This window comes from Bufo bufo, chromosome 4 (assembly GCF_905171765.1).
Source record: "Bufo bufo chromosome 4, aBufBuf1.1, whole genome shotgun sequence".
In the NCBI taxonomy this organism is placed as follows: Eukaryota; Metazoa; Chordata; class Amphibia; order Anura; family Bufonidae; genus Bufo; species Bufo bufo.
The window spans coordinates 143,601,124-143,673,212 of NC_053392.1; the positions used below are offsets into that span (position 1 = coordinate 143,601,124).

Consider the following 72,089-nt stretch of genomic DNA (forward strand, 5'->3'; position numbering starts at 1 on the left):
CCATTCTGCATCTGGATATGGCCAACTGGTAAAGTGTTGGCTTGGTCAAGAAACCCCTGCTCTTTCAATTCCTGCGGGTCTCAGAGGTAGAAACCGCTATTCACCTATCCAATATTTTATAGCATGGGAATACACATTTAAGTGTTACTAATATAAACCTTTTCATTATACACAATATGTCCTCAGACTCAGTCGGGGTCAGACTTTTTAACTTGGATGCTGCAAATATATGTGCCCTTGACTTCCTGCTAATTCACAATTCTGCTACTTTTCCGAAGTGATGTGCTTTTCTCTGTAAAGTGTATTAAAATGTTAAATACTACTTTACCTTTCCAAACTCTGAACCTTTACATGCAGCATAATTTCCATAATTGCTGCCTAATAGAAAATTAAAACAGTAGTATGACCAATTTAACAATTCTATGACATGAAACCATGGTAAAGAAAGGCTCTTCACAAATGGTCGACCTTGATCTATTCATTCATTTTTTTAAGCCAATTACTTAAGTAACACATCAAGCCTGAAAATATGGATGCTTGGCATTCTATTATGGATGCTTTTAAGGCAAATAATGCTTTTATCTTCTCAGAAATTATGAAGGTTTCAGAGTTTTCTAGAATGCACAACAATAAAAGATTCCAAATGCAAGGTTCTCTGAAGGTTGCAGAATGTAAGTATGCATTGCACAAATATAAAGAATGGCTGTGTAAGATGTAGAAAAAGTCTCTTAGAAAATGTTGGTGTACATATGATTCCTGTGTGGGTTATATGATACTGTTATTTATAACTAGAGATGAGCGAATTGAAGCTGACGAAGTGGAGTTCGATCCGAATTTCAGGAAAAATTTGATTTGCAACAAATGCAAATTTCCTTGCGCTTCGTGGTAACTAATTGCATTTTTCCTAAAATGGCTGCTGCACGTGTGAGGACAAGGAGAAAGGAAGTCTGGGAGGGGGGGGATCACCCAGACTGACATGCATGCAGCCAATCAGCAGCCAGCCCTGTGATGTCAAAGACCTATAAATACGGCGGCCATCTTAGATTAAGACATTTTCCAGCGTTCTGAGTGCAGGGACAGACGTAAGAAGGTACGAGGGACCGCAATTGGAAAAACATCATTGTGAAAATAAAAAATGAAAAAGTGCAGGGAAATGATAGGGAGGAATCATTTTACAGCATCTTAGTGGAGGGAGAGACGTTAGAAGGCGCTAGGGACAGTGCTAGAAAAGTGATTAGTGCAGGGAAAGATTATTTGGGGATCCAAATAGCCATTATACAGTGCTGTCATTCCAGCAATTTGTTCTTGTTATTGGGGTGCAAGTGCTATGTTAAAAATATTTTAGTGGCCTATTTTACAACGCACTTCACTATTGCAGTTATATGTGGTGAAAGCGTTTAGTGGCCTATTTCAGTACAAAAATAAAAAAATATATTCTCAGTTCACTTCTGCAGTTACATGTGTTAAAAGCGTTTAGTGGCCTATTTCAGTACAGAAAGAAAAATATATTCTCAGTTCACTTCTGCAGTTATATGTTTTGAAAGCGTTTAGTGGCCTATTTCAGTATATTTACGCACGTCACTGTTGCAGTTATTTGTGGTGAAAGCATTTAGTGGCCTATTTCAGTACAAAAAGAAAAATATATTCGTCGCTTTTAGGGGTGTTTTAATTTGCTTTTAATTTATTTAGTACAGCTAAAAGTATGTCAGACAAAGAAGTGCGAGGCCATGCACAGAGGAGTGGCAGAGGCCTAAATGTTTCTGGTGCAGGCACAGGTCGCAGCAGAGTAAGAGGGCGTGGCAGCAGGAGATGCAGCGAGAGGCCTAAGCTCCCGGTGCATCTAGCGGTCGAGTCTTGACCAGCAACCCAGCGGTTCTTGATTGGTTAATTCGGTCATTCACTTCATCCCAAGTGACATCAGACACCCCCAGCCAACAGTCATTTGGTTTGTCAGACACAACCCTTAGTTGGCATGGCCTGGGAGCAGGCCCTGTGCCCTCACCTCTCCTCAACCTGCCTCTGTCCTTTGATTTTCCCTCAGGCACAGAAGTATTGTATGCTGTGGGCTCAGCTCCACTATACAGCGAGGACTAGCTACTAGCTACTAGACAGTCAGCAGCTACTGCCCAGCTAAGATCTGGAGGAGACATCTGCCACTTCTTCCACTAGGCGGGCAAGTAGTGATGAGGAGAGTGGCGTGGGAGGTGGTGTTGTGAGCGGTCAGGCTCCTGACCCAGAGACCGTTGAGGAGGACATCAGTGACATGCAGACACTACTCAATGATGATGAAGCCGATCGCACTTGGGAGCTGGGTACAGAAGGGGCTTCATCATCATCAGGAGACAAGGGTGTCAGCTTTCCCGTGAGGAAGCGGCAGAGCCAGCAAGGTGGTAGCAAGGCTGGGAGACAGCAGGATGGCAGCGGTGGGAGGTTAGGAGCTAAATGTGCCCGGGGTAAACCACCTGCTTCATAGCAGCCTACCTGCCCGGGAAGTAGTGGTGCAGGGGTGCAGAGGAAAATCACCTACTCGGTGGTGTGTCAGTTTTTTGCTAAGCTGCCAGAGGAGATCAACGTGGCCATATGTAGAATCTGTGGGCAGAAGGTGAAGCGTGGCCAGGGTGTCAATGTTGGCAACTCTGCCCTGCGTCAACATATGCAGCATCGCCATACAGTGGTCTGGGAGAACTGTGGCTCCGATGTGGTGGTCCAGCCTGCTGCAGCAACTGCGACATCACCCAGTGGCTTTCAGGCAGTCAATGCTCCACCACCTCAACTGAAGGGAGCTGTCTGTCATTCCCATCTTCTGCTGGTCCCGATGCTCCTGCTCCTCCTACTCCTTGTCAGTCATTCCGTCAGCAATCGTTCACCGAAGCGATTGCCAAGAGACAGCAGTATGAGTGCACTCATCCAACGGTGCAGAAGCTGAATGTGCTTCTGGCCAAGTTGCTGGTGCTGCAGTCCCTCCCTTTCCAAGTGGTGGACTCTGGTCCTTTCAGAGAACTGATGGCTTGTTTCAAGCCGAGGTGGAGAGTCCCAAGCCGCCATTTCTGTGCCAAAAAATGCAGTAACAGCCCTGCACACACACGTATAACAGCAGGTGGGCCAGTCCTTAAGCCTGTCGGTGTTTGGAATCCGGGCTATTGAAGACCTATGAGCGGGGCTATAGAGAGATTATAAAGCTGCTCCTGAAAGTGTGGGTTACTACTAAGACATGGTTGAAGGTAAAAGGTTCACTTACATTCACGCCTCTTTGGCATAATGTCTACCTACAAAGGTTAGATGATATTGCAGCTGACACATTTTGGCAAAGGAACAACATTTTGTATATCTCACAGGTAGTTAGGGATGGAGACACTAAGCCATTTATAGAGATGACACATAATATAGAAAACTTCTCATGGTTTAGGTATTTTCAATTGCGTTCAGTACTATCTAGTCTGGACGATAAATTGGTGTTGGAAATAGATAGTTCATCTTTTTTGAATGATTGGGTAGGGGATACACTGTCTAGAATAAAGATTTCAAATATATATAAGCGATTACTTAAGGCACGTTTTAGTGATACACAGTCACCAGGACAAAGAGCATGGGAGGTGGATTGTCCGAATATACAACGAGAAGGGTGGGAGAATATTTTTGGGAATTTAGGTTCACTATCCCTGAACTTCAACCATGTTGTAGTACATTTTTATATTTGCCACAGATTATATATTACTCCTTTATGGATGAATAAATGTGGACTAAGGGATACGTCTAATTGCCCAAAATGTGACACTTTAGGAGCGGATTATCTTCATATGATCTGGACCTGCCCAGAACTCATAAACTATTGGAACAGCATCAATAATTTTATCAGGTACAAACTAAAAATACGAATCCCTTTTGAACCTCATCTATTCTTGCTTAATGATCTTTCCAAAATAGATAATCCTAAGTATCAAAAGATCTTTCTGGGTAGGATACTGATGCTGGCCCGAGTTCTGGTTAGTCGGACCTGGTTTGCTCGTTATACTCCAGATATAAATATATGGGTAAACCTTATTGACAATGTAAAAAACTATGAGAAAATCATCTTTAAACAGAGGGGAGCTGATGATAAGTGGACTAAGATATGGGGTGGTTGGAGGATTTGATTAGTTGTGAAAATTGTGGTTGCTGTGTTTTTTTTATTTTTTTTTGTTTTTTTTTTGTCGCACCACAGGTAGGGGGAGGGGGGTGGGAAAAAGGGAAGGGAAAAAATTTATTTTTTGTATTTTCTCCTGTATTGTAACTTGTTTGATATATTATATAATAAAGATAATTAAATGAAAAAAAAAAAAAGCCTGTCGGTGTCTGCCAAAGTGCACGGCAGTGCCGACGTGTGGAGCTGTAACTACGGTCAGGGACAATACATGTCCTTTATGGCCCACTGGGTGAATGTGGTTCCTGCACAGCCACACCAGCAACTTGGCTAGGTCACACCGCTTCCGCCTCTACATTGTCACGCCTATGCCTCCACATCCTCCACCATGTTCTCAGCCTCCACTGCAGGGACAGGTCACAGTGCCCATCCAGCATACCACCTGTGCATGGCATGACTGTGTCACGCTCTTCTGCTCCTCGTTTCCCTGGGCGAACTGAGTCACACAGGGGAGTAACTGCTCCATGTCCTTCGTCAGGAAATCGAATTCTGGCTTTCTCCCCAGCAACTCAAAATCAGAACCATGGTGACCGACAACGAGAAGAACATTGTGTCGGCGCTGAGTCAAGAAGGGCTGAGCCATGTGACCTGCATGGCACACGTGTTCAATCTGGTTGTTAAGCAGTACCTGAATCTTCCACCCATCTGCAAGACATCCTAAAAATATCAGGAAACTTTGCATGCACTTCAGCCACTTGTACACAACAAAGCACACCCTCCTTGAGCTGCAGCGGCAGAACGGCATTTCCCAACATAGGCTGATATGCGATGTTTCCACCCATTGGAATTCCACCCTCCATATGTTGGACTGACTATACGAACAGAGAAAGGCGATCAACGATTTCTTGATGATGCAAGCGGACAGGAGTACTCCACTGTGTAACTTCGATGTCAGCCAGTGGCAGCTCATGCGTTACACCTGCTGTTTGCTCAGGCCCTTTGAGGACGCCACGTTATTTGTCAGTTGCCAGAACTACAGGATGAACAACGTCATTCCACTGCTTCATGTCCTGGAACAGATGCTGATAACAATGGCTTGTCAGGGCACAGGAGACGGAGCGCCTCAATCTCACTGACACATGAGACCTGTGGGGGCTGAACTGGAAGAGGAGGAGGATGTGGAGGAGGACATTGGCAATGTGTAGCCAAACGGGTAATTTTTCTACTCAGCTGACAGGACAGGGGGAGCAGGAGCAGCTAGAGGAGCTACAGGGCGATGAGGAAGATGAGACAGAGGACCCGGACACACCATGGCAGTATGCAGTGGAGATGGAGGCAGGGAATCCCTCTGAGTCACTTGCACAAATGGCACGATGCATGCTCACTTGCTTGCGTAGTGACAGCCGAATTGTCACCATTCGACAGAGGAATGACTTCTGGCTCTCCACCTTGTTGAACCCTCGCTACCGATCCAGAATAGGGGCATATTTTACACCCACTGAGAGGGAGAACAAACTGAACTACTACAGAGACATCCTATGTAGTCAGTGGGCCACTGCCTATCTGCGCCATCCTCTTGCAGGTCTGATCGGGAGGCCCTCTGCACTCACATTCCACTGCCATGGCTGCTGGGGAGGGGAAGGGGTGGCAGGAGAAGTACCAGCTCCATCAGCAGCAGCCTGAGTCTACAGTCACTGATGAGTAGCTTTCTTAACCCGCATAGTGAAGAAACTACTCAGCAGCAGCAGGTAGACCTGGAGCTGGACCTGAACCAGCAGGTCGTGGCATACTTGGACAGCACCCTGCCAACCCACATTAAAGATCCGCTGGACTACTGGGCAGTTTGTGACCTCAACTAGCAGAATTTGCCCTCGAAAAGCTGTGCCAGTAGTGTGGCATCACAGTGGGTGTTTAGTGTGGCGGGGGCCATACTTACCCCAAGAAGAACTCGCCTGTCCACCCAAAATGTGACTGACCTTTGTCAAGATGAATCAGGCGTGAATCTGCCAGGATTTCCACCCACCAATGCCTGATGCATCTGATTACATCATCCATGCCGCCTCACCTAAACCTTGAAAAAAGAGACCGGTTTCTTCTGGCTACCTGCCTCAGCTACTACTCTGATGCTGCCACCCGCCTGATGCCACACATCTGATGCCAAGTGCTTCTTCTTTCACTCACCTTGAAGCTGGTACTGGTATTGCCACTTACCGCCCCACTCTGTCACCTGGTCACTTTGTGGTCTCCTTATGCAGCTGCTGCTGCCACCTCCACACTATGTCACCTTGCAACTCTGTGATGCTGCCGCTGCTGCAATATCCACGCTATGTCACCTTGCCATATGACTGGGCCCCATAGCAAAAAAATATTATGGGCCCCCCTCCCGGATCTCCCACCCTCACATACCTCTCGGACATCGCCACCACATACGCAGTTCCTCATGTACTTGCGACGGTTACGCGTAGGACTGAGCACAGACAGTTAGTCACTGGCAAAGCATTTGTGCCAATGTAGAAAATGTATGAATCTAATTGTCTGTGTATTAAAGAAGATTGTCAAATTGTACAGGGGTCTGTAACACAAGAAGGTGAAAGTACATATCGTGGGGTGTGTATGTGTATTAGACAGAAGGTAGGGATATATATCTTGTGTAGTTTGGGTATTAGGGAGAGTAAGGGGTATATATCTAGGGCTGTTACACGTGTAGGTGAAGAGCGGCTCTGTATCAGCACAAGATATATACCCCTTACTCTCCCTAATACCCAAACTACACAAGATACATATCCCTACATTCTGTCTAATACACATACACACCCCACGATATGTACTTTCTGTATTACAGACCCCTCAGATATGATTAGGTGGCTGCGTCTTCGCCAAAATGCCATTAACCATTACCACACCACACTATTAAATAATGCAGCTGTGCCTGCCAGGCTTTATCAGGTATATGTGTGAATAGGGATTAGATGCTGAGATTCGGCTGTACCTCACACACACAGATGAAATAACTTTTACTCCAGTCTCCAATTGTCCACTACACTAGTCTCCAGTACTCCACTGACTGGCGCTGCCGCTTCTGTTGGACACACACCACTACAGACTACAGTGACAGGCTCAGTCCCACTCCCCAGCCAGACCAGAGCCAGCCCTGAGCCCTCACCTCAGCCACTTGAACCGACCGACTCCAGCAGCTCGCCTCGCAGCTTTGCCTTTGTTGTACGTCCCGCTCTGAGTCCGCGACTCCGCCTCCTCCACTTTCGCCCAGGACTAATTATATGAACCGCCGCCCAGACTGCCTCTCTGCCTCCGGCTCCGACTGCCCCCTATCACAGTGCCACGCCCGGCCCACTCCACAAAATAATTTTTTATTATTTTTTTTAAACCTCAGTCGGTGGCGGGCCCCCAGTGGCATAGGGTGCCATAGCCATTGCTATGGCTGCTATGGCAATCCCTACGCCACTGCTCCTGATGCTGCTGCTGCCGCCACCTCCAGACTCTGTCATTGTGCCACTCGGTGGCCTCCTCATACTGCTGACACCTCCAGACTCTGTCATTGTGCCACTCGTGGCCTTCTGCTGCTGCCACAACCTCCAGACTCTGCCATTGTGCCACTCAGTGGCCTCCTCATACTGCTGCCACCTCCAAAATCTGTAATTGTGCCAATCGGTGGCCTCCTTATACTGCTGCTAACTCCAGACTCTGTCATTGTGCCACTTGGTGGCCTCCTCATACTGTTGCCAACTCCAGACTCTGGCATTGTGCCACTCGGTGGCATTCTCCTGATGTTGCCAACTACAGACTCTGGCATTGTGCCACTCGGTGGCCTTCTCCTGATGCTGCTGCTGCCGCCACATCCAGACTCCATCATTGTGACACTCGGTGGCCTCCTCATACTTCTGCCGCCTCCAGACTCTGTCATTGTGATACTCGGTGGCCTCCGCATATTGCTACCACCTCTAGAATCTGTGATTGTGCCACTCGGTGGCCTCTTTATACTGCTTCCACCTCCAGACCTTGTCATTGGGCTACTCTGTGGTCTCCTCATGCTGCTTTCACCTCACCACTATGTCATAGGGCCACTCTGTGGACTTCTCATTCTGTTCCCACCCTCCCCACTTTAGAGAACATTTGGCGCATCATAAAGAGGAAGGTGCAACAAAGAAGGCCCAAGACGATTGAACAGTTAGAGGCCTGTATTAGACAAGAATGGGAGAGCATTCCTATTTCTAAACTTGAGAAACTGGTCTCCTCGGTCCCCAGACGTCTGTTGAGTGTTGTAAGAAGAAGGGGAGAAGCCACACAGTGGTGAAAATGGCCTTGTCCCAACTTTTTGGGGATTTGTTGACACCATGAAATTCTGATTCAACATAATTTTCCCTTAAAATGGTACATTTTCTCAGTTTAAACTTTTGTTCCGTGATTTATGTTCTATTCTGAATAAAATATTAGAAGTTGGCACCTCCACATCATTGCATTCAGTTTTTATTCACGATTTGTATAGTGTCCCAACTTTTTTGGAATCCGGTTTGTGTATATATATACACTGCGTGCAGAATTATTAGGCAAATTAGTATTTTGACCACATCATCCTCTTTATGCATGTTGTCTTACTCCAAGCTGTATAGGCTCGAAAGCCTACTACCAATTAAGCATATTAGGTGATGTGCATCTCTGTAATGAGAAGGGGTGTGGTCTAATGACATCAACACCCTATATTAGGTGTGCATAATTATTAGGCAACTTCCTTTCCTTTGGCAAAATGGGTCAAAAGAAGGACTTGACAGGCTCAGAAAAGTCAAAAATAGTGAGATATCTTGCAGAGGGATGCAGCACTCTTAAAATTGCAAAGCTTCTGAAGCGTGATCATCGAACAATCAAGCGTTTCATTCAAAATAGTCAAAAGGGTCGCAAGAAGCGTGTGGAAAAACCAAGGCGCAAAATAACTGCCCATGAACTGAGAAAAGTCAAGCGTGCAGCTGCCAAGATGCCACTTGCCACCAGTTTGGCCATATTTCAGAGCTGCAACCTCACTGGAGTGCCCAAAAGCACAAGGTGTGCAATACTCAGAGACATGGCCAAGGTAAGAAAGGCTGAAAGACGACCACCACTGAACAAGACACACAAGCTGAAACGTCAAGACTGGGCCAAGAAATATCTCAAGACTGATTTTTCTAAGGTTTTATGGACTGATGAAATGAGAGTGAGTCTTGATGGGCCAGATGGATGGGCCCGTGGCTGGATTGGTAAAGGGCAGAGAGCTCCAGTCCGACTCAGACGCGAGGAAGGTGGAGGTGGAGTACTGGTTTGGGCCGGTATCATCAAAGATGAGCTTGTGGGGCCTTTTCGGGTTGAGGATGGAGTCAAGCTCAACTCCCAGTCCTACTGCCAGTTTCTGGAAGACACCTTCTTCAAGCAGTGGTACAGGAAGAAGTCTGCATCCTTCAAGAAAAACATGATTTTCATGCAGGACAATGCTCCATCACACGCGTCCAAGTACTCCACAGCGTGGCTGGCAAGAAAGGGTATAAAAGAAGAAAATCTAATGACATGGCCTCCTTGTTCACCTAATCTGAACCCCATTGAGAACCTGTGGTCCATCATCAAATGTGAGATTTACAAGGAGGGAAAACAGTACACCTCTCTGAACAGTGTCTGGGAGGCTGTGGTTGCTGCTGCACGCAATGTTGATGGTGAACAGATCAAAACACTGACAGAATCCATGGATGGCAGGCTTTTGAGTGTCCTTGCAAAGAAAGGTGGCTATATTGGTCACTGATTTGTTTTTGTTTTGTTTTTAAATGTCAGAAATGTATATTTGTGAATGTTGAGATGTTATATTGGTTTCACTGGTAAAAATAAATAATTGAAATGGGTATATATTAGTTTTTTGTTAAGTTGCCTAATAATTATGCACAGTAATAGTCACCTGCACACACAGATATCCCCCTAAAATAGCTAAAACTAAAAACAAACTAAAAACTACTTCCAAAAATATTCAGCTTTGATATTAATGAGTTTTTTGGGTTCATTGAGAACATGGTTGTTGTTCAATATTAAAATTAATCCTCAAAAATACAACTTGCCTAATAATTCTGCACTCCCTGTATATATATATATATATATATATATATATATATATAAATATGCCGTTCAGCGGTGCAGTTATGTGTTCCAAAGCCTTTTGTGGCGTGTATTAATGGAAAAAGAAAAATATATATTTGCCGTTGAGCGGTGCAGTTATATGTTCAAAAGCCCTTTTTGTTGTGTATTAGTGGCAAAAAAATATATATTATTTGCCGTTCAGCGGTGCAGTTATATGTTCTAAATCCCGTTTTGGTGTTTATTAGTGGCAAAAAAATATATACAGTACAGACCAAAAGTTTGGACACACCTTCTCATTCAAAGCGTTTTCTTTATTTTCATGACTATGAAGGCATCAAAACTATGAATTAACACATGTGGAATTATATACATAACTAACAAGTGTGAAACAACTGAAAATATGTCATATTCTAGGTTCTTCAAAGTAGCCACCTTATGCTTTGATTACTGCTTTGCACACTCTTGGCATTCTCTTGATGAGCTTCAAGAGGTAGTCCCCTTAAATGGTCTTCCAACAGTCTTGAAGGAGTTCCCAGAGATGCTTAGCACTTGTTGGCCCTTTTGCCTTCACTCTGCGGTCCAGCTCACCCCAAACCATCTCGATTGGGTTCAGGTCCGGTGACTGTGGAGGCCAGGTCATCTGGCGCAGCACCCCATCACTCTCCTTCATGGTCAAATAGCCCTTACTTTCAATTTTTCGGCTGACTTACTGACCTTCATTTCTTAAAGTAATGATGGCCACTCGTTTTTCTTTACTTAGCTGCTTTTTTCTTGCCATAATACAAATTCTAACAGTCTATTCAGTAGGACTATCAGCTCTGTATCCACCTGACTTCTCCTCAACGCCACTGATGGTCCCAACCCCATTTATAAGGCAAGAAATCCCACTTATTAAACCTGACAGGGCACACCTGTGAAGTGAAAACCATTTCAGGGGACTACCTCTTGAAGCTCATCAAGAGAATGCCAAGAGTGTGGAAAGCAGTAATCAAAGCAAAAGGTGGCTACTTTGAAGAACCTAGAATATGACATATTTTCAGTTGTTTCACACTTGTTTGTTATGTATATAATTCCACATGTGTTAATTCATAGTTTTGATGCCTTCAGTGTGAATCTACAATTTTCATAGTCATGAAAATAAAGAAAACTCTTTGAATGAGAAGGTGTGTCCAAACTTTTGGTCTGTACTGTATATTATTTGCCTTTCAGAGGTGCAGTTATATGTTCTAAAGCACTTTTTTGCGTGTATTAGTGGCACAAAAAAAAGTATTTGCCGTTGTGTGGTGAAGTGAGAAAATTACAGACATTTTTGGGGTGTTTTAATTTCCATTTATTTATTTGATCTAACAGTATGTCAGTCAGGGAAGTGCCAGGCCAGACACAACCCTTAGTTGGCATGGCCCGGGAGCAGGCCCTGTGCCCTCACCTGTCCTCATGCTGCCTCTGTCCTTTTCTGTTCCCTCAGCCAGAGAAATATTGTATGCTCTATATACAATGAGGCCGAGCTACTAGAAGACAGTCAGCAGCTACTGACAAGCCAAGATGTGGAGCAGACATCTGCCGCCTCCTCTACTAGGCGGGCAAGTAGTGATGAGGAGAGTGGCGTGGGAGCTGGTGTTGCGAGCGGTCAGGCTCTTGACCCAGAGTTGGTTGAGAAGGACATCAGTGACGTGCAGACAGTACTAGATGATGATGATGTAGTTGATCGCACTTGGGAGCCGGGTGACAAAGGGGCTTCATTTTTTTTTTCTTTATATAATAATTTTATATTCTAAAATCTGGTGTCTCCATGATAAATCTGCAGCGTGGGGGCCCCGTGTTGCTTCTACACACTTTCAAAATAATCCTTCAGCGGGGAGAATAGATGCCAGATGACCGGGATGCTCCATGACCTTCCCAGGAGCTTCTGTCAGGAGCAGCGGTTCATTTCTAAGACATCCGTATAGTGCGAGGGGAATCCATCTCCGTGCACCACAGGATGTCCTCCTTTCCATCCATGATGACCGGGAACTCATGATGTTTTTCCCGACAAAGAGACCAGGGGCTGGAAGTTATGGTTTGATTCTTGCAGTAAAAATAAAATCCGGATTTTATTTATAAGTGTATTTATTTATAAGTGTGTGATTTTTAGATTGAATTTGACAAGTGTGTGAATTTTATATTGAATTTTATATCGAATCTTACCACTATAGTTTTATCGATTATTAAAAGTGCATTCAGCGTGAAAGAAAGATAGTGAGCGCCGATTGTCTATTTTTACTGCATTTATTTTCACATGATTGGAGGTGTCATATCGATCTGAGCACCTACCATTTCCTCTGGGTCAGTTTTGCCACCCTAATATACAGTATATATTCCAATTTATTTTTTTAATTGCATTTGTGTCTTTTTCTATGTATATGTATTTCGCCATAGCAATGTGCACCTACATATAGGGCTTTGTAGTATATATTGGAGGCGTGGCGATCTCCATGCAGTCATGCACACCTGACCAGTCAATCTGTCCTGGAGGCTGGTTTTAAAGTCAGTATAAAACTGAGTCTGCATATATAGCACCTACCAGTAGCCATTTGGCTCCAGGAGAAGTATATAGTGGGCTCAGTATGCATGTTGGTACTTGCATCCCTGGATCAGATGAAAGCTGTAATGGCACCGGACGGGGTTAAAAGCAGAGTGTGCTTGGCGTGCATGCTGCACCTGCATTCCCTGGACTTTGTTTGGCTGTCATGGCCCACAAACAGGTAGGAACTAGTGTTAGGGACCACTCCATAGAGGCGACCTTGACGTGGTGAGTGGCTTATTACGCTTTGGCCAAAATGTACACCAATGCCTCATCCAGCATAGAGGCAGGGCAGACTGCTGGTTGCCGAGTGCCATTGCATTTGTGTCTTTTTCTTTGTATATATTCCAATTTATAACATGGTTTGAATCTTGATGAACTTCGTGACTCTTCCGTACTCCAAGCAATCTTGAATCTTTGTCTTCTCATTGTCTGTAGCTACTAGAGGCCTGTTCATGCCAGGAAGGTTCCCCCAGAAGTATCTGGGTCGATGAGCAGCCGATACTGCACTTGCATCAATCTTGACAAGATTCGTCTCCAGGTGGAGAGAAATTGTTTTTTGGAATACTTTCTCCATCTCAACCACGTTCTCGAATAACCAGAAGACTGGCCGATTCTCTCCTGTCTTAGGCAACACTTTATTGAGTAATCGTGGAAAGTCAAAAAACTGTTGTCCACTGCCCCCATAAAGGCCTTTCTGGTGCGGGTTAACCACAGATAAGTCATTACAAAGACTGCTGCCAATTATGAAATCGAATTGTCCCCATTCTTCAATCTGTTTCCTGGTTATATTCTGTATGTTGCCCACTTATACAATCTGCCCTGGATGGCGTACCCGTCCTATCGTGATGGCGTCTTCACACACCTCTGATGCCATATATTTTTCAACGTTGATTCTAAGCTTTTTGAGAACCAATAATCCTGTCTGTCCTTTCCAACACAACCGACACACTCCTGAAATACTCTGTGCTGCTGGGGACCCTTCTCTTTCCACCTTGTAACTCTTAGTCCACAATCTTCAACAAGATCAGCACGTGGTGAGCATTGTGACGTCACCGCAGGTCCTTTTGCATGTCCTGAAGAAAAGACGATACCGGCTGCGCGATCAAGTAGATGAGATGATTTATTTTTTTAAAAGATAACTGTCGTATTTTTTTTTTTGGGAGTATTGGATTGTGGTGATTAATATCACCTTGGTGGCCCTATTTCAACTTTTCACTGTGTATTCAATTACCCCTTAATTCCACATTTTTGTTCCCTGTACTGCCTACTTTTACCTGTGCTTAAAATAGGGTTGCTAGGCATGGTTTGTTGATAGACGGAGCATGCAGCGTGCAGGCTCACATTACTGACAGCCAGGGACTGTAAGTAAACTATTAAAGCCAGGTCCTCCTCTGCAGCTGATAACAGTGCCTGGGCTGTGTGCACTTCTCCCTGTCCCTGTGCTTGGCAGACGCTCCCTCACTCAGCAGAGCTGGAGCAGTGCAGAGTGGAAGCAGCGCAGACCAGGGAAGGGAGATCTGCCATCTGCTCAGTGTAGGGCTATTTGGGGGGCTATTGTTACTGGCTAGTTCATGTAAGGAGCTCAATGCATTGTGGGTAGTGAGGGCAGGCGGGATTAGCCTCAGGGCTATCTTAACTGAATAGTGAAATTGCAGATTTATGCAGACTGGTTGCTAAGGGCTGAATCTTATAAAATATGGGGTAAGTAAGTCTAATAGTTAGTGATTCTGGAATATCATGTCATTAGTAACTGCATATATAAAAATTGAAATTAGGGTCTAAATGTGACAGTAATCCTTTAACCCCTCAAAAGACATTTTATTTAGCATTCTGTTTTAAGAATGCTATTATTTTCCGTTATAACCATGTTATAACGGAAAATAATAAAGTGAAGTTTTGGTCCCTATTGACTTGAATGGGGTCCGGGTTCGGGGTGAAGTTCGGGTCCCGAACTAGAAACTTTGATCTGAAGTTCAGCCGAACCTGGCGAACCCGAACTTCCATGGGTTCACTCGACCCTGTTCACCACGCAATCTTTTTTTCTGTGTAAGTAGACTGCTTATCAGTTGTATTCTAAAATCTAGTGTAGTATTAGCCGAGCCAGGTCGAAATCTTCAGCTTGTGTCCACTATGTGATCTGTACCTTGACAGCTACAAAGTCATATGCATCTTCCAGACTTCTGACAACATGCATTTGTGGTATCTGTGAAGTGAAGCTTACTGGAACATTTCATTATCCGGGACAGCAAGGAATCGCAGAGCTCTGTGCATTTTAGTAAAGCATTTTGCATGTTCTGGGATAGCAGCTTGCAGGAGTGAAACTATTTCATATTCATGGAAATGAATAAGAGCCTTCAGCTGAATCTCACTGTAATAAAAGCAAAGGGAGCTGGGAATAGGGTCATTACAAAAAGCTAGCCTCACCTCTTTGAAATGATAAAGAATTCATGTCATTCTCAATATATTTTAAACAGTTGATGTGTTGGGCGCTCTTAGACCACATATTGTCTTCACCTGGAAACTTCAAGATTTTGAAAATTTTTTATATATATATATATATATATATATATACACACACAGACAGTAATAGCTTCAGTTTTTGCAGCATTTCTTTTATTCTATTTGGGAACCTAGAATGTATTCAGATTAGTGGCCCAATATAATTGAAAGTTCTCCACATTGTATATTGAGGTGCAATCTGTGATTGTTATATTCACCTTGTTTCTCCTATACAGTACTATGAGTTATGTTGCTGCTCATCTACTTGTTTATGTAGGTTTTTTGTTGCACCTATACCTAAAAAAAAAAATCGTTAACCCCTTAAGTCACGAAAATGATTTATTTGTATGTCATTTGCAAGTAAGGGATGTATGGAGTAGGCTCATGAGCTAATCTTGCTCCATAAGCTGTTGGTGCTGGCTGAGTAATACAGTATACACCCACCACCAATGACTCCAATCATAGTCACCTGAAGACCAGTCACCATAAAATGAAGTACAATCTGAAATCGGCATGTTATAGCCAAGGAGAAGCTGAACAGATTAATATTTAGTATGGTGGGAAAAGATTCAGTAAAACCTGCAATTTATACATTTATATCTCTGCTTTTTCCACTTCCTGTTAAGAGCAATTAGTACAAGTATGGCCATATTGGGATGGTGACAGGAAACCTGCACACCCATAGAGTCGCAAGTATCGCCACCAAGGCCACGGTCCGTATCAGGCCCCCCATAACCATGTGGGACCTAATATATTGGACCCATTCAAATCCCACATTGGGGTCAAGACAATTTAAAGAGACAGTGTCATAAAAACAGTATTATTAAAAGAGAAAACATCACAAGAAAGTAGCAGATCAATGCTCCATCTTGGCTCCCCAACATACAGTATGCAGCAGCAAATTATAACAATACAATTAGATTAGTGGCTCAAGGGCAAGTCTGTGTGCAGATCTCCTTCAAGGATACTCTAAAAGAAAAGAAAAAATATTGTGAATACATATAATGACATACAATAGTATAAATAAATATAAATAATTATTATAGGTCCTGGAGCACACAGGAAGTTAGGTGGATCCAAGCCTATCAGGACATGGGGCAAACCGACAACACCTTAGTCCCCCATATAAAGCAAAGGAACCCCTCAAAGTAGTGAATTCAATTGAAAATCCACATTCAGACCATTTGGTTTAATGGTATTCAACTTATGTATCCATTGCAACTCCTTTTTCTGTAGCAACAGTATTCTATTACCACCCCTCCTGGGCATGAAGACACGGTCTATTACCCAAAAACATAGGCTATTCTACAGGTGAAACTCGAAAAATTTGAATATTGTGCAAAGTTCATTTATTTTAGTAAGGCAACTTAAAAGGTGAAACTAATATATGAGATAGACTAATTGTAAGCTGTATTAATTCAATTCTTTTTAATTTGCATTACTGAAATAAATGAACTTTTGCATGATATTCAAATTTTTCGAGTTTCACCTGTATGTGTGTTTCATTTCAGTAAAGTGCTCTGGCAAATCTAAAGTTTTTTTTATGTATAGTAAAGTGATGATTAACAATCCATCTTCCCCACATATAACAGTCAACATGGACAAGATAATAACAAAATCAGAATTACAAGTCAGAAAATGTTTAATGTGGAATTGCTCTCCATTGCTCGGATGCTTGAATACCCTTAACCATGAGGCAGCAGTTTACACAATTCAGGCGTAGGGAAACAGCATATTCTAGATCTAGATAAGAACATTTGGTGCAGCCTCCTATTAATTAGTGATGATCGAGCATGCTCGGCACCAGCATCTCGATGCTCGGCACATGGCGGTATTCGGCCGAATACCGCATGTGCTTGAGTGCAATGCTCGAGTCTCCGCCCTGCACATTTCTTGGTTGCTATGCAGCCAATAAACGTGCAGGTAAGTACTGCCCTCACGGTAATGCTGTAGCCATGTTACATTACAGTGATTGGCTGGCCAAAAGGCATCATCAGGTGCTATATGACGCATGTTCGGCTCATTCTTAGTCAGGGAGAGCTGTGCTGAGGAAGGGACAGACAGTGTAGGTAGTGATTTAAGAATATTTTTACCACCAAAACTTTTCATAGACCCAAAAGTCCTTTCAAGGACTATTGTGTGTGGCAGCAGCAATCTATATGTTTTGCGCAGCCTGCGCTAAAAAATGTATCTGTGACATATAGTGTCCTTTTTCCGTAGATGGTGTCCGCTGCGAACAGTGACATTAGCTGCGCCACATCTCCAGTGTTAAGTGTGTGCATCCCAAAAAAATCTATGACATCCAGTTTACTTTTTCCATAGACGGCGTTTGCTGCGTGCAGTAACATTAGCTGGGCCACATGTCCAGTGTAAAGTGTGCGCATCCAAAAAATATCTGACATCCAGTGTACTTTTTCCGTAGACGGTGTTAGCTGTGGACAGTGACATTTCCAGGTCGAAGTCTGCAGTGTAACGTGCGCGCTTCAAAAAAGTATCTGTGACATACAGTGTACTTTTTTGCGCAGACGCTGCGGACAGTGACATTACCAGTGGTACCTCTCCTGTATAGCGTTTCCTCATCCCAAATACCTGGGGCATTCCCTGTAATTTTTCATTAGCCGCTGGTGACAGCATTGACATTACCTGAAGATGTCTCCTGTGTGACATTTCCACATCCCAAATACCTTTTTAAATTTGTTTGTGCATACACTTCCAAATCATACGCTACTGTACATGTGACAGACTTTCAATAATATATAACATTTAATATGAAGAAGGCGAGCAGTAAGGGACGTGGCAGTGGCTGTAATGCTGATGGTGCACGCAGAGGCCGTGGCCCTGGGTGCGGTGAAACTGTGCCTGCAGCCAGAGCACAAGAAAAACAATCATCCACGATACCTAGCTTCATGTCCCAGTTTGCAGTGTGGCGCAGGACACCATTTTTGAAGTCAGACCAGTGCGACCAGGTGGTCGAGTGGATTGCAGCAGATAATGCTTTCAGTCGGTTAAGCACCACCCTGTCTTCCACCAAGTCCAGTCTCAGTAGCCAAGAGTCTACTCAACCCAATCCTCACCCTGATCCTCCTTCCTCCCACCATGTAGAGTCTGGGCAAACAAGTGATCCCACACTCGGATATTCCGAGGAGCTCTTTTCATCGCCATTACTTGATTTGGCCCTCTCGCCAAGCACGCTTGAAGAGGGACAGATCTTGTGCCCTGATTCCCAAACTCTTGAGCATCCACAATCAGAAGAAGATGACGGTGGGGAATGGCAATTACTGTTTAATGAGGTGGATGATGATGACACACAGTTGCCAATAACTCAACGGCAATTACTGTCTCAAGAGGTAGATGAAGAGGATGAGACACAGTTGTCAGTCACTGAGGTTAGGTCAGCAAGTCAGGAGGATGAGCAGAGTGAGGAAGTGGAAGAGGAGGTGGTGGACGATGAAGTCACTGACCCAACCTGGGAATGTGGAAAGCCGAGCTAGAACAGCAGTACAGAGGGGGAGGGATCTGCTGCACCGCAACAGGTTGGAAGAGGCAGTGGGGTGGCAAAAGGGAGAAGGCGGGCCACACCAAATAGACCCGCAACTGTTCCACGGAGCACCCTCTTGCGGAAATCTCCCTTGCCAAATCTCCCTTGAGGAAAGTGCGTATTACAAAAGAATAGTAGTTTGAAACCTGTGCCGTACCAAAATGAGCAGGGGCACCAGCAACCTCACCACCACCAGTATGATCCGCCACATGGCATCCAAGCACCGTAATAAGTGGGACAAACGCTTGGGTACACAATCTGTGTCTGAGGGTCACACCACTGCATTCCCTTCCCCAGTGTTACAAGCTGGCCAATCCCCTGTTGAAGGTGAAGGCCCGGATGCCTCCCGCCCTGCACCTGGACCTTCGTAAGCACCATCAGCGACCACATCCACTACCGTGTCTCAGCGCAGCGTCCAAATGTCTTTACCCCAGGAATTTGAACGCATGCACAAATACCCAGCCACCCACCTACATGTCATAGCACTAAATGCGCAGCTTTCCAAATTACTGGAAATGTTGCCATTTAGGCTTTTGGACACTGAGGCCATTCCGCAGCCTGATGTCGGCTGCGGTCCCACATTATGCAGTCCCCAGCCGCCACTATTTTTCAAGGTGTGCCATGCCCGCCTTACACCAACATGTGTCCCATAACATCACACGTGCCCTGACCAATGCAGTTACTGGGAAGGTCCACTTTACCATGGACACATGGACAAGTGCTGGTGGCCAGGGATGCTACATTTCCCTGACCACACACTGGGTGAATGTTGTGGAGGCCAGGTGTGAGTCGTACCCTGGGATGACTCAGGTGCTACTGACACCAAGGATTCCGGGCCCTAATTCCATCAGGGTTTCCGCCACCACCTACGTTAGTGGCTCCAAGCCCCACTTTTTCTCCTCTGCCTCCTCCTCCACTTCCAGCTCCAAATTATCCGCTTGCAGCACCAGTTAGTCATCAGTCGGTAGCTGGAAGCAGCGTAGCACTGCAGTGGGTAAGCGGCAACAGGCCGTGCTGAAGCTGATATGCTTAGGGGACAAACAGCACACCACCACAGAGCTGTGGCATCGGATAAGAGACCAGACTGAGCTGTGGCTCTTGCCACTCAACCTACAACCAGGCATGGTTGTGTCTGACAGTGGCAGTAACTTGGTGGCGGCTTTGGAACTCAGCAAGCTCACACACATCATATGCCTAGCCTACATCTTAAACTTAGTGGTTCAGCGGTTTCTCAAAACCTATCCCGATTTGCCTGAGCTACTGGTGAAGGTGCATCTCGCGTGTGCACATTTCCGAATGTCATCGATAGCTTCAGCCACTCTGTCAACACTGCAGCAGCGCTTGATATTACCACCTCACCGGCTGTTGTGCGACATGAACACACACTGGAACTCTACGTTCCAAATGTTGGCCAGGCTTTGTGAGCAGCAGAGGGCAGTAGTGGAATACTAGCTGCAACATGGTTGTCGCCTTTCCAGTCAGCTACCGCTATTCATATGCAAGGAGTGGGCATGGATGTCTGACCTCTGTGAGGTTTTAACAAACTTTGAGGAATCAACAAAGATGGTGAACGATGATAATGGTATTATCAGCGTAACCTTCCCAATTCTGTGTCTACTCAAACGCTCGCTGCTCACAATTAACGGCGACGCTTTGCATGTGGAAGGGGTGGAAATGGGGGAAGAACTTACACAGGTTGATAGCCAGACCACCCTCAGTTTGTCTTCTCAGCGCGAATTGGACGATGAAGAGGAGGAGGAGGAGCAGGAGACGGTTGCCTCCGCTACAGAGGGTAGTAGTCATGGAAGTTTAATTCCACCTGTTTTGTGTGGGTGGGCAGAAGAGGAGGAAGAGGATGAGGAGATTGAGAGTGAGCCTCCTGATGATGACAGAAGTCTTGCCTGTTGGTACTCTGGCACATTTGGCTGACTTCATTTTAGGCTGCCTTTCCCGCGACCTGCGCATTATACGCATTTTAGACAACACGTTTTACTGGTTGTTCACCCTTCTCGACCCTCGCTACAAAGAGATCTTCTCATCTCTCATCCCTCTGGTGGAAAGAATGAGCAAAACGGTGCAATGCCAGAAGATCCTTGTTGAAAAATTGCTCCAAAAATCTCCATCTGACAAAGCTGAGACCTTAGTTCCTTGGCCAACCGAGGAGGGGAGACAAGGGGAACACACAGCAGTTCCAACAGAGGCAGGGCAACACTCTCCAAATCCTGGGACAGTTTCATGACACCCCGCCAGCACCCTTACCCTGATGCGCGACGTAGTGTCACAAGGAGGGAAAATTTTTGGAAGATGGTGAAGGAGTACATAGCAGACAATGTAGGCGTCCTCAATGATCCCTCAGTGCCTTACAACTACTGGGTGTCCAAGCTGGACACGTGGCACAAACTGGCACTATATGCCTTGCAGGTGCTGGCCTGCCCTGCTGCCAGCATTTTGTCTCAGAGGGTATTTAGTGCTGCTGGTGGCATTATAACAGATAAGCGTATCCGTCTGTCAACTGAAAATGCTGACAGATTGACTCTTATAAAAATGAACAAGGCCTGGATTGACCATGACTTCTCGACTCCACCAGAGGAATGAGGCTGAACATAAAGGCACTTTAAATGTGTTGTTTAATGTACTCAATACACTGTATTCCCATGCACCCCTTCTACCACAAACAATGGTATATGGTTGAATCTTCCTTTTCTCATCCTCCTTCTCCTCTTCCATCATATCAACATGCTTATTCGTCGCATATAATGCCCTCGCATATACAGTACAGACCAAAAGTTTGGACACACCTTCTCATTCAAAGAGTTTTCTTTATTTTCATGACTATGAAAATTGTAGATTCACACTGAAGGCATCAAAACTATGAATTACACATGTGGAATTATATACATAACAAACAAGTGTGAAACAACTGAAAATATGTCATATTCTAGCTTTTTCAAAGTAGCCACCTTTTGCTTTGATTACTGCTTTGCACACTCTTGGCATTCTCTTGATGAGCTTCAAGATGTCGTCCCCTGAAATGGTTTTCACTTCACAGGTGTGCCCTGTCAGGTTTAATAAGTGGGATTTCTTGCCTTATAAATGGGGTTGGGACCATCAGTTGCGTTGAGGAGAAGTCAGGTGGATACACAGCTGATAGTCCTACTGAATAGACTGTTAGAATTTGTATTATGGCAAGAAAAAAGCAGATAAGTAAAGAAAAACTATTGGCCATCATTACTTTAAGAAATTAAGGTCAGTCAGTCAGCCGAAAAATTGGGAAAACTTTGAAAGTAAGTGCTATTTGACCATGAAGGAGAGTGATGGGGTGCTGCACCAGATGACCTGGCCTCCACAGTCACCGGACCTGAACCCAATCGAGATGGTTTGGGGTGAGCTGGACCGCAGAGTGAAGGCAAAAGGGCCAACAAGTGCTAAGCATCTCTGGGAACTCCTTCAAGACTGTTGGAAGACCATTTCAGGGGACTACCTCTTGAAGCTCATCAAGAGAATGCCAAGAGTGTGCAAAGCAGTAATCAAAGCAAAAGGTGGCTACTTTGAAGAACCTAGAATATGACATATTTTCAGTTGTTTCACACTTGTTTGTTATGTATATAATAATTCCACATGTGTTAATTCATAGTTTTGATGCCTTCATAGTCATGAAAATAAAGAAAACTCTTTGAATGAGAAGGTGTGTCCAAACTTTTGGTCTGTACTGTATGCCCTTCGCATATAATGTTTTACAGGGTCAGTTCAACTGCAGGCCCTCGTATATAATTTTTTAGAGGGTCAGCTCACCAGCAGGCACTCACCTACAATGTTTTACAGGATTAGCTCACCAGCAGGCCCTCGCATATAATGTTTTACAGGGTCAGCTCACCAGCAGGGCTTCACCTACAATCTTTTACAGGGCCAGCTCACCTGAAGGCCCTAACCTACAACCTTTTAGAGGGTCAGCTCACCAGCAGGCCCACGCATATCATTTTTTACAGGGTCAGCTCACCAGCAGGTCTTCACCTTCAATCTTTTACAGGGTCAGCTCACCTGAAGGCCCTAACCTACAACCTTTTAGAGGGTCAGCTCACCAGCATGCCCACGCATATAATTTTTTACAGGGTCAGCTCACCAGCAGGCCCTCACCTACAATCTTTTACAAGGTCAGCTCACTAGCAGGCCCACACCTAAAATCTTTTACAGGGTCAGCTCACCAGCAGGCCCTCGCATATAATGTTTTACAGGGTCAGCTCACCAGCAGGCCCACGCATATAATTTTTTACAGGGTCAGCTCACCAGCAGGCCTTCACCTACAATCTTTTACAGGGTCAGCTCATCTGCAGGTCCTCACATATAATGTTTTAGAGGGTGAGCTCACCTGCAGGCCCTCACCTACAACCTTTTGGAGGGTCAGCTCACCTGCAGGCCCTCGCCTACAATCTTTTACAGGGTCAGCTCATCTGCAGGCCCGCACCTAAAATCTTTTACAGGGTCAGCTCATCAGCAGGACCTCACCTAAAATCTTTTATAGGGTCAGCTCACATGCAGGCCCGCACCTAAAATCTTTTACAGGGTCCACTCACCTGCAAGCCCACACCTAAAATATTTTACAGGGTCAGCTCCCCTGCAGGCCCACACCTAAAATCTTTTACAGGGTCAGCTTGTAGTGTCCCACTAGGTAGTTGTGGGCACTACACAGGGGTCAATATGGTCATTGTATTTTATATGATGTTTTATGTGTATTTTCCCTGTTATCTGTGTATCAGGCCTGTTAGAATGTAGTTCCACCTCCAAGACAATAGAGGGAGCTAGGGAACCCCTAATATAAATAGCCAGGTCCAGACAGGAAAAGGCAGGGCAGTGTAGTCCAGGAGGCTAGTGAGTGCAGTCTAGCCTGCCTGAGGTTTCTGAGTAAAACAAGCTCAGAAGTTGCTCCACCAGGAGAAGGGTTTACCTCCTGAGAAACAAGTTCCCATAACAGAGCAGAGCAGAGCCAATATTCCAGTCAGACAAGAGAGCTGAAGGGCAGAAGAATTTATATTGAAAGCAAGGACATATACCTGAGGAAGTTTCCCTTACCAAGGATAAAGCAAACAATAGGGCATACGGCCCTTGGGATAAAGACAGACAGGATTTCTGAGGAAAATTGCAGCCTGATCTGTGTTTAACCTTCTGAGTATCTTGCAAGAACAGTGTGCCTGCCATTTATATAAGCCTGCTTGTGACTGCTGCTGACATATGGAACTGAACAAAAGACTGTAAATAGTTAATTGTTTCCAGTAAAAGGAAGTTTTGGTTCACCACAACACCATGTTCCTCAATTATTCCTATTGTAAATCGGTGTGCCACCATTACCGGCACTGGCGTCACGAACTTAAAGGGATCTTGCCACCGGCACATTAAACCTGCAACACCCAGGGCACCTCACCTACCACCGGCCTGGTCCCTATATACAGAGAGTGCCCCAGAGGATCCAAGTGCCAGCCTCTCCATCACTGCTGTACGTCTGCCCAGGGTCTTCCTATAAACTGTGAGTAACCAAGAGCAACCCTCGTTTGCCTATTAACCGTGACCTCACCATCGCAATACCCTGCAGGGCTGCGTACTGCATATTTTGGCATCACGAACAGGATTTATGGATTATTCTTACGCCATTATGGAATATAAACTGTGTGCCGTTATTGCCATAAAGTGATAAAGCCCTATCTGTTTATTTGAAATATTGCTGGGCCAAGAACTGTAAAAATCGCGGTGTGAAAATTGTATTGCTGTGGACTGTTTCGCCATTTCTAAGTCACCGCTTGTAGTCAATGATGGCCGCTTAAGTTGACTGGACTATCAGTGCGCCTCGTTGTGTCTGTTTTGCGCGAAAAAGAGAAGAGAAGGTACCGCCCAGCCTGTGAAAAAAAAGTACAACCCTGTCTGTAGAGAAGATACCGCCTACCTTGAAACCCGGAGCTCCAAGAGGCCGCGCCTATCTTCTGACACTGCGCGTGGGACCTCCGCACAACGTAATCCCGTGCCTCGCGAGACCTGGACTGCGCATCACCTGAGTAAGTAAACTTTCGGTACGCACCGATTTCTTGATATTTGAGCACCGGGTGAATACCGATCTTGCTGGGAAGCTGAGGGGAGGTCCATCCTTAGCAATAAGAGAATTGATCCAGGGGAGAACACATCCGATTCGGATCTTGGCCTGATCCGCTGCTCCTTAACAGGGCCGGCTCCAGGTTCATGTGGGCCCTTGGGCGATAAATCCCAGTGGGCCCCCATGAGGCATTTTTTTACATTGACATGTCCCCCTGTGGCTCCTACACGGTATAATGACCCCCAGTGGCCCCTATACAGTATAATGACTACTAGTGGCCCTTCACACAGTATAATGAACCCCCTTTTCCCCCCCACTGTATAATGACCACCTGTGGCCCTGCATTCAGAATAATAACCCCCAGTCGCCCCCATTTAGAATAATGACCCCCAGTAGCCCCCACACTGGGGGAATACTGTATGGAGGGGGCTCTGGGGGTATTTATACTGAATGGAGGGTCATTGGTGATCATTACTAAATGGGGGACACTGGGGGTCATTATACTATGTAAAGGGCCCTCACAGTATAATGACCCCACAGTGGCCCTCCATTCAGAATAATGACCCCCAGTCGCCCCCACACTGGGGGTTATACTGTATAGAGGGGGCACGAGGGGTTATTATATTTAATGGGGGCTCTGGTGGTCATTATGCTAAATGGAGGGTCAATGGGGATCATTATACTAAATGGGGGGCACTGGGAGTCATTATACTGTGTAAGGGACCCTCACAGTGTGATGAATGACCCCCCAGTGGCCCCCTCACATACCTATCATTGCAGGGGAGCTGGTGGTCCTGTCATTCACTAACCGCAGCTCCCAGCTCCCCACATGAACCTGGAGCCGGCCCTGAATGACCACCAGTAGCCCCCACACGGGGGGAATACTGTATGGAGGGGGCTCTGGGGGTCATTATACTGAATGGAGGGTCATTGGTGATCATTATACTAAATGGGGGACACTGGGGGTCATTATACTATGTAAAGGGCCCTCACAGTATAATGACCCCACAGTGACCCTCCATTCAGAATAATGACCCCCAGTCGCCCCCACACTGGGGGTTATACTGTATAGAGGGGGCACGAGGGGTTATTATATTTAATGGGGGATCTGGTGGTCATTATGCTAAATGGAGGGTCAATGGGGATCATTATACTAAATGGGGGGCACTGGGAGTCATTATACTGTGTAAGGGACCCTCACAGTGTGATGAATGACCCCCCAGTGGCTCCCTCACATACCTATCATTGCAGGGGAGCTGGTGGTCCTGTCATTCACTAACCGCAGCTCCCAGCTCCCCACATGAACCTGGAGCCGGCCCTGAATGACCCCCAGTAGCCCCCACACGGGGGGAATACTGTATGGAGGGGGCTCTGGGGGTCATTATACTGAATGGAGGGTCATTGGTGATCATTATACTAAATGGGGGACACTGGGGGTCATTATACTATGTAAAGGGCCCTCACAGTATAATGACCCCACAGTGACCCTCCATTCAGAATAATGACCCCCAGTCGCCCCCACACTGGGGGTTATACTGTATGGAGGGGGCACGAGGGGTTATTATATTTAATGGGGGATCTGGTGGTCATTATGCTAAATGGAGGGTCAATGGGGATCATTATACTAAATGGGGGGCACTGGGAGTCATTATACTGTGTAAGGGACCCTCACAGTGTGATGAATGACCCCCCAGTGGCCCCCTCACATACCTATCATTGCAGGGGAGCTGGTGGTCCTGTCATTCACTAACCGCAGCTCCTTGCGCTCCTTCTCTCCTCCGGCCCGCTGCAGCAGTGAGCCAGGCCTGGAGGAGAGAAGGAGATGTGCAGTGATGGAGCTAGAACTGACTGGGCCCCACAGCAAAATTTAGTACGCCCCCCTCCCCCCCAATGTGTGTTCACATTACGTTTTTCCTATCGGTTTGATGTATACACATGTGCAGCACTCCACGTTTTTGTATCCTGCAGAGTCAAGTAAAAAATGCATACGTTAACGTATATGTTTTTTTACCATGGAACTGTATGGTGAACGGACGCCACTGTACGGCATCAGTCTGAGGCATCTGTCAATGCATACATTTTCAGTATGCATTAAATGGATGGCAAAAATGTGATGTGAACCCAGCCCTAGTGTCAGAATAAGCTCCAGTACACAGCGGAGCAGCATGGAGGAGAAGGGAGGCCGCCATGTACTGACAGATCGCTACCTGGTCCTGGTGGTCAGGGGTGAGGACTGTGCTTCCCAAGGATCATTTTCTACTGGAAAATACAGGGCACAGTATAATGCACTAGAGTCTATATAATATAAAGATATTAGCCCCACCCCCCGAATAATCATACGATTAGGGGGTCATTTATTATATAGAAATACGTCTATATTAGGCGTATTTCTGACACAGATGTGGCGCAAAGGTCCTTAACACCGCAATCTGTATCTTTTCCCGCTCATGCCAGGTCTAAAAAAAGTGGTGTGGGCAGAAAGGGATACAGTTATGGCCATCCAGTTATTGGATACCACCGCCATATAGTGATAACACCGCCATATAGTGATAACACCGCCATACAAGGATAAAACCACCATACAGTGACCGGATAAAAGGGTATAAGAGGGCATAGTACAGGGAATGACTATGGGCACTGCACAGAGTGTGGTAAGAGGGCACAATGCAGGGTATAAAGGGGCACAGTACGGGGTGGGGGGCACAGTCACATGACCCTGTGATGTTAGAAGGTCCTTATGGTGAATGCGGTTCAGATGCCACCATAATGAGAGGCAGAGGAGTGAGACAGGGGCCCGGGGCCCTGGATGGACAGGAGGGGTGGACACAGCAAGTAGGTTGAAGGGGCTCTGAGGGGGATTCATACAAGTAGTGGCAGGAGGTCTGTGCAGGGCAGCAATAGGAGATAGGAGGGTGGGACAGGAGCCCTGGATACATGAGGGAGGAAAGGAGACAGCAGGGGCTCCATAAGGGTGATATAGGACAGTATATGGGGGGGGGGGGGCAGGTGTCATGGAGACAATCAGCTTAATAAAACAGTAACACAACTAAATAGAATGAAGCAGCAGTGTCCCCCCCTTTCCTTCTGTCCCACAGAGAAGAGACAGTCACAGTGCAGACTCACAGACTGTCTCCACACTTCTCTGCTCCAGCTCCAGCCGTGCGGTCTCTCTCCAGTCTCCTCAGGCAGCGTGTGTCCTGTGTAGAGGGGGCGTGTCCTGTGTAGAGGGGGCGTGTCCTGAGTCTCTGCAGCTCAGGGGGCCCACCAGAGGGGTACTGCGTATGTGAAAGGACAGCAGTGAGAGCTCCCATCTGTATTGATGGAAGTGCTCATAGCAGCTCAGTGGGCCCCCCCAGGAGCATTGGGCCCCGGCACTTGCCCGGGGATGCCGGGTTATGACGCCGGCCCTGCTCCTTAACCACCTCAGCCCCCAGTGCTTAAACACCCTGAAAGACCAGGCCACTTTTTACACTTCTGACCTACACTACTTTCACCGTTTATTGCTCGGTCATGCAACTTACCACCCAAATGAATTTTACCTCCTTTTCTTCTCACTAATAGAGCTTTCATTTGGTGGTATTTCATTGCTGCTGACATTTTTACTTTTTTTGTTATTAATCGAAATTTAACGATATTTTTGCAAAAAAATGACATTTTTCACTTTCAGTTGTAAAATTTTGCAAAAAAAAACGAGATCCATATAGAAATTTTGTTCTAAATTTATAGTTCTACATGTCTTTGATAAAAAAAAAATGTTTGGGTAAAAAAAAAATGGTTTGGGTAAAAGTTATAGCGTTTACAAACTATGGTACAAAAATGTGAATTTCCGCTTTTTGAAGCAGCTCTGACTTTCTGAGCACCTGTCATGTTTCCTGAGGTTCTACAATGGCCAGACAGTACAAACACCCCACAAATGACCCCATTTCGGAAAGTACACACCCTAAGGTATTCGCTGATGGGCATAGTGAGTTCATAGAACTTTTTATTTTTTGTCACAAGTTAGCGGAAAATGATGATTTATTTATTTATTTATTTTTTTCTTACAAAGTCTCATATTCCACTAACTTGTGACAAAAAATAAAAACTTCTATGAACTCACTATGCCCATCACGAAATACCTTGGGGTCTCTTCTTTCCAAAATGGGGTCACTTGTGGGGTAGTTATACTGCCCTGGCATTTTAGGGGCCCAAATGTGTGGTAAGGAGTTTGAAATCAAATTCTGTAAAAAATGACCTGTGAAATCCGAAAGGTGCTCTTTGGAATATGGGCCCCTTTGCCCACCTAGGCTACAAAAAAGTGTCACACATCTGGTATCTCCGTACTCAGGAGAAGGTGGGGAATGTGTTTTGGGGTGTCTTTTTACATATACCCATGCTGGGTGAGATAAATATCTTGGTCAAATGCCAACTTTGTATAAAAAAATGGGAAAAGTTGTCTTTTGCCAAGATATTTCTCTCACCCAGCATGGGTATATGTAAAATGACACCCCAAAACACATTCCCCACCTTCTCCTGAGTACGGCAATACCAGATGTGTGACACTTTTTTGCAGCCTAGATGCGCAAAGGGGCCCAAATTCCTTTTAGGAGGGCATTTTTAGACATTTGGATACCAGACTTCTTCTCACGCTTTGGGGCCCCTAGAATGCCAGGGCAGTATAAATACCCCACATGTGACCCCATTTTGGAAAGAAGACACCCCAAGGTATTCAATGAGGGGCATGGCGAGTTCATAGAAATTTTTTTTTTTTGGCACAAGTTAGCGGAAATTGATATTTTTAATTTTTTTCTCACAAAGTCTCCCGTTCCGCTAACTTGGGACAAAAATTTCAATCTTTCATGGACTCAATATGCCCCTCACGGAATACCTGGGGGTGTCTTCTTTCCGAAATGGGGTCACATGTGGGGTATTTATACTGCCCTGGCATTCTAGGGGCCCTAAAGCGTGAGAAGAAGTCTGGAATATAAATGTCTAAAAAATTTTAAGCATTTGGTTTCCGTGAGGGGTATGGTGAGTTCATGTGAGATTTTATTTTTTGACACAAGTTAGTGGAATATGAGACTTTGTAAGAAAAAAATAAAAAAATTCCGCTAACTTGGGCCAAAAAAATGTCTGAATGGAGCCTTACAGAGGGGTGATCAATGACAGGGGGGTGATCAATGACAGGGGGGTGATCAGGGAGTCTATATGGGGTGATAACCACAGTCATTGATCACGCCCGTGTAAGGCTTCATTCAGACGTCCGTATGCGTTTTGCGGATCCGATCCATCTATCAGTGGATCCGTAAAAATCATGCGGACGTCTGAATGGAGCTTTACAGGGGGGTAATCAATGACAGGGGGGTAATCAATGACAGGGGGGTGATCAGGGAGTCTATATGGGGTGATCACCACAGTCATTGATCACGCCCCTGTAAGGCTTCATTCAGACGTCCGTATGCGTTTTGCGGATCCGATCCATCTATCAGTGGATCCGTAAAAATCATGCGGACGTCTGAATGGAGCTTTACAGGGGGGTAATCAATGACAGGGGGGTAATCAATGACAGGGGGGTGATCAGGGAGTCTATATGGGGTGATCACCACAGTCATTGATCACGCCCCTGTAAGGCTTCATTCAGACGTCCGTATGCGTTTTGCGGATCCGATCCATCTATCAGTGGATCCGTAAAAATCATGCGGACGTCTGAATGGAGCTTTACAGGGGGGTAATCAATGACAGGGGGGTGATCAGAGAGTCTATATGGGGTGATCACCACAGTCATTGATCACGCCCCTGTAAGGCTTCATTCAGACGTCCTGATGCGTTTTGCGGATCCGATCCATCTATCAGTGCATCTGTAAAAATCATGCGGACATCTGAATGGAGCTTTACAGGGGGTTGATCAATGACAGGGGGGTGATCACCACAGTCATTGATCATGCCCCTGTAAGGCTTCATTCAGACGTCCGGATGCGTTTTGCGGATCGGATCCATCTATCAGTGCATCCGTAAAAATCATGCGGACATCTGAATGGCGCTTTACAGGGGGGTGATCAGGGAGTCTATATGGGGTGATCACCACAGTCATTGATCATGCCCCTGTAAGGCTTCATTCAGACGTCCGGATGCGTTTTGCGGATCCGATCCATCTATCAGTGCATCCGTAAAAATCATGCGGACATCTGAATGGAGCTTTAAAGGGGGGTAATCAATGACAGGGGGTGATCACCACAGTCATTGATCATGCCCCTGTAAGGCTTCATTCAGACGTCCGGATGCGTTTTGCGGATCGGATCCATCTATCAGTGCATCCGTAAAAATCATGCGGACATCTGAATGGAGCTTTACAGGGGGGTGATCAGGGAGTCTATATGGGGTGATCACCACAGTCATTGATCATGCCCCTGTAAGGCTTCATTCAGACGTCCGGATGCGTTTTGCGGATCGGATCCATCTATCAGTGCATCCGTAAAAATCATGCGGACATCTGAATGGAGCTTTACAGGGGGGTGATCAGGGAGTCTATATGGGGTGATCACCACAGTCATTGATCATGCCCCTGTAAGGCTTCATTCAGACGTCCGGATGCGTTTTGCGGATCCGATCCATCTATCAGTGGATCCGTAAAAATCATGCGGACGTCTGAATGGAGCTTTACAGGGGGGTAATCAATGACAGGGGGGTAATCAATGACAGGGGGGTGATCAGGGAGTCTATATGGGGTGATCACCACAGTCATTGATCACGCCCCTGTAAGGCTTCATTCAGACGTCCGGATGCGTTTTGCGGATCCGATCCATCTATCAGTGGATCCGTAAAAATCATGCGGACATCTGAATGGAGCTTTACAGGGGGGTGATCAATGACAGGGGGGTAATCAATGACAGGGGGGTGATCAGGGAGTCTATATGGGGTGATCAGGGGTCATCAGGGGCTAATAAGGGATTAATAAGTGACGGGGGGGGGGGGTGTAGTGTAGTGTAGTGGTGCTTGGTGCTACTTTACTGAGCTACCTGTGTCCTCTGGTGGTCGATCCAAACAAAGGGGACCACCAGAGGACCAGGTAGCAGGTATATTAGACGCTGTTATCAAAACAGCGTCTAATATACCTGTTAGGGGTTAAAAAAAACACATCTCCAGCCTGCCAGCGAACGATCGCCGCTGGCAGGCTGGAGATCAACTCTCTTACCTTCCGTTCCTGTGAGCGCGCGCGCCTGTGTGCGCGCGTTCACAGGAAATCTCGGCCATCGCGAGATGACGCGTATATGCGTGACTGTGCGCAGCGCTGCCACCTCCGGAACGCGATCCTGCGCTAGGCGGTCCGGAGGTGGTTAAAGGGCCATACTCACTCCATAGCCCCCTTAGCAACGCTATGTCCGCACCTGAAGAAGCGGGGCAGGTGGCCCCCGATATGTCTTCTGAAGTGCACGCAGCTGATAATAGGGCGCCTGCCGCTGCGGCAGCATCAAGCCTGATGCCACTGACCATGCCATATTATTTTGGGGCTCCCTGGTTCCCGCGATATTCCGGGGAAGCCCATAAATTGAAGGACTTTAGAGCCCAGATCCTGGCCTTATTCCGGCTCTCTGCTGAGCAACAAATGGAGATCCTCTTAGCCCAGTTAGAAGGGGCCGCCTGCAGGGAAGTCATGTCATCGCCCCGTTCTGAAAAGAGTAGCCTGGAACAGATCTTTGATCGCCTCGGCACCACGTTTGAGGCCAGAACGGTGTCCGAAGTTAACATGCGATTTTTCCCAGGAAGCAAAAGCCTGGTGAGTCACTCCATGATTTTTCTTTGTCCCTGCAAGAGACCCTGAGGGCTGTGGTCCAGGTGGACCCCAAGGAGGCTGAGGACCAGGACTGGACTCTGAGAGAGCAGTTCATTGCGGGTGTAAACACTGAGCACTTAAAGGGCCAGCTGAGGATGCTGTCGGCCCAACACCCCAATTGTGCGTTTTTGGACTTTAAAGAGCTGGCCATCAGTATCCTAGGCCAAAACCTAGGCCAAAACCCGCCACTCCCTCGAACCTCAGGCCTGTCAGTCAAAGACTATTAATGTGAGGCCGTCCGGAATCAGTCAAGCCACCCAGGCTCCAGTAACAGATGTGGTGGCGGCATTAATGGAGCAAGTTAACCATCCCACTAAGAGCCTGGAAAAGGTGTGCAGGAAAATAGAGGAGTGGGAAAGACCATTGTTATTGGAAGACGAGAGCCCCTTACCTCAAAGACTCCTCCCACCTGCATATAAAGAGGTATACTCCAAACAACCGGATGGACGACCGAATTACCGGTCTAGGAACCGCAAGCAGCCTGTCTGCCACTATTGTAAAAAATATGGACATACTGAATCAACGTGTTGGCAGTTAAACGGGCCACCCCCGAGACCGAGGACCGCCCCTCGGGAGGTAGAACAGTAGGTCCAAAGAATCCAAGTTGGATGCCTAGATACGTAGGATCTCGTCCAAAGATTAAAATAAGCATCAACAGGATACCTTTTGAAGTTCTGCTGGATACTGGATATCAGGTCACCACCATCCAACGACCCGCCTTTGATAAATTCTGGGATTCAAGTCTTCTCACCCAGCTACCAGAATCCTGGCTGGATATCATTGCCAGCACCGGCAAGCCGGTGAAAGTTCATGGGTACTGGGAACCTACCCTTCAGGTGGGAGAAGCCACCTTACCACAGCAAGGTGTGATTGTGGTGCAAGCCGGCGATAAAGCGGGACACCCCGTGATCTTAGGGACTAATGTCTTTAAAAATTGTTACTCCGAGGTGCTGGAGGCATTGAACCAATCCATACCTTCAGCTTCACCTGCTTCCAAAAGAGTCATTCAAAAGACTATCAGTGTGCTGTGTGCTCAGCAAAGATTTGCAAATGGAAAAGGAGAAATCTGTACTGCCCGGATCCGGGAAAACCGACCTGTAATCCTGCCATCGAATTCCCAGATCATCTTATGGTGCCACACTGTGCTAGGGATCCAGGGCCTGGATTATCAAGCCCTAGTGGAGCCTATCCAAATTGAGAATCATCCCTTCGTGTGAGCAGCCAAGAGCCTGGTGACCGTATCCCAAGGTAAAGTGCCTGTCCGTTTGATTAATTTTGGTGATCACCCTGTTACTCTCTCTAAGCACTGCCCCGTTGCTCAGCTTTTCCAGGTATCCTTCCAGAATGTCATCCATCTGCCTGCCACGGAGACATTCCAGACCACACAGAGCAGCAGCGCACCTGCCAGCGCCTCTTCAGTAACCTGGTGGGAGGAACTTCATGTGGGGAACAAATCCACCCCAAAGGAGCAAATAGAGGGAGTCCTGAGTTTGGTGAAAGAACACCACGACTCCCTACGTCATTTCTGCTATCCCTAATGCTGAGGCCCACATTTATAAAATTTCCAGAGAAGATAAAGGCTCCCAAATTGTACACAGGAATCGTTTAAAACCCTGCATAGAAGGAGAAATTGCAGCAGAGGACATTGAGCCGGAGTCTCCTGAGCCCGAGTTGCCAGCCCAATTTGCTGATCCTATGCAGGCTGTTGAGAACCTGATACGTGACAAAAAAAACACTTCATTGGTTCCTCACACCCTGGTTGAACTTGGTGGTACCAGCTCCAGTTCCTGCTAGTCCTCAACCTCAGGATGACCTGTCCCAGAGTGTACCTGAAAGAGCTCCAGAGCCTGTGGACTCCTCTGACCCTCCTGAACCAAGGCAGGAAGAACCTCTGCCAGTAAGAAGTTCCGCGTGGTCTACTAAGGGGCACCCCCCTGTGAGATTCGGAGACTACATTGTGGGCCAAAGTAGCCCCTCCCGGGAAACCCCTGTTTAACTATTTACAAGACCCGGGTACGGACTCATTTTGTTCTTTTGAGCCTCGAGGAACTTATGTTATATTTGCATTTTCTATCATTATCATTATGGACTATCATTATGGACTATCCTGGTTATCCCAGATACGCTGCACCAGGTCAGTGCCCCTGTTCCCTATTCTATCCTATATGAAGAGAACGACGCCACTTTTTCACCGCACTTGTCCTTTTGCCAGCGGAGCTGCCTGATATATTTATACTGCAAAAATTGTGTTCGTAGTATATGCCTGTTCTCCATTTTGTCTTTCAGGTTGCAGTTTCCAGCTGGGCGGGACCTTGTGTTGCGCCGAGGATGGGCAACGTCAAAACAACGGTGTATGTAGTGTCCCACTAGGTAATTGTGGGCACTACACAGGGGTCAATATGGTCATTGTATTTTATATGATGTTTTATGTGTATTTTCCCTGTTATCTTTGTATCAGGCCTGTTAGGGTGTAGTTCCACCTCCAAGACAATAAAGAGAGCTAGGGAACCCCTAATATAAATAGCCAGGTCCAGACAGGAAAAGGCAGGGCAGTGTAGTCCAGGAGGCTAGTGAGTGCAGTCTAGCCTGCCTGAGGTTCCTGAGTAAAACAAGCTCAGAAGTTGCTCCACCAGGAGAAGGGTTTACCTCCTGAGAAACAAGTTACCATAACAGAGCAGAGCAGAGCCAATATTCCAGCCAGACAAGAGAGCTGAAGGGCAGAAGAATTTATATTGAAAGCAAGGACATATACCTGAGGAAGTTTCCCTTACCAAGGATAAAGCCAACAATAGGGCATACGGGCCTTGGGATAAAGACAGACAGGATTTCTGAGGAAAATTGCAGCCTGATTTGTAAGTGTTTAACCCTCTGAGTATCCTGCAAGAACAGTGTGCCTGCCATTTATATAAGCCTGCTTGTGACTGCTGCTGGCATATGGAACTGAACAAAAGACTGTAAATAGTTAATTGTTTCCAGTAAAAGGAAGTTTTGGTTCACCACAACATTGTGTTCCTCAATTATTCCTATTATAAATCGGTGTGCCACCGTTACCGGCACTGGCGTCACGAACTTAAAGGGATCTTGCCACCGGCACATTAAACCTGCAACACCCAGGGCACCTCACCTACCACCGGCCTGGTCCCTATATAAAGAGAGTGCCCCAGAGGATCCAAGTGCCAGCCTCTCCATCACTGCTGTACGTCTGCCCAGGGTCTTCCGATAAACTGTGAGTAACCAAGAGCAACCCTCGTTTGCCTATTAACCGTGACCTCACCATCGCAATACCCTGCAGGGCTGCGTACTGCAAGCTCACCTGCAGGCCCTCACCTAATTATACCTAATAGGTAATTTGTGTGCATGCTGCCTTGCTTGGATGTGGTAGATGTAGCCGTTTCTCAGGGTCCCTCTCCGGAATTGAACACTGATTCACCGTTACCTGTGGTCACCATGGTTTGCGCTGAAAATAACATCGACAGTTGATAGGGCAGACATCTGAATGGATTGTTGCCGTCACGGGGACGTGCGATCGGTCCCAGGTTATCTAGAGCCACCAAAGCGGTAGCAGGCCTTCGCCCATAATGTTTTAGATGGTCAGATCTGCAGGCCCTTGCTTCAAATGTTTTTGAGGGTCACCAGCAGGCCATCAATCATAATTTTTCAAAGCTGTGTATGATGCCCTCCTTTACGTGTAACAAAGGGTGTTTGGGAGTGCCGGTTCCTTGTAATTTTTGGCAGCCCTTTCACTTAGTACATAGGCTTTATGAGTGTAGGAGTCCCACTACATGAACAATTGTACCACAATGTGAATGAGGCCCTCCTTTATGTGATATACAGGTTGTATCGGAGTGCCTCTTCCTTGTAATTTTTGGCAGCGCTAGCACTTTATATACAAGTAAATATACAGGAAAGAAAGTTTCCTAATAATTTCTTTTCTCTAAAACCGATTTTATCTTCAGGTTTGTGCGTATTATTGTCAGTCTGTAAAAGTGGCGTACAACTCGGACAACATCGTTCCCAGCAGCGACCTGGGAGTCCATTTCAGTGGTGTTTCCATCAATTTCTGACCCTTTCCTGTGAACCAGACACCCTTTTCTCTTCAGAGCAGGGGGTGCCTGGTTTAATGCTCGGGTTCTCCTATTAACTTCCATTATCTACCGAGCACCCGAGCATCCCGATGTGTTCGGCCAGAGCACCCGAGCACCCGAGCACTTCGGTGCTAAATCAACACTACTATTAATCTTCACATCGGCAGAGACCAATTGGTCCCTAGGATTTCTGGATCTGCGATAAGAGAATAAAGGTTATGATGCAATCTTGGAAATGCTACCTAACAACTTTTTAAACATACAGTAGGACAATGTCTGTGTATAATAGCAATAATACACACTTTTTAATCATTGTACATAGATACAAAGGGAATCCTTTGTGTGACACCTTCTCTAACCCATGCTTTTAGTGTGAGTTTCCTATCAGCCTCCTTAACTTTAATCCTATCTTGTGGTATAAAATGTTTAGGGTACCCCCTTTGTCGGAATTTTATTGTGATATTGTAAAGTGTTCTTTTCCAAAGTGGATTCATCAGACACCATATGCTTAACACGCAAAAACTGGCTAAACGGGAGATGCCTCGCCAAGTTCCTTGGATGGTAACTGTTGAATCTCAAAAGAGAGTTTTGACCTGTGGGTTTCACAAATAACGAATTTTACAAAGTACCACTACATACTCGTACCAATATGTCCAAAAACTGTACCTCCACAGTCGAGTACACCAGTGTAAATTTGACCTCTGGATCAATCAGATTAATGAAATCATGAAAGCTCTGTAAACTTTTAACTGAACCTGTCCAGATGAGGAAAATGTCATCAATCTGGTGGGAGACAAAAATGATAAATTCCTCAAGGTGTCTCACGTAGATATTTGCGTACGTAGGGGCCACATGTGACCCCCATCGCCATGCCCTTTAGCTTACAGTCCCTGACAAAAGTCTTGTCGCTTGTGTACAAATTTGACCTGAAGTGGCGCTAAAATATATTTCTAATCAAGATTTTGTTACAAGAAATGGGTCATTTTAATCCCAACAGCTTTTGTAAAAATGTTTCAGTGCAAAACGAAACTGACAAAAAGAATTAAAATTTTACAGCTTGGTAAAGCCCATTGAGTAAATTTTTGCCAAGACATAAGTGTTGTTGCCTTGTCATATGAGCTTCACCTGTGACTAATAATGGATCAATTAGGTCTCAGGTGTGTATAAAAAGAACCCCAGTACACTAGACCTTCACATCAACTGCAATTAGACCTCTGCAAACATGCCTAAGATTCACCCGGAGACTAAAGTGTTGATTATCAAGAGGCTGAAGACCAGATCCACTGCTGATGTGGCAGACACCTTCAATGTGTCTCAGCGTCAAGTTCAGAGGATAAAAAAAAAGATTTGAAGAGACTGGAGACGTTTTGGACAAGGCCAGGTCAGGCCGACCCCGCAAGACAACTGCTCGAGAGGACCGTTTGTTGGCTCGAAAATCCAAGGACAGCCCATTTTCCACTGCAGCAGAGCTCCACGAGACCTGGTCACCTGAAGTCCCTGTGTCAACCAGAACAGTTTGCCGGATTCTGTCTCGAAATGGCCTCCATGGTCGAATCAGTGCCCATAAGCCAGCACTAAACAAAAGACAATTGAAAAACCGTGTGGCATTTGCCAAGGGCCACAGCCTGCTAAAAGGATGGACGCTGGAAAAGCGGCAGAAGGTGGATTTTTCAGATGAATCTTCTGTTAAATTACACCACAGTTGCCGCAAATATTGCAGGAGACCTACTGGAACCCACATGGAGCCAAGATTTACCCAGTAAACAGTGAAGTTTGGTGGAGGCAAAATCATGCTCTGGGGTTACATCCAGTATGGGTGTGTGCGAGGGATCTGCAGGGTGGAAGGCAACATCAATAGTCTAAAATACCAAGAAATCTTAGCTACCTCTTATATTCCCAACGATAAAAAAAGGCCAAATTCTGCAGCAGGATGGTGCTCCATCGCATACTTCCATCTCCACATCAAAATTCCTGAAGGCGAAAAAGATCAAGATTCTCCAGGATTGGCCAGCCCAGTCACCAGACATGAACATCATTGAGCATATGTGGTGTAGGATGAAAGAGAAAGCATGGAAGATGAAACCAAAGAATATTGATGAACTCTGGGAGGCATGCAAGACTGTTTTCTTTGCTATTCCTGATGACTTCATCAATAAATTGTATGAATCCTTGCCAAACGGCATGGATACTGTCCTTCAAGCTCATGGAAGTCATACAAGATATTAAATTTGGATCTCACAGCACCACTACTTAATTTGCTGACATATTTTTGGATTTGCAGTAAAGTTGTTCAATTTCTGTATAGGCGACAAAACTTTTGTCTTGCCAAAATTTGACCTTTCTGTCTTGATTAAATGATAAATCTTTTTTCAGTGAAACTTATTTATTTCAGTGCATTAAACATCATTTGGGAGGGCTTTAGCTTTTCATATGAGCTATTTCTAATACCAATTGATTAATTAAAAGTCAGGTTAATAGCAGGAGTTTCTACAAAATAGAGAAGCGACAAGACTTTTGTCAGGGACTGTACATAAAAATCATCCTGTAACCTAAAATAATTGTATTGAAGAACAATGCCCAATAAAGAATGAAGCTACAAGTCTCCTCAGAAAAACTAGTCAATTTGTCGCATTAGATGGATCACCTTATTGCACAGTAGAACTGACTTGGGAGCAACCCAGGTGGTCAAACAACACCAGGAATAGTAGAGCACTGTGTTTAGGGACCAACTGATCCAGTTTGGAAGAAGACAGTAGCCCAACGATTAAATGACTACCATCTTCCTAGGGACGGGTATATGTGAGGAGACTTGACAAAGAACATGTTTCTATAGAGGAGAGAATATTTAAAAGAAGAAAAACTGCTACAAGAGGACATAGTTTTAAATTAGAGGGGCAAAGGATTAAAAGTAATATCAGGAAGTATTACTTTACTGAGAGAGTAGTGGATGCATGGAATAGCCTTCCTGCAGAAGTGGTAGATGCAAATACAGTGAAGGAGTTTAAGCATGCATTGGATAGGCATAAGGCCATCCTTCATATAAGATAGGGCCAGGGGCTATTCATAGCATTCAGTATATTGGGCAGACTAGATGGGCCAAATGGTTCTTATCTGCCGACATATTCTATGTTTCTATGTTTAAGATCACTTCGACAGAGACGTTGTAACTATACAATCCCACACTGCTGGTATAAATGGAGATTTATGTGTAAACACTGGACAAAGCATTAAACCTGAAAACTCATTTCTTTGCATGTGCACTGAACTTTCTTTGAGTATTGAGTTGAAGAACCCTTCTAGTTGCACTGCAGCTGCTAATTGGTGTGCTATTCCAAATGTACATACACTACAGTACATGGGTAGGGAGACAGAGAATACATATTTGATGGTTACTAGAGTCTTAGAAACCTAAAGCTCAGGCACCCCTCCCACTTGGGAAGGTGCCTTAAATACCCTTGGGTGGCCAGCAATAGGCCAAGAAAGAATTTGGATGCGCACACTGGCCTTTTAAGAAGACAAAAGTGAACGTGTGCACTCCTTAAGGAAAGGTCTGGAGGCCTTCAGGAGAGCGCATAATGAAAAAAGAGGAGCAGGACCAAGGCAACAGACATTGACTGTGACTGCAAGGAGGAACAGGTCAGCAGCGGGCAAGGGACACCAGCACAATATATGTCACAGAAAAAAAGTTCTTTACTGGACCACAATGGGCATTGTACAGACATTTAAAGATTCCAAACGATGTAAAAGTATGTTGTAAAGGGTAAGCATTAAAAAAAGACAGTTACTAACACTTTTGACCTATAACAGAAACAATAATGTCTCTTTCTACACATGATTGTATCAATCAAATATTATGACATTATGTGTGTCCTTTAAGAAGGGTTATCATTTAGTTTAAATCAGTTTGTCATGCTTAAAGGGTACGGTGGTTAAGATAGGAATGATTAACCTGAAAATGATGTAGAAGCTTTTAAAATATTAGCTCTTAAAATACTAGTTTCATTAAATTCTACAACACTCAGATACATGCACTTGCATGCACCAATGTTCCTGTAGCAAATTCAACCGCCACTGAAATGACCTAGAGTATCTTGTCCTGGACAATGTGATATCAGTTTTGTCGCCCACTAATAAGATTTAAAATGTTTAATATAAATAGGGCATATATACGGGATTGCTATATCCTGTAACAAAAGAGTACTCCACACTATGAAGCATGGAAAATGAACATTAATAAATAGAGTTGAGCGGACACCTGGATGTTCAGGTTCAACGGGTTCGGCTGAACTTCACAAAAAAGTTTGAGTTCGGGACCCAAACTTGACCCCGAACTCCATTGAAGTCAATGGGGACCCGAACTTTGGAGCACTAAAATGGCTCTAAAAATGTAATGGAAAGGGCTAGAGGGATGCAAATGGCAGCAAAATGTGAAGAGCATGGCAAGTGCTCTTCAAACAAATGTGGATAGGGAAATGACTTTAAATAACATAAAATACGTAAAAAAATAAAATAATCTTGATCTAGGAGGACGAGGTCCATAAGGAGTAGGAGGTTGAGGAGGCAGTGGATGTGGCGGTGTAGGTGGAAGCGGCGGTGGAGGAGGAGGTAGCCTACACAGTTTTTTGCTTTTAATTATACTTAATTTTTGTTTAAATTAGGGTACACCCCAAAACATTGGGGAATATAACCTGTGATAACCCCCTCCAGTCGTGCTAAATAAACGTTCAGACAATACACTGGCTGCAGGGCAGGCCAGCACCTCCAAGGCGTAAAGGGCAAGCTCAGGCCATGTGCCCAATTTGGAGACCCAGAAGTTGAAGGGGGCAGACCCGTCATTCAGTACGTGTAGGCGTGTGCACACATACTGCTCCAACATGTTAATGAAATGCTGTCTCCTGCTAAGACGTTCCATATCAGCTGGTGGTGCTGGTTGTTGTGGTGTGCTGACAAAGCTTTTCCACATTTCGGCTATGCCAACCCTGCCTTCTGAGGTGCTGATGGTGCCCCAGCTTCATTAGCGACCTCTTCCTCGTCCTCTGCCTTCGCCTTGTGCTTCCACTGTGGCCCCACTGTCTGATGGGAATACCACCAGCAGCGCGTCTACCAGCGTGCACTTGTACTCGCGCATCTTACGATTACACTCCAGTGACGGAATTAAGGACGGTACGTTGTCCTTGTAACGGGGATCCAGCAGCGTGGCCACCCAGTAATCAGCACAAGTTAGAATGTGGGCAACTTTGCTGTCATTGCGGAGACACTGCAGCATATAATCGCTCATGTGTGCAAGGCTGCTCAGAAGCAACGACAAGCTGTCCTCTGTGGGAGGTGTATAATCTGTGTCCTCTGTATCCCCCCAGCCACACACCAGTAATGGCCATGAGCTGGTTTGGGTGCCACCATGCAGTGAACACGGTTCCTCCTCCTCCATCTCCTCCTCTTCATCCTCCACCTCATCATCCTCCAGAACTGTGGCCTGGCTGGACAATTGTGTACCTGGTGTTTGTGAGTGCAGGAACCCACCCTCGGAGCCAATTGTGAATGACTGGCCGGAAACCCTATGAAATGATCCCTCTTACTCCTCCTCCTCCTGTGCCACATCCTCTTCCATCATCGCCAGAAGTGTTTTTCAAGGAGGCATAGAAGTGGGATAGTAACGCTGACAACGGCGTTATCTGCACTGGCCATGTTGGTGGAGTACTCGAAACAGTGCAACAAGGTACACAAGTCGCGCATGGAGGCCCTGTCATTGGTGGTGAAGTGGTGCTGTTCCGCAGAGGTACTCACCCGTACATGCTGCAGCTGAAACTCCACTATCGCCTGCTGCTGCTCGCACAGTGTGGCCAGCATGTGCAAGGTGGAGTTCCACCTTGTGGGCACGTCGCATATGAGGCGGTGAGCGGGAAGGCCGAAGTTACGCTGCAGCGCTGACAGGTGAGCAGCAGCAGGGTGAGAACGTCGAAAGCGCACACAGACGGCCCGCACTTTTTGCAGCAGCTCTGACATATCGGGGTCATTTTTAAGGAACCTCTGCACCACCAAATTCAGCACATGCGCCAGGCAAGGGATGTGCGTTAAACCGGCTAGTCCCAGAGCTGCTACGAGATTTTGCCCATTATCGCACACCACCAGGCCGGGCTTGAGGCTCACTAGTACCAACCACTCATCAGTCTGTTGTTCAAGGCCCGTCCACAGCTCCTGTGCGGTGTGAGGTTTGTCCCCCAAACAGATAAGTTTTAAAATTGCCTGCTGTCGTTTACCCCTGGCTGTATTTGGGAGATGGAGAGCTGAACACTTCGGTGGGACATTGTGGAGATGCTTGGTGACCCAGGTGGTGGTGTTGCTAGCAGATCCTCTGTTTGCAGGGTGGCAGGTGCCACTGTCACTTCAGAGGTGGATGAAGAGGCCGAGACTGCAGCAGAAGAGGAAGCAGGAGATGTCAGAGACCTTTCTTTGTTTTTGAGGTGTCTACTCCACTGCAGCTCGTGCTTTGCACTTAGATGACTGGTCATGCAGGTTGTGCTCAGGTTGAGAATGTTTATGCCTCGTTTCAGGCTCTGATTGCACAGTGTGCAAACCACTCGTGTCTTGTCGTCAGCACATTGTCTGAAGAACTGCCACGCCAGGGAACTCCTTGGAGCTGGCTTTGGTGTGCTCGGTCCCTTGCTGCGTTGGGCAGTAGGAGGCGTACTGTCTAGGGGACGGCCGCTAAGCTTTTGCACCCTGCTCCCTCTTCTGCTGTGTTGGTGGCCCTGTGCGACCACCGCCTCTTCCTCTGAATTACACAGGTCACTCGCATGACCTTGATTTTATGTGTGGCCGAGGACCTCATCGTCCTCCACATCATCTTCCACCCAGTCTTCACCCCTGCCCACCTTGTCGGTCTGCACACTTTCGAAAGCCACAGCAGTTGGCATCTGTGTTTTTTCATCATCCGAGACATGCTGCGGTGGTCCTCCCATGTACTCATCTTGAAACATAAGTGGTTTGGCATCGGTGCACTCAATCTCTTCCACTTCTGGGGCAGGGCTAGGTGGATGGCCCTGGGAAACCCTGCTAGCAGAGTCATCAAAAAGCAGAAGAGACTGCTGCATGACTTAGAGCTCAGACTGCTTGGCTGATTTGCAAGGGGGTGAGGTGAAAGACTGATGGACATCAGCTGCAGGTGCTAACTCTGATCTTTCAGCAGGATGGGAGGGAGAGAATGTAAAGTAACTGGAGCCACTGTCAGAAATCAAATCTACTATCGCCTGTACTTGTTCAGGCCTCACCATTCGTAGAGCCGCATTAGACCCGACCAAATACCGCTGCAGGTTCTGTCGCCTACTCGCACCTGAGGAAGGTGTTTCACTTGTGCGTGTAGCTGACACAGATCGACCACGTCCTCTCCCTGCAACAGGAGCTCGACCAGCAGCACCATGACCGGAGCCAAGTCCCTTATTCGACGCTCTCCTCATTCTCCGCAAATTTTGGATCTTGCCCAAAATTTATGTTTTTTTAATAACAGAATAGGACATCAGTATCTAACGTGTGTATTTCACACTGACAGATGCAGCCAAGGCTGCAAATTTAGTATTTGGCCCAAAATGGCAGTTTTTTTAAACCCAGAATATTATTGCAGTATTTCTAGCTTGTATGTCACATTAACAAATGCAGCATAGGCCCCATATGTAGGATATTGCCAAAAATGGGTGTTTTTTTAAACCCAAAATATTATTCCAGTATTTCAAGCTTGTATCTCACACTGGCAGATGCAGCCAAGGCCGCAAATTTAGTATTTGGCCCAAAATGGGTGTTTTTTTAAAAAACAGAATAGAACACCAGTATCTAGTGCTTGAATTTCACTCTGACAGATGCAGCAGAGGCCGCAAATTTAGTATTTGGCCCAAAATGGGTGTTTTTTTTAAAAACAGAATAGAACACCAGTATCTAGTGCTTGAATTTCACTCTGACAGATGCAGCAGAGGCTGCAAATTTAGTATTTTGCCCAAAATGGGTGTTTTTTAAAAAACTTTCAAGTTTTATTGATTTTTCCAAATTAAGTAAAGGAAAAACAGTAATCATTAAAGACGTCACTTATATAAGTTAATGACAATAATAGTACATGCATCTGACATCTATGACATACATCACATTCTTACATAGTCAATAAGATAAAACAGTAATTTTAACAGATCCAGATCTTGTAATCCATCTATGAGGCGTAATATATCTTGGCCACTCAAAACCAAAGTATGAGTAGCAATATAGCCCAAATATATATATAAATATATATATACAGTACAGACCAAAAGTTTGGACACACCTTCTCATTCAAAGAGTTTTCTTTATTTTCATGACTATGAAAATTGTAGATTCACACTGAAGGCATCAAAACTATGAATTAACACATGTGGAATTATATACATAACAAACAAGTGTGAAACAACTGAAACTATGTCATATTCTAGGTTCTTCAAAGTAGCCACCTTTTGCTTTGATTACTGCTTTGCACACTCTTGGCATTCTCTTGATGAGCTTCAAGAGGTAGTCCCCTGAAATGGTTTTCACTTCACAGGTGTGCCCTGTCAGGTTTAATAAGTGGGATTTATTGCCTTATAAATGGGGTTGGGACCATCAGTTGCGTTGAGGAGAAGTCAGGTGGATACACAGCTGATAGTCCTACTGAATAGACTGTTAGAATTTGTATTATGGCAAGAAAAAAGCAGCTAAGTAAAGAAAAACGAGTGGCCATCATTACTTTAAGAAATGAAGGTCAGTCAGTCAGCCGAAAAATTGGAAAAACTTTGAAAGTAAGGGCTATTTGACCATGAAGGAGAGTGATGGGGGGCTGTGCCAGATGACCTGGCCTCCACAGTCACCGGACCTTACCCCAATCGAGATGGTTTGGGGTGAGCTGGACCGCAGAGTGAAGGCAAAAGGGCCAACAAGTGTTAAGCATCTCTGGGAACTCCTTCAAGACAGTTGGAAGACCATTTCAGGGGACTATCTCTTGAAGCTCATCAAGAGAATGCCAAGAGTGTGCAAAGCAGTAATCAAAGCAAAAGGTGGCTACTTTGAAGAACCTAGAATATGACATATTTTCAGTTGTTTCACACTTGTTTGTTATGTATATAATTCCACATGTGTTAATTCATAGTTTTGATGCCTTCATAGTCATGAAAATAAAGAAAACTCTTTGAATGAGAAGGTGTGTCCAAACTTTTGGTCTGTACTGTATATAAGTCGTGTCATTCACCGCTTCTCCCCACTGCTTTTAATATATTACCGATCACTACAAAGCCATCGATGAAATGTTAGATGCAAACGAGGAAGAATTCCATATTTCCCATCTTTTAAGTGTTTCTGAGCGCTCCATATTAGAACCTGCATATATATATTCATGTTGCATATATTGGTTCACTAATGGGATCAAATCCGTTAACTTTGGAGTAATTGGAAATTTCCATGAGGTAGCAATAAGCTTTCTCAACTGTCCAGGAACACCCCCATTCTTCCTCCCACTTCTCCATAAAGCTCAATTTGGTTTCTAAAGCAGGGCCCAAAACTTGGTATGAAATAGAAAGTCCTTTCCCTTGACACTTTCGGTTATTGAAATAACTACTAAAAGGGGTGCTCCTAGACAGCTGACCAAAAGACGACCTCATCTTGCTCAACATATGTCTAATTTTAAGGTATTGATAAAAACAGGAGTTAGGGATACCATATGCCTGGTGCAAAGTTTCAAATGTTTTTATACTAGTCCTTGTATATTTGCTCCAAACATAGTATACCAGCTTTCTCCCATTTGTCCAGCGAGAGGTCCGGGATTTCATAAGTAAGTGCAACTAACGGGATTTCGGATCTCGTAGGAGAGAAGAGCTTCCCTTCTTCTATACAATGGACTTAGGTCCATGCTGCGGCTCGCATAGTTAAGAGGAAGGGTGTAACCTTTGGCGCTACCAAGGAAAGGGCAGCAAGGAAACCTGTGACGTGAGGAAGGTGACCACCACTCTTTAGTTTGCTCAATGAGGTTCGCATTATAATACCGTAATAGATCTGGGACACCCATTCACCCGTCTTTTAAATTTGGGTACAAGGCTTGCTGGTCCACTCTAGGAGATTTATTGCCCCATATAAATTTTAGGAGGTCTGTCTGTAATAAGCCTAGTGTTTTATAGGGAATAATAGGCGGTATAAATATAAATTTATAAAGAATTTTAGGTAATATCATAATTTTAACCACGTTAATTCTGGCTATACAGGACATAAAGTGCCGATAGTACTCAGTGTAGTCCGCTAACAATTCCGTTCTCAAGGTAGTAAGATTACGTATCACTAAGTTTTGCAGTCGAGACGTTAATGTGATACCCAAGTAGGTTATGCCATCTACTGCCCATTGAAACTGAGCTTTCTCCAAGAGTTTCTTTTTAAGAGAATCCCGAATCGCAAATGGGAGTACATGCGATTTAGTGATATTCAGTTTATATAGGGAGGCTTGTGCATACTCCTGCCAAACTGCTATGATTTTTGGAAGATAAATTTCCAGGCATGTGAGAGATAACATAACATCGTGTGCATATAGGCCAATTTTATGTGATATGTCCCCTATTTGTATTCCAGCAATACCTGGGTCTGCACGGATTCTTTCTTCCAGGGGTTCCATTACCAATGCAAACACTAATGGTGATAAAGGGCCACCTTGTCTGGTTCCATCTGTTATATTAAAACTCTTGGAATAAAAACCAGATGCAAGTACCTGGGCAGATAGAAAGGAGTAGAGGTTTAGGATAGCGAACAGAATAGGGCCATGAAACCCGAAACGACTCAATACCTCTGCTAGAAACCCCCGGTGCACCCTATCAAAAGCTTTTTCCACATCTAGAGAAACAAAAATCGTTGGTGCACCTGAGGCCTCCGACAGCTAAAGCAAGTCAATCATTCTACGAGTTCCATCTCTGCATTGACGACCTGGAATGAAACCAACTTGGTCTGGGATATTAATTTAGGTAGGAGAGGTTGTATCCTTAAAGGCCAACAGTTTAGAAAATTATTTTAAGTCATTATTTATTAAAGAGATGGGACGGAAGTTCGATGGGCTATCTTGAGACTTCCCTGGTTTAGGGATTGTCGTAATAATGGCACCTAACATTTCTTTAGGTATGCTACCGGGAAGGAGAAATGCATTAAAAAGCTTGGTAAGATACGGTAGCAAGTTTGCTTTGAAGGTTTTATAATCTGCACCTGGGGCTTTATGCAGTTTCAGGGTCTTTATGACAGTATCTACTTCCAATTCCGAAAAGGGGTTATTAAGCAACCTCAGGTCTTGAGGGGTAATACTTGGGAGAGACACAGAGTCTAGAAAATTCGATATGATTTGTAAGGTAGGTTGTGTAGTCGCATAATCATTTTGTAGGTTGTAGAGGGAGCTATAATAATCCGCAAAAGCGTCCGCAATATCGATTGGGTGTGTAGTCATCACTTCATTGCTCTGCTTCATTGATTCAATACGGGAAGAAGCTTCCCTTTTTTTCAATCTACGTGCCAGCATAGCTCCAGCTCTATCTCCCAAATGATATAGTTTTGCTTTTGAACGGGTCAGGGCCTTTTCATATCTGCAGAGTTGGAAAGAACGAAGTTGAAAGTCTGTAAGTTGGGCAGATAATGCATCAGTAGGAACTGCCTTGTGTTGTGATTCCACAGCCGCTATCTGAGCTAAAATATCTTGCATTTGCTTTTCTTTTTGTTTCTTAACATTAGGAGCGGTCTGAATGAATAACCCTCTCATATAGCTTTTACACCATAGTGTGGAAATGTTAATATCTGAGGTGTCATTGAGTTCAAAATACTCATCTAATGCTTTAGGGAATAGACTATACCGTTCCTCATGTCTCTACAAATAAGAGTTAATACGCCAAAGCGGCGGGTTAGGATTGGGGCAGTTATCTAAAAGATGTAGGAAAATTGGAGCGTGATCGGACCACGTGATATTGCCTATTGTGGAGTATGTGGTTTTATGCAATAAATCTTTGGAAATGAGAAAATAGTCTATCCTAGTCAAGGAGACGTGAACCTGAGACGCAAAGGTGAAATCCCTAACCGTCGCATGTTGATATCTCCACACATCGTGCAGGGGAGTATTTTTGAGCAGCTTACCTAATTCAGGTTGATAACCCACCGTTTTCTTGGAACAGTCCAGAGAGGCATCAATGGGCAGATTGAAATCTCTGCTTAATATGATGGAACCCCTGGCAGAATCAAGTAGTTTCTTGAAAAAACATTTAAGAAAAGAGAGTTGATGAGAATTAGGTACATATACATTAGCTATGGTATAATCAAAGTGATTTATGGAGCAAAGGAGAATAATAAAACATCCCGCTTGATCGATAATGCTTTGATGTAATTTAAATTGGACTGAACGTCTAATCCCTATAAGAACACCCACTTTCTTAACCTCTGAGGATGCAAAAAAAAGGTGTGGATATTGCTTATCAGTACATCTGCCACTATCTTTGGCTAACAAATGAGTTTCTTGAGCAAGTAATATATCACATTTTTCCTTATTGGCATCATTCCATAATGCAGAGCGCTTATAGGGGGAATTTAATCCCCTCACATTTATAGACATTAGATGTAATACCATTGTGAATTTTTGGGAATAATCGGATACATAATGTTACCCAGGGGAGAGCGGTGAGTTGCAGCCGACACGACAAAATCGGGATCACAGTGAAGCTGGAAAATACAACAGTTAAGAGAACTATCAAAACCACAAAGTAAAGCTAGGCAAACAAGCCCATAATGGAACAATAACCATTGATTAGCGCCCATGATTCTCAGGAGCGCAAAGGCATGAGAATTAGAAGATAGGACCCAAAAAGGGTCACCTTTACAATTTGAAAGGCAAAAGAATATTTGAGGATACAGAGAGATAGCGCGCATAGTTTGCACACATGTGAGGGTACTACCCTCCCCTCCTCCCTCCAGAGACATAAGAGCAAAGATGTTAAATAGTCTAGAGAAGAGTGTAGCAAGGAAACAGGTAAAGAGCAAGAAATCAAAGCTTTCTTAATAGATATATATGAAATGCCCTAATACATAAGACAGATTGTATATAGACATAACATTCATGTTATCTCTGCTCTCCCATAGCTTTTATACCAGTTTGGGCAGTGGACCACGGAATCAGAGTTGGTAGTACTGGGAAGGCCTAGAGATTCTGGACATTGCACCAATCTTCAATGGAAATCATGGGGTCTCCTAGCGCTGATAAAAGTTCTGTAAGGTCCTCATGCCGCCGGATAATGAACTTTTTCCCCGCAACTGTAGTGGCAAGTCCTAATGGAAGCATCCAGCGGTACATTATTTTTCTCCCCCGTAGCAGATCCGTGAGAGGTTTCAATTGCTTCCTTCTATATAGACTCATGGGAGCGAGGTCCTGGAATAATATAAGTTGATGATCATCAAAGGTCCAATTGGGATTTTCTCTGACTTTCCCCAGCATATCTTCTTTAACTCTGAAATCTAGGAATTTGCAAATGATATCTCTGAGGGGATCAGTATGGCCAGGTCTCATTCTCAGAGCCCTATGTGCTCTCTCTATTTCAATAGAAAGGGGGTAGCGATCGCCTAGTAATACAACAGCGATCTGTTTTACTGTAGAGAGTAGTTATTCTGAAGCATACGTTTCAGGTAGACCTCGAATTCTTAAGTTGTTCTGTCTATTACGATTGTCCTGGTCTTCTATATAGGTATAAAGTTGGTTTAGACGATCTTGACAGGTTTGGAAGTGGGTGACAACCTCTCTGGAATGATTACATAGCTCTGCTGTGGTATCCTGTAAACCATCCACACGGTGTCCAATATGATGTAGATCCTGTTTAATATCCTGTAAATTCTGTGCTAAGGGTGACAGTGCTTTAGTGAGGGTTTGTTGAAAAAAGTCCCTTGATAAAGCCAGGTCAGCTGACGCTGCAGCTTGCACCTCAACTTGCATTGTATCATCCAGGGTTAAAGGCACAGTCACATGGTGGAAGGATCTGCACATGCAGATGTTTTGGTTACAAATCTTTCCATATTACCTCTAACTTGAGTTTTTTTTTGAGGTACAGCAGGATCCTTCGCTATAGGTTGTCCGTATTTGACCATCTCAGAACAGGTGAATTATGTCCTTTGATTGAAGATCAGGACACTGTTTAATGCTGTAAGATACGTCTGAGTTAAATATCCTCAAAAAAGGTTAGCAAGGTGCCCAATCAGGCTGTGATCTTATTCAAAGATCCAGAAACATTGAGCCTGTGACTCTAAAAAGTGATGAAAATGTTCAGATGAAAGACCCCCTTTTGGAAAAGGAGGATCATTTAAAACATTAGGACATAGTCCTCCAGATAGAACATAAGCGGGAGAGGTTCCAAATGTGGCCCACAATATTACTTCTTGCCTTTGATTTACATGTGGGCTGGGACACACTGTAGTGGCACAGGCTTTCTATGAGGGGGTGTAGGGTGACAGTACCTCAATTGGGAGAGAAGGTCCCACAGTTGTTGATCCCCTCAAACAACAGGTCAGGTCCCGACGGCTGGATGAAGTTCTCCACTGCTGGCTTCTGGCACCTCTGATGTGAAGGATGAGTTCCAAGATGGCGCCCCCCGCCTCGGTGGAATCGCGCACACTTCAGAGGAAGCGGCCAAAATGGACCCCGCTCACTAGGCTCCTCAGCTCCCCCTTCACACCGGTACACAGCCCAGGAATCCTCCGGATCACTGCGCCCCCCTCAGGCTATCGGAGGAAAGATCCAGCAAGTTGTGCTCCCGCGAATGAACTCCTACAGAGGTCCAGGTGGGTTCTATCTGTAGCGGGCATTACATGGAATCCAGGTAGAGAGAATTTGGGGATTCAAGAGATGAGTTTCAGGAAGGATGGTGCTAGATTTAATCTAGGTAGACAGAGCTACTCCAGAGCACCAAAATGGGTGTTTTTTTAATAACAGAATAGAACACCAGTATCTAACGCGTGTATTTCACACTGACAGATGCAGCCAAGGCCGCAAATTTAGTATTTGGCCCAAAATGGGTGTTTTTTTTATAACAGAATAGAACACCAGTATCTAACGCATGCATTTCACACTGACAGATGCAGCAAAGGCTGCAAATTTAGTATTTTGCCCAAAATCCGTGTTTTTTTTTATAACAAAATATAAGACCAGTATCTAACGCGTGCAAATTTAGTATTTTGCCCAAAATGGGTGTTTTTTAAACCCAGATTAATATTGCAGTATTTATAGCTTGTATGTCACACTAACAAATGCAGCATAGGCCCCAGATGTAGGGTATAGCCAAAAATGGGTGTTTTCTTAAACCCAGAAAATTATTAAAGTATTGCAAGCTTGTATTTCACACTGACAAATGCTGCAAAGGCCCCAGATGGAGGGTATTGCCAAAAATTGGTGTTTTTTTAAACCCAGAAAATTATTGAAGTATTTCAAGCTTGTCTTTCACACTCACAAATGCTGCAAAGGCACCAGATGTAGGGTCTTGCAAAAAATGGGTGATTTTTTTTAAACCTAGAAAATCATTGAAGTGTTGCAAGCTTGTATTTCACACTGACAAATGCTGCAAAGGCACCAGATGTAGGATATTGCCAAAGATTATTAGTGCAGTATTTTAAGCTTGTATTTGAATGTCACAAATGCACATATGCTGTGCTGGTGCACTGAACTTGCATAAAATGGCTGCGGCCGCCCACCTAACTAACATACGGATAAAACTTATTTTTGTGTGTCACTGGGCTCAGGGCAGGGTAAAAAGATTGTGCACTGCACCCACAAAACTAATTCTATATAGATCGCTGAGTTAACAAGCACTTCAGATTAAAGGGATTCTGTCCCCAAGTTTTGGGCTATAGAGCTGCGGACATGCATGGCTAGATCGCCGCTAGCATGTCCGCAATATGTCTGTCCTATAGGGCTGTGTGCTTTTAATTTCTTTAAAAAAGGATTTTATAGATATGTAAATGAGTCTTGTATGTGTCCAAGAGGCTGTACTAACCTTCCTGGAGCCCAGCCGTGCCCAGCCACGCCCGCCTGTGAAGGAGCCCAGCACCGCCTATGTCCTCCGAATCTCCTCCTTTCATCAACTATAGAGGCTGATGCCAGCACAGGGAAAGAACACTATACCGGCACTACGCATGCGCGAGCTCGCGCATCGCGAGATTACGGCAATCTATAGTTGATGAAAGGAAGGTTAGTACAGCCCCTTGGACACATACAAGACTTATTTACATATCTATAAAATCCTTTTTTAAAGAAATTTAAAGCACACAGCCCTATAGGACAGCTATATTGCGGACATGCTAGCGGCGATCTATCCGTGCATGTCCGCATCTCTATAGCCCAAAACTTGCTGACAGAATCCCTTTAAAGATTCTTTCCTATTCTCTCCCTCACAGCAGCAGCATCATATCCCTACACTAATCAGAGCAGAGTGATGTGCAGCGCTACGTGACTCCAGCTTATATAGAGGCTGGGTCACATGCTGCACTGGCCAATCACAGCCATGCCATTAGTAAGCATTGCTATGACGGCTTCTAAGGGCACAAGAGTAAAACGCTTGTTGATTGGCTGCTCTGCAGCCTTTCAAAAAGTGCCATTAAATCACCGAACACCGAACTCTAACCCGAACTTTTACTGAAAAGTTCAGGTCTAGGGTCCAAAAATCCTAAAGTTCGGTTCGAACCCGAACTTTACAGTTCGGGTTCGCTCAACCCTACACAGGAAGCATCCAAAATGTTTAATCGCTTCAAGCAGAGGGGATATCCAAACTCATGCCTCTATGAGGCATGGAGTGATGCAAATTCTGTTCATCGATCCTCCCTACTTCAACCTAAAAAGAAAAATAACTCACAAGAAGTGATTAAAATAATTGGAACTTATGATACTGAATATCAACAGGTTTATGAAATTCTAGGACGTTATTGGTCATTGATTAAAACAGATACAGATCTGGGAAAACTTCTCCCAGAATATCCAGCCATCACATTTAGACGAGGACGAAGTATAGGAGATACACTTGTACACAGTTACCTTGACACCCCGACAAGAATACCTGGCTATCCAATAGAAAGCCGGGTACCTTCAAGTGTAGAAAATGTAAAGCATGTTCCTTTATTGCTATGGGGAACAGCTCTGAAAAAAGGATTTATAGAGCTTGCAATTTTGCTAATTGCAATACCATCGGAGTGGAGTTACTTGGCTCAATTTGAATGCAGACTTAAATATGTGGGCAAGACCTGTAGAACATTTAAGAAAAGGATTTTGGAACATATTGGCGATATCTGTAATAAACGACATAAACCACTCGTGAGAAACATATGGTCCTGTCATGCTGGTGATATCAAATCGGTATACTTTTCCATGATTAAAAAAATCAAACTCTTTATTAGAGGTGGTGATGACCTTGACAGAATCCTGAAACAGAAGGAGTCAAGATGGATCTACACTCTTAACACTATAACACCATTTGGACTTAATGAATGCATTGAATTTTCTTGCTTTTTATATTAAACCAGTCCGTTATCTATTGTTGGGGCTTCCTTTAATTTTTTTTATTTACATTTATTTATCTATTTTTCACACAATTTAGGAGCCTTTAGCCACCTCCCCTTGTTTAAGGCAGCCCTCAATATATTGAACTCGATACTTCCCATTGATAGGTTATTTATATTTTCATATTTTTTTACTAATATTTCTATATTCACCTTATTTTACATTATTTTGTATTATCATTCTTTATAAATGCTTGGGTATTGATTATGCCCTCCCCCTGTTTGCCCCTTATTCATATTATTGGAAGAAGTGTATTTTCCTCGAGACACACATCATGTGATCGCTTCTTCGCCTCACATGATCGACTTACCTACAGGTCCTTGTACTCCGGGCTGAACATACTTACCCGAACTATTATGTAGGCACTGAACTCACGTGATCGGTATATGGTCACATGACTGCCTTCTACACATGACACGCCCTATCTACGGCGGCAGGTATAAATAGGGCGCTTCTCTATGCTTAAATGTGCGACACCATCACGGACGTAACATCTATCTGGAACCCCTCCTGACTAATCGGTTGCTCCTAATTATGCTCGGGGCATTAAAACCCCTCCTAGAGCTATTTAAATAATGGGCACACAAGTATATATATATACATATACATATATATATATATACACTCACCTAAAGAATTATTAGGAACACCTGTTCTATTTCTCATTAATGCAATTATCTAGTCAACCAATCACATGGCAGTTGCTTCAATGCATTTAGGGGTGTGGTCCTAGTCCAGACAATCTCCTGAACTCCAAACTGAATGTCAGAATGGGAAATAAAGGTGATTTAAGCAATTTGAGCTTGGCATGGTTGTTGGTGCCAGACGGGCCGGTCTGAGTATTTCACAATCTGCTCAGTTACTGGGATTTTCACGCACAAACATTTCTAGGGTTTACAATGAATGGTGTGAAAAGGGAAAAACATCCAGTATGCGGCAGTCCTGTGGGCAAAAATGCCTTGTGGATGCTAGAGGTCAGAGGAGAATGGGCCGACTGATTCAAGCTGATAGAAGAGCAACGTTGACTGAAATAACCACTCGTTACAACCGAGGTATGCAGCAAAGCATTTGTGAAGCCACAACACGCACAACCTTGAGGCGGATGGGCTACAACAGCAGAAGACCCCACCGGGTACCATTCATCTCCACTACAAATAGGAAAAAGAGGCTACAATTTGCACGAGCTCACCAAAATTGGACTGTTGAAGACTGGAAAAATGTTGCCTGGTCTGATGAGTCTCGATTTCTGTTGAGACATTCAAATGGTAGAGTCCGAATTTGGCGTAAACAGAATGAGAACATGTATCCATCCTCTGATGGCTACTTCCAGCAGGATAATGCACCATGTCACAAAGCTCTAATCATTTCAAATTGGTTTCTTGAACATGACAATGAGTTCACTGTACTAAAATGGCCCCCACAGTTACCAGATCTCAACCCAATAGAGCATCTTTGGGATGTGGTGGAACGGGAGCTTTGTGCCCTGGATGTGCATCCCTCAAATCTCCATCAACTGCAAGATGCTATCCTATCAATATGGGCCAACATTTCTAAAGAATGCTATCAGCACCTTGTTGAATCAATGCCACGTAGAATTAAGGCAGTTCTGAAGGCAAAAGGGGGTCCAACACCGTATTAGTATGGTGTTCCTAATAATTCTTTAGGTGAGTGTGTATATATATATATATATATATATATATATATATACCGCTATTACATAAGCTTGCATAGCAGTCTTACATTGGATCTACACTAGGAGGGGGATGGGGGAATCATTTGGTGCATGACTGTTATCTTTGTTTATGATTTAAAAGTATTTCTTTGCCTCTTTAAATATATTATCTTTAAACCGGAAATATATGTATATTTATATGCCCGCTGATTGTTCATACAAATAACTTTAGTTGAATTACTTAATTTATCCTGTTGTGCATTTTTGTTTAAGACTTCTTGTAAAGGTGATTAGGTCCCCTGATGAGCCCTCGTATTGTTGAATGGGCAAAAATCAGGGATACTATCTTTATGAGATACTCTATTTCTCACCAATTTGTTATACAAACACATTCATGATTAACCTTGCTTTCTATATAAGGAGTTGATAATTAATATTTTCAAATACACCTTTTTCATTTTTCTCTCATTATATACAATTTTTTTTCCTTGCGGTATAGGATTTCAATTTTTTTGGGGTATTTATCCTTTTTTACACCAACTTATATTAGTTGGTTTTGCATCCCCTCATCATGGCCATCCTAGGGTATACCCGGAGGTTCCTGATACAGGATTGCCACTATCGGGGCGGCCATTACGTTTGTAGGCAGGGCATTAAGTATAGGGTGAGACCTAGGGCGAGTACCCCAGATATTTCTCAACCAACACCCAGGTGATCCATCTGCACCATAAAAAACTAGAACACATTATATTTTTTGCGGTGCAGAGGCACGGAGAGAAACACCAAGGAAGCACTACGCAATACGGCCACAGCGGGCAACAGCCGTGTGCATGAGGCCTAAGTCTATGAGACAAGCAATCTGATGATTTCCCTAGGGAAACTATGAAAAAGGGTAAACAAAGATGCTTTTAAAAATATAAAAAAGAGAATATATAAAAATTCTAATCACCTCCTTTTCCCCCAAATAAAAATAAAAATAGATAAACAATAAAGAATAAACATCATGGGCATCACCCATACTATTGTGGATGTGAAAACACCCATACTATTAAAATATAAAAATATTTATAAAATAGGTCAAACAATGAAATGGAAAAAAAAGTCAAAATAGCAAATGATGAAACGGTCATACAAAAGCCAAAATGGTATCAACAAAAAGTGCAGATCGCTCCTCAAAAATATTCCCTCACATAGCTTTGTACACAAGTACAAAAATGTTATAGGGGTCAGAATATGGCAATGAAAAGAAAACAAACATTTATTTTCAAGTTTTATTTTTTATTTTTTTAGGAATAAAATGCAAGACAATGTATACAAATGTGATATATCCATAATCATACTGACCAGGAGAATGAAAGTAACAGTTCAGTTTTTCCGCATTGGAAACAAAACACATAAAACTGTAGTGGAATTGCGTTTTTCCAATTCCACCCCATTTGGAATTTGTTTCCAGCTCCCCTCTACATCATATGCAATATTAAATGGTGTCATTAGAAAGTAAAACTTATCCTGCAAAAAACAAGCCCTCATATGGCTATGTGAACAGGAAAAATAAAAAAGTTATAGGCCCATAACACTGGCCTACAGTGTCTTCCCCCGCAGCGCGTCTCCGCTGTTCCACGGGGGTCCTCCACAGATCCTACACTTCATTCTCTGACTTTTTGTGACCAAGGTCTGTGGCGACCGAAAAGTCAAAAAGATTGAGCTAATGTCCCCATAGTGCCCCCATAATGTGCTAGTATAAAATACCACTATATAATGCCCCAGTAAATGCCCCATAGTGCTCCTCTCCCCCTTCTTCCTAGTGCCCCCCATAATGTACCAGTATAAAATGCCCCATATATAGTGCCCCAGTAGATGCTCTCAGTGTCCCCCATAATTTGCAAGTTTAAAATACCCCTTCTTAGTGCCCCCCATAGATGAGCCCATAGTACTCCTCTCCCCCCTTCCCCATAGTACCCACCATAATGTGCCCCAGTATAAAATACCCCTATACAGAGCCCCCCATATAAAATACCCCTTTTTTTGTGGCCTCAGTAGAAGCCCCATAGAGTTCTTCTCCCCCCTTCCCGCATATAAAATACCCCTTCTTAGTGGCCTCAGTAGATGCCCCCATAGTGCCACCAGTAATGTGCCAGTAAGAAGTGCCCCCATAGTGCCACCCAATAATGTGCCAGTAAAAAGTGCCACCAATAATGTGCCAGTAAGATGTGTCTCCATAGATGCCCCCCTATAATGTGCCAGTAACAAGTGCCCCCATAGATGCCCCCCAATCATGTGCCAGTAACAAGTGCCCTCATAGATGCCCCCCAATCATGTGCCAGTAACAAGTGCCCCCATAGATGCCCCCCAATCATGTGCCAGGCAGCTGCCTTGGGCTCCCCAGGAGAAACTGGGCCTATGGCAGCTGCCCCTTTTGCCCCGCGTTAAAGACGGCCCTGACAGAATGCAGCCCTACATTAACCAGCTCTTTCAACCCATTCATTTTCCTGTTAATTGAACTTAGTTTGTAGGATGAAATTATAACACAAATGTTTGACCTTATTTTTCCATGGAAGCATTTGGACATGATAATTATGATGCCCTGCACTCTGTGAGAATTTATTAAATAAATACATATTTCTGTCTGGCATGATCTGGAACAAATGCATTCATTTAAAAGGCACTTTCATTGCTGCAATGATGCTAATGCTGTACTAATTGGTTGGAGCATGTTCACTGTTTAGCAGCCAAGTGAATGAAGTGAGAAAAAACTATTACCCAGCACAGAGTTTTTCCAACACGTTATATTGGCGTCAATGGAAATAAAGACGGTCTTAAAGGGAACCTGTCACCGGGATTTTGTGTATAGAGCTGAGGACATGGGTTGCTAGATGGCCGCTAGCACATCTGCAATATCCAGTCCCCATAGCTCTGTGTGCTTTTATTGTGTAAATTTTTTTTTTTATACATATGCAAATAAACCTGAGATGAACTTGTGACATCACAGCACTATGTGTGTATGTATGTAGCATATTTGACTATGAATAAGAATGTGCCAGTCTAAATTTTCTTGTAATATTTATTTGAGGGTAGCGCCTGTTTTAGACTGAGCACACACCCATCTGCCTGGGGCTTCTGAGCAAAGTACAAATGTAGCTAGTTCCTTCACTGCCCTGATAATGTGGACTTGGATAAGTCCAAGAGAGGCTGTATATCAGTGATAGGAACCCGTCTGTGGAAGCCACCTTGACGCTTGGTAGATGGGCCCGACACAAGTTTGATCAAAATGTGCGCTAAGAGCTTCCATTGATCCATTTATGGTACGTATAATACCACTTAAATTTAGAATGATCCCCAGCTTTACTGCTTATAGGTGTGTGCAGCCATTATATTTTTATTATGTTTGCTTTATGGATATGCACCTATGACTATGAATAAGAATGTGCCAGTCTAAATTTTCTTGTAATACATACATACATCACTATGTCTGTAGCATGTATGTATGGACAGCAAAACCCATCAGCTACACTATATCACTATCTAACCTCCCACTAACTATCTGTATTATATATATATATATATATATATATATATATAAAGCTAACTAACTAGCTAACTAACTATCTAATGTAATGACACAGGAAAGCAGAGAGCACAGCAATAACACTGCTGTCTCTCTCAGATCTGCAAAATACTGCATACAAGGGCTGCTGGGGAGGTTCTTATATATTTTAGTAAAAGTTCTGGTTCGGGTTAGGTGTTCGGCGCTTTTTGAAAGGCTGCAGAGCAGCCAATCAACAAGCGTTTAACTGTGTGACCTTAGAAGCCATCACAGCCATGCCTACTAATGGCATGGCTGTGATTGGCCAGTGCAGCATGTGACCCAGCCTCTATATAAGCTGGAGTCACGTAGCGCTGCACGTCACTCTGCTGTTACTAGTGTAGGGAGAGGATGCGGCTGGTGATTTCAGGGAGAGAATAGGAGAGAATCTTTGGTTCAGAACGTGAATCTAACTCAGCGATAGACATACATTTAGTTGTGTGGGTGCAGGGCACAATCTTTTCACCCTGCCCTGAGCCCAGTGACCGAAAAAAACCCACTTTTATCCGTTTGTTAGTTAGGTGGACGGCGGCGGCAGCCATTTTATGCAAGCTCAGTGCACCAGCACTGCATCTGAGCTTTTGTGACATTGAAATCCAATCTTGGAAAACTGCACTAATAATCTGGTTGTAAAAAAATCACCCTTTTTTGGCAATATACAACATCTGGTGCATTTGCAGGATTAGTCAGCGTGCAATTTAAGCTAGAAATACAGCCATAATTTTCTGGGTTTTTTAAAACATCCTTTTTGTGCAAAATACACTATTTTACACCCCTAGCTGCATCTGGACGTGTGAAATTCAAACGTTATATACAGCTTTCATATTCTGTTAGTAAAAACACACACTTTTTTGGCAATATACAACATCTGGATTAGTCAGTGTGCAATTTAAGCTAGAAATACAGCCATAATTTTCTGGGTTTTTAGAAACACACTTTTTTTGCCAAAATACACAATTTTTCTGCCCTTGCAGCATCAAGACGTTTGAAATTCCAGGGTTACATACTGCTGTCATATTCAGTTAATAAACAAACACCCGTTTAGGCAAAAAATATATATATAATTGGCAGCCTTTGCTGCAGATGTCATTGTGAGATACACCCTTTATATACAGGGGTTATATTCAGTTAATTGAAATACAGCCATTTTGGGAACAAATCTTTAATTGCGGCCTAGTGTGGGTCAGGGCGTGTGAGAAACACCCTTTTTATACAGAAGTTATATTCAGTTATTTGAAATACAGCCATTTTACATAGTAACATAGTAACATAGTACATAAGGCCGAAAAAAGACATTTGTCCATCCAGTTCGGCCTGTTATCCTGCAAGTTGATCCAGAGGAAGGCAAAAAACCCTGTGAGGTAGAAGCCAATTTTCTCCACTTTAGGGGAATAAAAAATTTCTTCCCGACTCCAATCAGAATAACTCCCTGGATCAACGACCCCTCTCTAGTAGCTATAGCCTGTAATATTATTACGCTCTAGAAACACATCCAGGCCCCTCTTGAATTCCTTTATTGTACTCACCATCACCACCTCCTCAGGCAGAGAGTTCCATAGTCTCACTGCTCTTACCGTAAAGAATCCTCTTCTATGTTTGTGTACAAACCTTCTTTCCTCCAGACGCAGAGGATGTCCCCTCGTCACAGTCACAGTCCTGGGGATAAATAGCTGATGGGATAGATCTCTGTACTGACCCCTGATATATTTATACATATTAATTAGATCTCCCCTCAGTCGTCTTTTTTCTAAAGTGAATAACCCTAATTTTGATAATCTTTCAGGGTACTGTAGTTGCCCCATTCCAGTTATTACTTTAGTTGCCCTCCTCTGAACCCTCTCCAGCTCTGCTATGTCTGCCTCGTTTACAGGAGCCCAGAACTGTACACAGTACTCCATGTGTGGTCTGACTAGCGATTTGTAAAGTGGTAGGACTATGTTCATATCTCGGGAATCTATGCCCCTTTTGATGCAACCCATTATCTTGTTGGCCTTGGCAGCAGCTGCCTGACACTGGTTTTTGCTGTTTAGTTTGCTGTTTATTAAAATTCCTAGATCCTTTTCCATGTCAGTGTTACCGAGTGTTTTACCATTTAGTATGTACGGGTGACTTGCATTTTTCCTTCCCATGTGCATAACCTTACATTTATCAGTGTTAAACCTCATCTGCCACTTATCTGCCCAAGCCTCCAATCTATCCAGATCCCTCTGTAGTAGTATACTGTCCTCTTCAGTGTAAATTACTTTACACAGTTTAGTGTCATCTGCGAAAATTGATACTTTACTATGCAAGCCTTCTACAAGATCATTAATAAATATATTGAAGAGAATAGGGCCCAATACTGACCCCTGAGGTACCCCACTAGTGACAGTGACCCAATCTGAATGTGTACCGTTAATAACCACCCTCTGTTTTCTATCACTCAGCCAGTTACTTAACCACATACAGATGTTTTCTCCCAGTCCGAGCATTCTCATTTTATATACTAACCTTTTATGCGGTACAGTGTCAAATGCTTTGGAGAAGTCCAGATATACGACATCCATTGATTCGCCGCTGTCAAGTCTAGAACTTACCTCCTCATAGAAACTGATTAAATTAGTTTGACATGACCGATCCCTCACGAAGCCATGCTGATATGGCGTTATTGGCTTATTTCCGTTGAGATGCTCTAATATAGCATCTCTCAGAAAACCTTCAAACAGTTTACCCACAACAGATGTTAAACTTACCGGCCTATAGTTTCCAGGCTCTGTTTTTGGCCCCTTTTTGAATATTGGCACCACATATGCCACGCGCCAATCCTGTGGGACATTCCCTGTCAGTATAGAGTCTGCAAATATCAGAAATAAGGGTCTGGCTATGACATTACTTAATTCCTTTAGGATACGGGGGTGTATGCCATCCGGTCCTGGCGATTTGTCTATTTTAATCTTTTTAAGCCGCTGATGTACTTCTTCCTGGGTCAGACTGGACACTTTTAATGGGGAATTTATTTTTGCATTCTGCATGTCATCTGACAATTTATTTTCCTCAGTGAATACATTGGAGAAAAAAATATTTAACAGCTTTGCTTTCTCCTCGTCGCTCTCTGCGACTCCCCCCTCATTACTCTTTAAAGGACCAACACCTTCATCTTTATACTTTTTAACATTTATATAATTGAAGAACATTTTAGGGTTGGTTTTACTCTCTTTGGCAATTAATCTCTCGGTCTCTAGTTTGGCCGCTTTTATTTGTTTTTTACATGTTCTATTTTTTTCCTTATAGTTTTTCAGTGCTTCCGTGCAACCCTCCTGTTTTAGTGTTTTATATGCTTTCTTTTTGTCATTTATTGCAGCCTAGTGTGGGTCGGGGCGTGTGAGATACACCCTTTAAATACAGGGGTTATATTCAGTTATTTGAAATACAGCCATTTTGGGCACAAATCTTTAATTGCGACCTAATGTGGGTCAGGGCATGTGAGATACACCCTTTATACACAGGGGTTATATTCTTCTATTAATAAAACACCCTTTTTTGGGCAAAATACAAAATGTTTCCGCTCTTGCAGCATCAAGACGTTTGAAATTCCAGGGTTATATACTGCTGTCATATTCAGTTATTAAACAAACACCCGTTTGATCAAATTTTTTATATTTGGCAGCCTATGCTGCAGATGTCATTGTGAGATACACCCTTTATATACAGGGGTTATATTCAGTTATTTGAAATACAGCCATTTTGGGTATAAAGCTTTAATTGCAGCCTAGTGTGGGTCATGGCGTGTGAGATACACCCCCTCAAATACAGGGGTTATATTCAGTTATTGGAAATACATCCATTTTGGGCACAAATCTTTAATTGCGGCCTAGTGTGGGTCAGGGCGTGTGAGATACACCCTTTATATACAAGGGTTATATTCAGGTATTTGAAATACAGCCATTTTGAGCAAACAAATTTAATTGAGGTGCGAGTAGGCGACAGAACCTGCAGCAGTATTTGGTCTGACCTAATGCGGCTCTACGAATGGTGAGGCCTGAACAAGTACAGGCGATAGTAGATTGGGTTGCAGACAGTGCCTCCAGTTCATTCACATTGTCTCCTACCCAGTCTCCTGCTGACAGATCAGAGTTGGCACCTGCAGCCCATGTCCATCAGTCTTTCACCTCACCCCCTTGCAAATCAGCCAAGCAGTCTGAGCCCCAAGTCATGCAGCAGTCTCTTCTGCTTTTTGATGACTCTGTTAGCAGGGTTTCCCAGGGCCATCCACCTAGCCCTGCCCCAGAAGTGGAAGAGATTGAGTGCTCCGTTGCCCAACCACTTATCTTTCAAGATGAGTACATGGGAGGACCATCGCAGCACGTCTGGGATGATGACGAAACACAAGTGCCAACTGCTGGGGCTTTTGAAAGTGTGCAGACCGACAAGGAGGGCAGGGGTGAAGACTGGGTGGAAGATGATGTAGAGGACGATGAGGTCCTCGACCCCACATGAAATCAAGGTCATGTGAGTGACCTATCTAGTTCAGAGGATAAGGCGGTGGTCGCACAGAGCCATCAGCACAGCAGAAGAGGGAGCAGGGTGCAAAAGCGGAGCGGCTGTCCTCTAGACAGTACGGCTGCTACTGTCCACCGCAGCAAGGGACCGAGCACACCAAAGCCAGCTCCAAGGAGTTCCCTGGCGTGGTAGTTTTTCAAACAATGTGCTGACGACAAGACACGAGTGGTTTGCATGCTGTGCAATCAGAGCCTAAAGCGAGGCATAAACGTTCTCAACCTGAGCACAACCTGAATGACCAGGCATTTAAGTGCTAAGCACGAGCTGCAGTGGAGTAGACACCTCAAAAACCAAGAAAGGTCTCTGGCATCTCCTGCTTCCTTTTCTGCTGCAGTCTCGGCCTCTTCATCCACCTCTGGAGTGACAGTGCCACCTGCTACCCCGCAAACAGAGGATCTTCCAGCAACACCACCACCTAGGTCACAAGCATCTCCACAATGTCCCACGGAAGCATTCAGCTCTCCATCTCCCAAACACTGGAGAGGAAGAGGAAGTACCCCCCTACCCACCCGCGATCCCTAGCCCTGAATGCCAGCATTTCTAAATTACTGGCCTTTGAAATGCTGTCATTTTGTCTGGTGGAGACGGAGAGTTTTAAAAGCCTTATGGCGGTGGCTGTCCCACAGTACGTTGTGCCCAGCCGCCACTACTTTTCCAGGCGAGCCATCCCTTCCCTGCACAACCAAGTAGGGGACAAAATCAGATGTGCACTGCGCAACGCCATCTGTGGCAAGGTGCACCTCCCTACAGATACGTGGACCAGTAAGCACGGTCAGGGACGTTATATCTCCCTAACAGCACACTGGGTAAATACAGTGGCGGCTGGGCCAGAGGGGGATAGCAGTTTGGCGCATGTCCTTCCACCACCGAGGATTGCAGGGCACTTCAGTTTGCCTCCTGTTGCTTCCTCCTCCTACTCTGCTTCCTCATTCTCTACCGGCTCCTCATCCGGTCAGCGTAACACCTTCACCACCAACTTCAGCACAGCCAGGGGTAAACGACAGCCGGCAGTTTTAAAATGCATCTGTTTGGGGGACAAACCCCACACCGCGCAGGAGCTGTGGATGGGCCTTGAACAACAGACCGATGAGTGGTTTATGCCAGTGAGCCTCAAGCCCGGCCTGGTGTTGTGCGATAATGGGCTAAATCTCGTAGCAGCTCTGGGACTAGCTGGTTTGACGGACATCCCTTATCCTGGTGCATGTGCTGAATTTGGTGGTGCAGAGATTCCTTAAAAATTACCCCAATATGTCAGAACTGCTGCATAAAGTGCGGGCCGTCTGTGCGCGCTTTTGGCATTCTCACCCTGCTGCTGCTCGCCTGTCAGCGCTGCAGCGTAACTTCGGCCTTCCCACTCACCGCCTCATATGCAACGTGCCCACATGCTGGCCACACTGTGCGAGCAGCAGCAGCCACTAGTGGAGTTTCAGCTGCAGCACGCACGGGTGAGTCGCTCTGCGGAACAGCACTACTTCACCACCAATGACTGGGCCTCCATGTGAGACCTGTGTTCCTTGTTGCGCTTTTTCAAGTACTCCACCAACATGGGCAGTGCCGATAACGCCGTTCTCAGCGTAACTATCCCACTTGTATGCCTCCTTGAAAAAACGCTGCTGGCGATGATGGAAGAGGATGTGGCACAGGAGGAGGAGTAGAAAGAGGGATCATTTTGTAGGGTTTCCGGCCAGTCATTCACAAGTGGCTCAGAGGGTGGGTTCAACAAACCCAAGGTGCACAATTGTCCAGCCAGGCCACAGTTCTGGAGGATGACTAGGTGGAGGATGAGGAGGAGGAGATGGAGGAGGAGGAACCATGTTCACAGCAGGGTGGCACCCAGACCAGCTCATGGCCATCACTGGTGCGTGGCTGGGGGGATACAGAGGACACAGACGATACACCTCCCACAGAGGACAGCTTTTTGTTGCCTCTGGGCAGCCTTGCACACATGAGCGATTATATGCTGCAGTGTCTCCGCAACGACTGCCGAGTTGCCCACATTCTAACTTGTGCTGATTACTGGGTGGCCAAGCTGCTGGATCCCCGTTACAAGGACAATGTACCTTCCTTAATTCCCTCACTGGAGCGTGATCGTAAGATGCGGGAGTACAAGCGCACGCTGGTAGACTCGCTGCTGGTGGCATTCCCACCTGACAGCGGGGACACAGTGGAAGCACAAGGCGAAGGCAGAGGAAGAGGAAGAGGACTCCAACGCAGCTGGGGCACCGCCAGCACCTCAGAAGGCAGGGTTAGCATGGCCGAAATGTGGAAAAGCTTTGTCAGCACGCCACAACAACCGGCACCACCAGCTGATATGGAACGTTTTAGCAGGAGGCAGAATTTCACCAACATGGTGGAGCAGTATGTGTGCACACACCTACACGTACTGAATGATGGGTCTGCCCCCTTCAACTTCTGGGTCTCCAAATTGGGCACATGGCCTGAGCTTGCCCTTTACGCCTTGGAGTTGCTGGCCTGCCCTGCAGCCAGTGTATTATCTGAACGTGTGTTTAGCACGGCAGGGGGTGTCATCACAGACAAGCGCAGCTGCCTGTCCACAGACAATGTGGACAAACTCACGTTCATTAAAATGAACCAAGCATGGATCCCTCAGGACTTGTCCGTACCTTGTGCAGAATAGACATGTATACCTGTCTTAACCAGCCATTGTTATACTGCAGCGCAATTGCTCATTCTTGTATTTTGGATATTTCACACTCTTTTGGAGTGTACCCTAATTAAAAAAAATATATTTTAAACCAAAAACCATTGTTGGCTACCTCGTCCTCCTCCACCGCCGCTTTCACCTACACCACTGCGTCCACCGCCTCCTCAATCTCCTACTCCATATGGAACTCCACCTCATAAATCAAATTTTTATTTTTTTATTTGTACGTATTTTATTTTCTGTCATTTCACTACTTTGTCAATTACATTTTTGGTTGAAATTCACCAATTTTTGGGTGTGATGTACCATTGCTATACCTATTAGACCGGTAAAAAATAAAACCAAAATGTCTGTTACATTTTCAGGTGAAATTCACAAATTTTAGGGAGTTTAGGGACCCCTCCTCTACCTAGTTGACAGCTTAATAAATTTCAATAATTTTTCTTTTACATTTTCGGGTGACAATAAACAATTTTTTTCTGTCATAGACCCCTGCTCTACACGTGAATAAACCCCTGCTCTGCATAGGTGACAGGGAATAAAATTTCAGAAATTCTTCTTTAACCGCCTCCGGACCGCCTAACGCAGGATTGCGTTCCGGAGGCGGTCGATTCATTCCTCCTTGACACGCCGGCACGTCATCTCGCGAGATTTCCTGTGAACGCGCGCACACAGGAGCGCGCGTTCACAGGAACGGCAGGTAAACAAGCTGATCTACAGCCTGCCAGCGGCGATCGTTCGCTGGCAGGCTGTAGATGCGATTTTTTTTTAACCCCTGAAAGGTATATTAGATGCTGTTTTGTTAACAGCGTCTAATACACCTGCTACCTGGTCCTCTGGTGGTCCCTTTTGCTTGGATCGACCACCAGAGGACAAAGGCAGCTCTGTAAAGTAGCACCAAACACCACTACACTACACCCCCCGTCACTTATTAACCCCTTATTAACCCCTGATTACCCCATATTAGACTCCCTGATCACCCCCCTGTCATTGATCACCCCCCTGTAAGGCTCCATTCAGACATCCGTATGTGTTTTTCGGATCCACGGATCGGATCCACAAAACACATACGGTGGTCTGAATGGAGCCTTACAGGGGGGTGATCAATGACAGGGGGGTGATCACCCCATATAGACTCCCTGATCATCCCCCTGTCATTGATCACCCCCCTGTAAGGCTCCATTCAGACATCCGTATGTGTTTTTCGGATCCACAAAACACATACGGACGTCTGAATGGAGCCTTACAGGGGGGTGATCAATGACAGGGGGGTGATCACCCCATATAGACTCCCTGATCACCCCCCTGTCATTGATCACCCCCCTGTAAGGCTCCATTCAGACGTCCGTATGTGTTTTGCGGATCCGCAAAACACGGACACCGGAAATGTGCTTTCCGCATTTTGCGGATCCGCACATTGCCAGAACTATATAGAAAATGCCTTTTCTTGTCCGCAATTGCGGACAAGAATAGGACATGTTCTATAGGCTCTACAAAAAACGCAGTGTTCGCCTGATCAGGCCTGATCTTGTGCGCACACTTGCGTTCAGTCCGCCCCAGAATTTTCTCAGTGACCGAATTTTTTTTTCTTCTGATCACTGCAAAAACACCGTAAAATCGCTGCGGCGCTATAAAGATCACTTTTGAGGGGCATGGCGAGTTCATAGAAGATTTTTTTTTTTTGTCACAAGTTAGCGAAAATAGATTTATTTATTTTTTGTCACAAGTTAGCAGAAATTGCTTTTTTTTTGTTTTTGTTTTTTCTTACAAAGTCTCATATTCCACTAACTTGTGACAAAAAATAAAATCTCACATGAACTCATCATACCCCTCACGGAATCCAAATGTGTAAAATATTTTAGACATTTATATTCCAGACTTCTTCTCACACTTTAAGGGCCCCTAAAATGCCAGGGCAGTATAAATACCCCACATGTGATGCCATTTTGGAAAGAAGACACCCCAAGGTATTTCGTGAGGGGCATGGCGAGTTCATGTAAAATTTTATTTTTTGTCACAAGTTAGTGGAATATGAGACTTTGTAAGAGAAAAAAATATATATATCATTTTCCGCTAACTTGTGCCAAAAAAAATATTCTAGGAACTCGCCATGCCCCTCACGGAATACCTTGGGGTGTCTTCTTTCCAAAATGGGGTCACTTGTGGGGTATTTATACTGCCCTGTCACTTTAGGGGACCTAAAGCGTGAGAAGTAGTTTGGAATCCAAATGCGTAAAAAATGCCCTGTGAAATCGTAAAGATTCTCATTGGAATTTGGGCCCCTTTGCCCACCTAGGCTGCAAAAAAGTGTCACACATGGTATCGCCGTACTCAGGAAAAGTTGGGCAATGTGTTTTGGGGTGTATTTTTACACATACCCATACTGTGTGTGAGAAATATCTCTGTAAATGACAACTTTTAAAAAAGAATTATACAAAGTTGTCAATTTACAGAGATATTCCTCTCACCCAGCATGGGTATATGTAAAAATGCACCCCAAAACACATTGCCCTACTTCTCCTGAGTACGGCGATACCACATGTGTGACACTTTTTTTGCAGCCTAGGTGCGTAAAGGGGCCGAAAGTCCGACGAGTACCTTTAGGCTTTACAGGGTTGCTCATAATTTAGCCCCGCCCAAAATGCCAGAACAGTAAACACACCCCACAAATGACCCCATTTCGGAAAGTAGACACCCCAAGGTATTCGCTGAGGGGCATATTGAGTCCATGGAAGATTGAACTTTTTGTCACAAGTTAGCGGAAAGGGAGACTTTGTGAGAAAAAACTAAAAAAAAATCAATTTCCGCTAACTTGTGCCAAAAAAAAAAAAACTTCTATGAACTCTCCATTCCCCTCACGGAATACCTTGGGGTGTCTTCTTTCCAAAATGGGGTCACTTGTGGGGTATTTATACTGCCCTGGCATTTTAGGGGCCCTAAAGCGTGAGAAGAAGTCTGGAATCCAAATGCCTAAAAATGCCCTCCTAAAAGGTACTCATTGGAATTTGGGCCCCTTTGCGCACCTAGGCTGCAAAAAAGTGTCACACATGTGGTATCGCTGTACTCAGGAGAAGTTGGGCAATATGTTTTGGGGTGTCTTTTTACATATACCCATGCTGGGTGAGAGAAATATCTCTCTAAAATGACAACTTTGTATAAAAAAATGGGAAAAGTTGACTTTTAGAGAGATATTTCTCTCACCCAGCATGGGTATATGTAAAAATACACCCCAAAACACATTGCCCAACTTCTCCTGAGTATGGCGATACCACATGTGTGAGACTTTTTTGCAGCCTAGGTGCCCAAATGGGCCCAAATTCTAAAGAGCACCTTTAGGATTTCACAGGGCATTTTTTAGGCATTTGGATTCCGGACTTCTTCTCACGCTTTAGGTCCCCAAAAATTCCAGGGCAGTATAAATACCCCACAAGTGACCCTATTTTGGAAAGAAGACACCCCAAGGTATTTCGTGATAGGCATAGTGAGTTCATGGAAGTTTTTAATTTTTTCACAAGTTAGTGGAATATGAGACTTTGTAAGAAAGAAAAAAAAAAGAAAAAATCATCATTTTCCGCTAACTTGTGACAAAAAATTAAAACTTCTATAAACTCACTATGCCCATCAGCGAATACCTTAGGGTGTCTACTTTCCGAAATGGGGTCATTTGTGGGGTGTTTCTACTGTCTGGGCATTGTAGAACTTCAGGAAACATGACAGGTGCTCAGAAAGTCAGAGCTGCTTCAAAATGCGGAAATTCACATTTTTGTACCATAGTTTGTAAACGCTATAACTTCTGTGCAAACCAATAAATATACACTTATTGCATTTTTTTTTTTATCAAAGACATGTAGAACTATAAATTTAAAGAAAAATTTATATAGAAATGTAGTTTTATTTGAAAAATTTTACAACTGAAAGTGAAAAATGTCATTCTTTTGCAAACATTTTGGTCAATTTCGATTAATAACAAAAAAAGTTAAAATGTCAGCAGCAATGAAATACCACCAAATGAAAGCTGTATTAGTCAGAAGAAAAGGAGGTAAAATTCATTTGGGTGGTAAGTTGTATGACCGAGCAATAAACCGTGAAAGTAGTGTAGTGCAGAATTGTAAAAAGTGGTCTGGTCATTAAGGGGGTTTAAGCTAGGGGAGCTGAGGTGGTTAATTGATGTGCGCCACCTCCTTTCATTCAATGCTTAAACTTTAACAAGTTGTACCACATTTGCGCTTCAATAATTTGTCCCACATTTGGGCTTTACTCATTTGTCCCACATTTGCGCTTCAATAATTTGTCCCACATTTCCGCTTTACTAATATGTACAACATTTGTGCTTCTGTAATTTGTCCCACATTTGCGCCTCAATAACTTTTCCCATATTTCCGCTCGATCCAAATTTTTAAAATAAATGTAACTCCCTTAAATGTGGTCTCTCTTCCCCTGCTCCCTCTCTGGCGTTGGAACCCTGATTCGCCGATAACCATGATCAGCATGGTAGGCTCAGAAAAGAACATCGAAACTTGATAGAGAAGATATCCAAATGGATGGTGGATGTCACTGGGGCACCTCTACATAGGTGACAGGAACATAAATTTAAAAAAATCGTCAATTACATTGTCAGGTGACATTTTTCAACTTTTGCCAGATAGAAACCCCTGCTCTGCATAGTTGACAGGGAATAAAATTTAAGAAATTATTCATTAATTGATGCTCACAACATCCTTTTCATTCAATGCTTAAACTTTAAAAAGTGGTCCCACTTTTACGCTTTAATAATTTGTCCCATATTTCCGCTCTATAATTTTAAATTTGAAAAAATTAATCCTCCCTTGGATGTGGTCTCTGTTTCTCACGATCCCTCTCCGGCGTGGAACCCTGATTCGCTGATAACCGTGATCAGCATGGTAGGCTCAGAAAAGAACATCGAAGGTTGATAGAGAAGATATCCAAATGGATGGTGGACGTCACAGGGACGTGCAATCAGGCAGAAGTTAGCTAGAGTCAACAAAGCAGCAGCAGGGCCTCTCCTGGCTAACGTTTACAAATCCAAAATACCCTAGTGACATTCCCTATAATTTTTTTATTAATCATTCTAATAACAGGGCATCTTAAGAGTCCTGTATTGTTATTTATCATCAATACCTCCCCGAGTTGGGAGTGGGTAATTGCCGCGCGCCCCCTCCTTTACTTGGAAGCTTATGCTTCAATACTTTGTCCCACATTTCCGCTCGATTACATTTAATTTCATCTATTCACCTC

General features: G+C 44.5%; 1 pseudogene; it reads right to left on the reverse strand.

Moving 5' to 3' along the window:
* Window positions 1-12,050: 12,050 nt before the first annotated feature.
* Window positions 12,051-24,468, reverse strand: LOC120999061 (annotated as a pseudogene).
* Window positions 24,469-72,089: the final 47,621 nt, after the last annotated feature.